General features: G+C 42.9%; 3 protein-coding genes and 1 long non-coding RNA gene across 11 annotated transcripts in view; 1 reads left to right on the top strand and 3 right to left on the bottom strand.

Moving 5' to 3' along the window:
* Nucleotides 1-11,804: 11,804 nt before the first annotated feature.
* LOC149976522 (uncharacterized) lies at nt 11,805-12,799 on the bottom strand. The gene is made up of 2 exons (XR_016487036.1): nt 12,662-12,799; nt 11,805-12,055 (listed from the first exon to the last, which is right to left on the bottom strand). It is a non-coding gene; the product is annotated as an uncharacterized LOC149976522 (long non-coding RNA).
* Nucleotides 12,800-15,362: 2,563 nt separating this feature from the next.
* On the top strand, nt 15,363-31,330 carry LOC110491242 (sphingomyelin synthase-related protein 1). The gene is made up of 6 exons (XM_090201629.1): nt 15,363-15,663; nt 22,987-23,652; nt 23,789-23,884; nt 26,827-26,944; nt 27,178-27,328; nt 27,474-31,330. Exons 2-6 carry the CDS (start codon nt 23,000-23,002, stop codon nt 27,776-27,778), a joined length of 1,323 nt encoding a protein of 440 aa, XP_090057755.1. The 5' UTR covers nt 15,363-15,663; nt 22,987-22,999; the 3' UTR covers nt 27,779-31,330.
* A 7,976-nt stretch (nt 31,331-39,306) lies between these two features.
* Nucleotides 39,307-49,009, bottom strand: npas4l (neuronal PAS domain protein 4 like). Its single transcript, XM_036945885.2, has 8 exons — nt 47,870-49,009; nt 46,948-47,111; nt 45,066-45,223; nt 44,797-44,896; nt 44,285-44,686; nt 42,477-42,612; nt 40,559-42,276; nt 39,307-40,359 (listed from the first exon to the last, which is right to left on the bottom strand). The coding sequence occupies exons 1-8, from the start codon at nt 48,031-48,033 to the stop codon at nt 40,331-40,333; spliced, it is 2,871 nt and encodes a 956-aa protein (XP_036801780.2). The 5' UTR covers nt 48,034-49,009; the 3' UTR covers nt 39,307-40,330.
* Nucleotides 49,010-64,869: 15,860 nt separating this feature from the next.
* Nucleotides 64,870-72,089, bottom strand: part of LOC110491227 (kelch domain-containing protein 3) — a 92,930-nt gene continuing 85,710 nt past the window's right edge. For 6 of the 8 annotated variants that reach the window (XM_036945887.2, XM_090201696.1, XM_036945889.2 and 3 more), the window contains one exon: nt 64,870-71,418. In XM_036945887.2, coding sequence (XP_036801782.1) covers nt 71,352-71,418 — 67 coding nt within the window. In that variant the 3' untranslated portion in view covers nt 64,870-71,351. The remainder of the gene's footprint in view (nt 71,419-72,089) is intronic. The other 2 variants (XR_016487073.1, XR_016487072.1) reach the window with 1 other exon arrangement.

The raw sequence follows: 72,089 nt of genomic DNA on the forward strand, positions 1-72,089 counted from the left end.
ACAATGTTGTAGGCCTGATGTGCATGACAATGTGGCTAGCTAACATAAATCATATTGTAATATCGCTAGAACCTCAGGGGCATTACCAAAGTACTTTAGAAGGCAAGCAGCACCCTGCTCAGCTCAACAGGGGCGATCTACCTCCACTGCTGGTGGAGGGAAGGACATTGTTACTGTTGGGGATGTATCAACTATGATGACATATTCATAACAGATCTCATCATATTACAGTAATATTTGAGTTCATTTTATTTTTTCAGGGACAGTGCACATTAATCAATGTTTCAGTAAAAGTGCCGGTTTTAGCCAGCCAGCTAATTTTCAACAGCAGTCCCTGGGCAGGTTATTAAAAACAATTACAATACAGACAATCAATGAGCAGTGAGCACACACAGAACAACATAGGACAAGCAAGACCTAGCATGCAGACAGATCAACATAGAACAAGCAAGATATAGCATACAGACAGAGCAACATAGAACAAGCAAGACAGCATACATACAGAGCAACATAGAACAAGCAAGACATAGCATGCAGACAGAGAAACATAGGACAAGCAAGACATAGCATGCAGACAGAGCAACATAGGACAAGCAAGACATAGCATGCAGACAGAGCAACATAGGACAAGCAAGACGTAGCATACAGACAGAGCAACATAGGACAAGCAAGACATAGCATACAGACAGAGCAACATAGGACAAGCAAGACAAAGCATACAGACAGAGAAACATAGAACAAAAAGCAACAAAACAAAGTCCATAAAAGCAACAGAGTGTTTCCACACCTCACAAGCTACAGATAACAGCCAACATGGAAAGCGGCAATATACAGCTAGGGATTATGTTCACAAATCTGATTGACCTTTAGCCATGTCTTCATGCATCTTGTGAAAGTGTGATAGGTGGTGCAGTTATGTGTGTCTGATGGCAGTGTATTCCAGACATGGGAAGCTCTCACAGAGAAAGCGGATTTACTAAAGGTGCTTTTCCTTAAGGGAACTATACAGTCACCTCTCATTGCAGACCTTGTGGATCAATTTAATGTCAATTGCAATATATATCCTAATGTTCTGATATGAAAATGCAAGTGTTTGCCAAGAGTATATGCTGCAATATGATACTTCTGTTAAACAATGTACTTATTTATATACCATGAGATAAATAATTAGATGATTTAATGCCACATGTATAATTTATTGCTCATTAAGGGTTAGCTAACCCTAACCCTAACCCATTAAGGTAACAAGAAACTAGAAAGACAATTGTTACCGGACACGTGTTGATTTCTAATATTTGATGAGACAACACTCTTAGTTGTTTCTTTCATATCTCAGAGAGATGTGGTTGTGTGTTTGATTGTTTTATGGTTGAGGTATGTAATTGTGTAGTTGAGGTCAGGAGTTGTGTGGTTCAGTAGTTATGTGGTCAGGAGTTGTGTGGATACGGTCAGTAAGTTAAATGTGTGATCAGAAGTTGTGTAGTTTGTGGTATGCAATTGTGTGGTTGTTATCACTAGATATGTTAAGCAGTTGTGTGGTTGCTGTCAGAGGTCGTGCGGTTGTGGATACTAGATGTGGTCAGAAGTTGAGCGGTTGAGGTCAGAAGTTGTGGTCAGTAGTTATGTGGTCAGTAGTTGTGTGGATATAGTCAGTAGTTAAATGTGTGATTAGAAGTTGTGTGGTCAGAAGTTGTGTAGTTGTGGTATGTCATTGTGTGGTTGTTGTCAGGAGTTGTAAAGGTGTGGTATGTAATAGTGTTCGTGGTCAAAACGGCAGCTGTTTGGGAAAGTTTTAAAAACACGTGGTAATGCAGTTACAAAAACATCTGTACCGTACATTCTGTGTTGAATATTTTGATTGTGGGAACAGCTATGAATAGCAGAGAAGTAGACGAATATTCCATACGCTCTAACTTTTTGTCTAACTTGTTGCGCTAGTGGTCAAAACAGATGTTGTTTGCCAAAATGTTACAGAAAATGATGTTGATGCGGTGACTTAAACTGCTGTAACTTTTGATCCGAATGTTATTGTTTGTCCAAATGCCATATTTGAGTAGCAGACAAGTAGACAAAGCTTTTTTTGTCTAAGTGGTTGAAAGTGGAATTATTAGCTGATGATTATTATTAGCTGATGATTTCACTTACACACAGAATGTCAGTTGGAAGTGATGACGTCATAATAGGGCGCTGTAGAATCGTGTCAAATCCCATGTTAACGGATGGAGTGAGAAAAGTGAAATAACGTAAAAAGATTAGCAGATATCAAAACGTTGTGTACAAGCAACTCGATCCAGACCATTCCGCACGTTCTGAAGTTGGAACGGCGTTTCTAGCATATGTCGAGTATCTAAGCAGCCCCGCCAAACATACATTTTCATGATTTTTTTAACGTTTTTATTTTAACTTTTTGAAAATACTAATATTAATGGACCTTAATACAAAAACATCAACAACAACAAAAAAGAGTAGATGCAACATTTTATATTGGCTTTTGGTGCCTGGCCTTAAATATACTTATTTAGGAAAAATCAATGATAGAGAAGGTCATGATTCATATATTTTTCATTTTATTCAAATTGAGTCAAAAATTGAGTCAACACGTCTAGTGTTAAAATAGTCGTCCAACTGTGTGATGGGATGTCAAGTGTATCACTTCTAAACATTGATCATTGGTGTCAGGCCATCTGGTGGATTGGGCTGTCACTTGACTGTTCCTAAGGATTTCCTAAAACCAGTCCCCTGCTCCCACAGACGCTTGTGTTCCAACAGCTTCAGCTGAAGGGAGGGTGTGGGATTCACAGTTTTATCGATGTTCTCTGTTATGGACTTACTTTTCTTGTCCTTGACTGTATCTTCCTACAATTTGTGTTGTCTTTACATTTGAGAGTGTAATAATAAGAAGCAGATCAGTTACTGGTTCATTTAATGACCACATCAGGTTTAAGTCTGTTTATAGTCATCTGGTGCATGCCTCAAATGGCAGCAGACCTGCCAACAAAGCAAAGCTTGCTGAAATCTGTAAAGATATACAATATATTATTTTGACCTTATTAGTTGACCACAAGGTTCTCAAAAAAAGATTTGCAAAGTTTGCTGAAAAATGCACCAGCTGCCCATTGGATGCAAGTGTTTATCCTTGTAAATGTATGACATTAATATTACATTTAGCCCTCCATTGACTTCACACTGCACGCTGAAAAGTGAGGACCTGATAATCTATACTGTGGACCACAGAGAGATCTTATGCAGGCCAGCACATTATTTTGACCTTATTAGTCGACCAGGATGTCCTGGCATTGCTGACATTGGCCCCTATAATAGATCTGCAGCCAGATATGTGACCTGGAAAATAAGCAGAGCTCGGCTGTTGAGTGGATCCATGCCAGAGCATGTGACATTAATTATCATTTTCACATTTAGTTTTAGATTTTAACTGGCTGTTAGCTGTATTGGTATCGTGTAACAAATCCTGACATGAGCCAAGGCATTGGATGTCAGATAAACTCCTGTCTGTGGTGATAAAACTATTTGGCTAGCACAGACGGAGTCATTTAAAGCACTCTTAAATGTATTGGATCAAGTGTTACTATCCGATCCTCCACCCAAGTCCCTGCCAAAATACTTCAAATATATGCAATGACAGTTTTATAGTGACAGTTTACTCAACTGCTTAATGACATCTGGCAGTTATCAGTATATCAATCCCCCCCAGAGTAAGTTTGGAGCTTAGAGAAACATGTCCCTCAAATACAAAAATGCAGATCGTATATCATGCAAGATCTTTGAACATTAAAATAACTTGTCATAAACTCTTAGTCTGCATGGTGTGAATGTCTCTCCACCCACAAACATGTAAATATCTTCTGTATTTGATAAATAACTACACATTGAACTGAAATGTAATGAGCTGTTAAACAGTTTAAAGACCCTGTTTCACCAGGGTGATAAATCAAACTAAGCAAAGTATAAGGTAAGGGCCAACTCCTTCAGAAGTATGAGGTAAGGGCCAACTCCTTCAGAAGTATGAGGTAAGGGCCAACTCCTTCAGAAGTATAAGGTAAGGGCCAACTCCTTCAGAAGTATGAGGTAAGAGCCAACTCCTTCAGAAGTATAAGGTAAGGGCGAACTCCTTCAGAAGTATGAGATAAGAGCCAACTCCTTCAGAAGTATAAGGTAAGGGCCAACTCCTTCAGAAGTATAAGGTAAGGGCCAACTCCTTCAGAAGTATGAGGTAAGAGCCAACTCCTTCAGAAGTATGAGGTAAGGGCCAACTCCTTCAGAAGTATGAGGTAAGGGCCAGCTCCTTCAGAAGTATGAGGTAAGGGCCAACTCCTTCAGAAGTATAAGGTAAGGGCGAACTCCTTCAGAAGTATGAGATAAGAGCCAACTCCTTCAGAAGTATAAGGTAAGGGCCAACTCCTTCAGAAGTATGAGGTAAGGGCCAACTCCTTCAGAAGTATAAGGTAAGGGTGAACTCCTTCAGAAGTATGAGATAAGAGCCAACTCCTTCAGAAGTATGAGGTAAGGGCCAACTCCTTCAGAAGTATAAGGTAAGGGCCAACTCCTTCAGAAGTATGAGGTAAGGGCCAACTTCTTCAGAAGTATAAGGTAAGGGCCAACTCCTTCAGAAGTATGAGGTAAGAGCCAACTCCTTCAGAAGTATGAGGTAAGGGCCAACTCCTTCAGAAGTATGAGGTAAGGGCCAGCTCCTTCAGAAGTATGAGGTAAGGGCCAGCTCCTTCAGAAGTATGAGGTAAGGGCCAGCTCCTTCAGAAGTATGAGGTAAGAGCCAACTCCTTCAGAAGTATGAGGTAAGGCCCAACTCCTTCAGAAGTATGAGGTAAGGGCCAGCTCCTTCAGAAGTATGAGGTAAGGGCCAGCTCCTTCAGAAGTATGAGGTAAGGGCCAGCTCCTTCAGAAGTATGAGGTAAGGGCCAGCTCCTTCAGAAGTATGAGGTAAGAGCCAACTCCTTCAGAAGTATGAGGTAAGGGCCAACTCCTTCAGAAGTATGAGGTAAGGGCCAGCTCCTTCAGAAGTATGAGGTAAGGGCCAGCTCCTTCAGAAGTATGAGGTAAGGGCCAGCTCCTTCAGAAGTATGAGGTAAGGGCCAACTCCTTCAGAAGTATGAGGTAAGGGCCAACTCCTTCAGAAGTATGAGGTAAGGGCCAACTCCTTCAGAAGTATAAGGTAAGGGCCAACTCCTTCAGAAGTATAAGGTAAGGGCCAACTCCTTTCTGAAGTATGAGGTGAGGAGACAGTTCAGATGTGTTACATAATAATTTCAAAAAATGATTGAAAAGGTATATTAAGTTGTTGACAAGGGTTAATTAAACTAAAATGCAACCAAATGAGGTCAAATTAGTGGAGGGTAACTTCTGCCCAGATCAAGTTTGGAACTTAGAGAAACATGTCCCACAAATATAAAAACACTGGTCATATATCATGCAAGATCCTTGCACATTAAAATAACTTGAATGTCATAAACTCTTAGTTCCAGCCTCCTGCTCAACTAGTGCATCCGGCATTTCCCCCCTATGGGACTTCTTATACTGATGTGCTGGGTGGACACTGCATCTGAAACAAACAGGGTGTACAGACAGACAGTCATATCCGTTCTTCACAATACATTTCTGTCGAACATTCTGTAAGGTTTCACCCTATTGAACATGAATTTAGCATAGAATATTTCAACAACCATTTGAGGTTTTAAAACAGAAAATATATAATAGATCAATTTAGAGTCGTTCTATGTCACTTCAGCAATGACCCACACCATCTCAGAATGTTCTGAAATTGTTTCTGTAGTTAGAAACAGATAAGATTAGCATTTCTGCAAAAGTATTTTGTTGAAATGTAATTTGATCTTTGAGAAATGTAACTAATTGATTGCACCCAAATTGTCCCTTTCCATTTATAGGATTCACATATTAGATACATATAGTACCCAACACCCGATTTGGACCAAACTTCTTCCTACCATAATTTTTTTTTTTTAAATTTTAAAGCCACCCACGGACACCCCCACACCCGATGCCCCTCCCAATAAATCACCCAGTATACACCCGATGCCCCTCCCAATAAATCACCCAGTATACACCCGATGCCCCTCCCACTAAATCAACCAGTATACACCCGATACCCCTCCCACTAAATCAACCAGTATACACCCGATACCCCTCCCACTAAAACAACCAGTATACACCCGATGCCCCTCCCACTAAAACACCCAGTATACACCCGATACCCCTCCCACTAAATCAACCAGTATACACCCGATACCCCTCCCACTAAATCAACCAGTATACACCCGATACCCCTCCCAATAAATCACCCAGTATACACCCGATGCCCCTCCCACTGAAACAACCAGTATACACCCGATACCCCTCCCACTAAATCAACCAGTATACACCCGATACCCCTCCCACTAAAACAACCAGTATACACCCGATGCCCCTCCCACTAAAACACCCAGTATACACCCGATACCCCTCCCACTAAAACACCCAGTATACAACCGATGCCCCTCCCACTAAAACACCCAGTATACAACCGATGCCCCTCCCACTAAAACACCCAGTATACACCCGATGCCACTCCCACTAAAACACCCAGTATAAACCTGATGCCCCTCCCACTAAAACAATGAGTTTGTAGGTCCTCTGATGGGAGGGTCCTTTCAATTGAAGCTTGAATGTCTAGGAAGCAGCTGATTGCTGAACAGCGTAAAGATGTTTCCCTCTTTTTGCTAAGATACATCCAGAGGAAGAGTTTGATGAAGTTTGTGTGGGTGACATTGACATGGATGTTGTTCTAACGAGGATATAGTGTTCTTGTGCCACTTCTGGTTTTGTGTTTAGCCAGTGTGTTACCCTGGCATCTATCACGACTGGTCTACCGATGGAAACGCACGAGGAGGCTATAAACAAACTTCCTCTGTCTTCTGCTAGCTTGTTAGCCTCTGTCTGGTAGCTTTCTGCTAGATTGCTACTCCCGGCCCTTAATGTCAATATGCCTTGTCCTTTGCTGTTCTGGTTAGTGTTTATTGTCTTATTTCACTGTGGAGCCTCTAGCCCTGCTCAATATACCTTATTCAACATTTCAGTCCCACCACCCACACATGCGATGACATCACCTGGTTTAAATGATGTTTCTAGACACAATATCTCCCTCATCATCACTCAATGCCTAGGTTTACCTCCACTGTATTCACATCCTACTGTCTGTGATCTGAGTGGGCATTCTATGTTGGATGTCTTGTTTGTCTATTTCTATGTCTGGCCTGATATGGTTCTCAATCAGAGGCAGGTGTTAGTCATTGTCTCTGATTGGGAACCATATTTAGGTAGCCTGGGTTTCACTGTGAGTTTGTGGGTGATTGTTCCTGTCTCTGTGTTTGCACCAGATAGGACTGTTTAGGTTTTCACATTTCATTGTTTTGTAGTTTATTCATGTATAGTTTTCCTTTATTAAAGAACATGAATAACCACCACGCTGTGTTTTGGTCCACCTCTACTTCACCTAAAGAGAACCGTTACACCTACCATACCTTTGTCTGTACATTATGCCTTGAATCTATGCTATCGAGCCCAGAAACCTGCTCCTTTCACTATCTGTTCTGGATGTGCTATACAACCAGTCCTTATAGCCTTTAGCCATACCCTTATCCTACTCCTCCTCTGTTCCTCTGGTGATGTAGAGGTTAATCCAGGCCCTACAGTGCATAGCTCCACTCCTATCCCCCAGGCGATCTCATTTGTTGACTTCTGTAACCGTAAAAGCCTTGGTTTTATGCATGGTAACATTAGAAGCCTCCTTCCTAAGTTTGTTTTATTCACTGGTTTAGCATACTCTGCCAATCCGGATGTCCTAGACCTCATCCCGTCAGTAGAGGATGCCTGGTTATTCTTAAAGAGCCTTCCTCACCATCTTAAATAAGCATGCCCCATTCAAGAAATTTAGAACCAGGAACAGATATAGCCCTTGGTTCACTCCAGACCTGACTGCCCTTGACCAGCACAAAAACATAATGTGGCGTTCTGCATTAGCATCGAACAGCCCCAGTGATATGCAACTTTTCGGGGAAGTTGGGAACCAATATACACAGGCAGTTAGGAAAGCCAAGGCTAGCTTTTTCAAGCAGACATTTGCTTCCTGTAACACAAACTCAAAAAAGTTCTGGGTCACTGTAAAGTCCATGGTGGATAAGAACACCTCCCAGCTTCCCACTGCACTGAGGATAGGAAACTCTGTCACCACCGATAAATACACTATAATTGAGAATTTCAATAGCATTTTTCTACGGCTGGCCATGCTTTCCACCTGGCTACCCCTACCCCGGTCAACAGTCCTGCACCCACCACAGCCCAAGCCTCCCCCATTTTCCCCAAATCCAGTTAGCTGATGTTCTGAAAGAGCTGCAAAATCTGGACCCCTACGAATCAGCCGGGCTAGACAATCTGGACCGTTCTTTCTAAAATTATCTGCAGAATTATCTGCAGAAATTGTTGCAACCCCTATTACTAAGCTGTTCAACCTGTCTCGTGTCATCTGAGATTCCCAAAGACTGGAAAGCAGCTGCGGTCATCCCCCCCTCTTCAAAGGGTGTAGACACTCTTGACCCAAACTGCTACAGATCTATCCTACCCTGCCTTTCTAAGGTCTTCGAAAGCCAAGTTAACAAACAGATTACCGACCATTTCGAATCCCACCGTACCTTCTCCGCTATGCAATCTGGTTTTGGAGCTGGTCATGGGTGCACCTCAGCCACGCTCAAGGTCCTAAATTATATCATAACCGCCATATTCATTGACCTGGCCAAGGCTTTCGACTCGGCAGACTCAACAGCCTTGGTTTCTGAAATGATTGCCTCGCCTGGTTCACCAACTACTTCTCCGATAGATTTCAGTGTGTCAAATCGGAGGGCTTGCTGTCCAGGCTTCTGGCAGTCTCTATGGGTGTGCCACAGGGTTCAATTATTGGGCCGACTCTCTTCTCTGTATACATCAGTGATGTCGCTCTTGCTGCTGGTGAGTCTCTGATCCACCTCTACGCAGACGACACCATTCTGTATACTTCTGGCCCCTCTTTGGACACTGTGTTAACTACCCTCCAGACGAGCTTTAATGCCATACAACTCTCATTCCGTGGCCTCCAACTGCTCTTAAATGCAAGTAAAACTAAATGCATGCTCTTCAACCGATCGTTGCCAGCATCACTACTCTGGACGGTTCTGACTTAGATTATGTGGACAACTACAAATACCTAGGTGTCTGGTTAGACTGCAAACTCTCCTTCCAGACTCACATCAAATATCTTCAATTCAAAATTAAATCTAGAATTGGCTTCCTATTTCGCAACAAAGCATCCTTCACTCATGCTGCCAAACATACCCTCGTAAAACTGACCATCCTACCGATCCTCGACCTCGACTTCCTCGACTTTAGCCTCCAACACTCTACTCGACAAATTATCAGAATGATAAGTCATTGAGTCATTGTTCACGAACAAGGTCGTCAATTTTTAGGCATGTTGTCAATGTAACTGTGTACTTTGATAGTATTACCTGATGTAAACTTAGGCTACAGTTTGGATGACAGTTACTGTATTGAAAATGCACAAGGCTGCACTTCTATGGCATTTATCAATTTCAACAGTACTATTTGCATATTACTGTATGTGGGTTATTGATTGAAAGAGACTGGACAACCCAAGGGGCACAAAGGAAAAAAAACGAAATTAGAAAGAAACACAGGAAACCACCCCTAAGGCACAACTTTGCCCGCAGCACTGTTGTGCTGTCTCTACACATCCAGACGTTCCTGTCTGTCGGCCCACATATTCTCATCCACATCACACCAGATATTTTCTCTTCCAATACAACATGGAAAGAATCTTTTGGAATGCCTTATCCATCCTCTGCAGGCGTCTACTGTGATGTACTCACATGCTACATCCATTGCAGCCAGCAGGGTCATCTGTGTGTGTGGCTGACGATCGTACACCTTCCACCTTCATGCTGAAAATAACTCCTCAATTGGGTTAAGGATTGGTGAATAAGGTGGGAGGAATTCTATGAGCATCCTCGGGTGGGTCACAAACCATTGCCTTATTATGTTTGATCGATGGAAACTCACATTATCACAAATGACCACATACTTTGGCAAATCCTCTCTAAACAGACCCCTCTCATCATCAGGGATGAGAGCCCTGTAGAGAGTCTCTAAAAAGTTGAGTAGATGCTGGGTGTTGTATGGCCCTATAAGGGGGATATGGGTTAGGACACCATGCTCCGAAATAGCAGCACACATGGTGATATTTCACCCCGTTGGCCTGGCAAATCCACAGTAGCTCTGTGACCGATGATATTCCGACCCCGCCTTCTGCATTTGGTCAGGTTGAAGCCAGCCTCATCCACGTATACAAAGTTGTGAGAGGGTTCACTTGATTCCAACACCATTATACGCTATATCCCAGAACACACAGTTGAATTTGTTTTGGTAAGGAAGAGTGACATAAAATGTACATATATTGCATGTTCCTTCCACAGCAATGGAAATGTGTGCAGTTTATGCTTACTGTACTATGTATCACTATAAAATGTTGCTGTAAAGTAGTTACATAGATATATGTTTTACCTGTACATACTGGTACCGTAGCTCCTTAACTCTGTCCTCATTCCTTTGGAATGGTACACGGTACAGCTGTTTCATACTCATCTGGTTTCTATGCAGCACCCTGTCGATGGTTGAGATGCTAACCGTATGGATGATTTCAAAGACATCGTTGTCTTCTATAATGGTCCTTTGTATTTCCCTGGGTCTCATGGCATTGTTTACTCGGACCATGGTGCAAATAGCCTCCTCCTGTTGAGGTGTGAAAAGGCGTCCTCTGCCACCGGTTTGAGGTAATCTTGCAGTCCTATGTGGGGAAAAATTTAGTGATGCATCTCACACTTTCACATAGACAAAAACTATGCGAACACACATTTTACTGTAAAACATACAGGTGGGTGCATGTAAGGTGCAGTTTGTATCTGTATAGAGTATATTTCTGTATGCTGTGAAATACAAAATGGACTACTGTAATATGAAGCATTGTAGGAAGTATACAGTATACTGCTTATATACAGTAACAGTGCACTGTACATTGGTGGACATACCTGTTCTCTCTTCGAAACGTTTTAACTATTGAGGACACGGTTGATCTCCCAATATTCGGCTGCACCCTTCGACCCGCCTCAGCCATTGTAAGGCCATGATTGACAACATGGTCTACAATAGTGGCCCTTATGTCATCAGATATGCGCCTATGTCCTCTTCTGCCTCTTCCTCTGTTTTGCCTTCCACCACGCATCCTTGCTCCTCTTCTTCCTCCTCTTGGCTGTTGACCTTGTTCGTTTCCTGGTCCATCCATTATTGGAAAATTGCAACTCTGTGTTGTGGTCTGTCTATATATGCTTGCCAATTAATTCTTCATGAGATGCACATTTGAGCAATTTAGACAACTGATTGTTGGTTGAACTAACACTTTACATTCCTTCATGAGTGAGGGTCAATTTCACCTGCACAATTCATCAATTCACGTTTTTGTACAAAAGGTCTAATAGAAATGTGTAAAACTATGCTTGACAGTTTATGACAAATAGTTCAACAATTTTGCATGTAATGGCTTATGCAAGGAACTAATGCCTAGATGTTTTGAGGGGTAAGACTATTCAACAGAGAACCATCTACTATATTTTGATCAACATGACATGAGCAATTGATAATGTGGAAAAAAGCTGACACTTGTACATTATCAATTGCAATTTGTTCAAAGGAATAAGAAATGGCTTTAATGATGTGCACAAGTGACTAGATGATTTGGAATTTGTACAAGTAGTATCAAGAATTGCACTTTTGATCTAAGAAATGCACCAAAGCGACTGAGAAAAACTGTAACAGTACTGACTGCTCAATAGATTTTGACTGGTTGCAGGTTCATATCAACAAAGAACAATAATTACAGTATCACAGAGACAAAGGACAAGTTTGTGAGATGCAGGGTACAGTACTGTAAAAATAGGGGTACAAGGAGGAGGAAGAACAAAAAACAAAATTACAAAGAGCAAAGCAGAGTAATAATTTCTGATCAATTTTGAGCTACTATGATAGAACATGTTTTCGTTCATCAAAAGACAATGACGGAAAAATATGAATATTTTTTTAGATTAAAAATGTACTTCTCTCCGAGAATTGTATGTTTTGAACAATGTGTTTTCTATTTTACGGGGTATTGTTTACTGACTGCTTGAGAGTGTATATCATTTTGATCTCTTTGTTTATGATTTGAGAGCAGTGTTTCATTTTGATCACAGGTAAAACTGTTTTGAGGCGAATGTTTCATTTTGCAAGAGTCAGAGGTTATGTAAATAGTGCTTGAAAATGAGGTTTTGTATTTAATGTTTTCAGGAAATGGAGCAAGGTTTCAGAAATGGTGTTTTAGCAATTGAGAAAAACTGTAATATCTGCTAACCATGTGTGTGTGACAAATACAATTTTATTTGATTTGAACTTGCCTAGCTGGTTAAATAAAGGTGAAAAAAATAAATAATAATAATAATTCCTTACATACAGGTGGTTCATAGGAAGCATTGCCAAGATGTCTACTATTCCTCACCTCCTCTCCATCATCTTGGTGAACTCTCTCCCCATGAGGAACCCATGGCTGAGAGCCTGGACCATGCCGACCAGAGAGGCCAGCTTCTCTTCTCTCATCTCCTCCAGGACCCCCAGCAGACCGGCTTTGAAGAACACCTGAGCCACAGGTAAACATGGTCAATGGAACCACAGTCAGATGGTAACAGATATAAAGGGTTGGATCAACAGAGGGGAACACCACAGACCATGGGATAGTGTGTTCATAAGTTGAAAGGTATTGGGCAGCGGTAGATGATTTAATGTAAACTGATACAGAACTGCAGCCATACCACTGTAACACATGTGGTAGGAGAATCAGAATTTGCTAAGTAACATAGATAATCTGCATAATATGCGTATATGATTGAACTCTTATTTGAATGTATCCCTTCGGACTCTGGTGTTGGCAGATGCATGTCCTCTCTCAGTCACCTGGGGTCCAGAGAGGGGAGAAGTCAGGCTTGTCTACCACATGTCCCTGTTGCTATGCAGAATATCAGAAAGAGAATAGGGCAAAGGAGGTCAGGCGGAAACATTGTTTCCATAAGTGAATATATGAGTAACGGGGAACCAGCCACTTTAATAATGGGAATTGATGGGAAATGATGTAAATATACCACTTTAAACAATGCTACCTTATATAATGTTACTTACCCTACATTATTCATCTCATATGCATACGTATATACTGTACTCTATATCATCGACTGCATCCTTATGTAATACATGTATCACTAGCCACTTTAACTATGCCACTTTGTTTACATACTCACCTCATGTATATACTGTACTCGATACCATCTACTGTATCCTGCCTATGCTGCTCTGTACCATCACTCATTCATATATCCTTATGTACATATTCTTTATCCCCTTACACTGTGTATAAGACAGTAGTTTTGGTATTGTTAGTTAGATTACTTGTTGGTTATTACTGCATTGTCGGAACTAGAAGCACAAGCATTTCGCTACACTCGCATTAACATCTGCTAACCATGTGTATGTGACAAATACAATTTGATTTGATTTGTCTCCACAGGGTCTGTGCGTCAGTCACCCCCTCCTTTTAGCAAGGTGGAGACTAAGTAACGAAAAGTGTTCTTACTATTGAACAAACAAGTTATTTGTACTGGAGGCCAAGTGCTAGCTGTGTGGGGATGGTGTTTGGAACCATGTAATCTCTGAGGTTGCACCTATCCTGAGACGATATATAACCCAGAGGCTCACTCAGTGGGCTTTCTCTATCCATTTTTGTGTGGGTATTGTGACCAGCTCCCTTATCAGTTAAGTTATTTTAATAAAGTTAATATCCTTATTGGTGAGTGAACCTATTTGAACGCCCTGACACATTCGGCTCACCTTAAACCAGAGACCAGAGACCAGATTCAAAATGGGATATCAAGACTGCCCAAATGTGCCTAATTGTTTTATTCATACATTTTTAAGTTCACTCTCCTCTCTCCTGTGGCACTCTCCTCAAACAATAGCATGGTATACTTTCACTCTAATAGCTACTGTAAATTGCAGTGCAGTTAGATTAACAAGAATTTAAGCTTTCTGCCCATATCAGATATGTTTGTCCTGGGAATTATTTTTGTTTCTTACAACCTCATGCTAAGGTATCTGTGACCAAAATTCCCAGTCATGTGAAATCCATAGATGAGGGCCTAATGAATTAATTTAAATAGACTGATTTCCCTATATGAACTGTAACTTAGTAAAATCTTTGAAATTATTGCATGTTGCGTTTTGTTTGTTCAGTGTAAATTGTTTTGTTATCAAGCTCTGTCGTATTTCAATGTTTGTTTGAGTCTGCTGCTTCAATTTATAGAGAGACGGCCTAGTCAGATCCCAAATTTCACACACACACACACACACACGACAGGACTCGAGTAGCTTCGTTATCACGGTAGCTTCACACTTTTAAAGGGGCAGCTGAACATTTTGTTTCTGATATTTTGATTAAAAGACTTGGGGTAACCAAAAAGTTTATGAAATGTAGCAATATACCACATTACTTCTTACTAATACATTTCCTGTTTTAGAAACATTACAAAGCACGGTCATCTGTTTTTTGACTAGTAAGTAATCTGAGTGGCTGGTAGATTTTTATTTATTTTAATCTTCCTGCCAGTGGCTGGTGGACCAAAAAGTTCCTTTTAGCAGTAACCTACAGTATACAATAGTTTGTTTATGAGGGTTTAATATGTATCTAGCTAGATATGTCTAGCTACTTTGATAAGTTATCATTGCTAAATGGTCTGTCTGCTTGTGATAACGTTACCTACCTAGCTAACGTTAGCTAGCTAACTAGCTACTGTGTGCATCTATAGCTAACACTTTTACAACACTAGCCAGATATAGCACCACATAGCCCGTAGCGTCTCTGGAACTACAGTATTCATTGCTGAAAGTCGTGAATTTCATGAACCACCTGAAGTTATTTCATCCCACAACTCCACTCGATTCTGCCTTCAGCTAACACGCGAGATTGCACAATATTGACGTCAGAAGCTTCTTCTTCTGTGGTGTTCATTGAGTGTGTCAGCCAACTTTAATGGCTCATTACCGCCAACTACTTGGCTAGTGTACTCACCAGTACTCAAGAGTCAAGGTCAAAGGCTGAGTTACTTTTCTAAACACGGATGGTAACATGTATTTACTCACACACGTTTTTTACTAAACTAATGCTGTTGATCATGTAGTGGTTCTACTGAGTTCTGTTGACGAGGGTTGATCAGTGATCAGGGTAGATCAGTGAGGACATCATTGTTATCAGAGCACATCTCCTTGATACCTCCAATTTGTAGAAGAAAGGTCCTGATATGGAGACAGCAGCCTATGTATCAGTAGGAGAAAGGTCCTGATATGGAGAGCAGCTTACTCAGCAGTTTAGGTCCAACAGTCCTTTGGATTAGGAGGAAGTGTGTGCTGGAGAGCAAATGAGTATTGGAGTCACAGAAGACAGAGAGAGAACGATTGGTAATGTACTCTCTAGTTTAACTGACTGGTAATGTACTCTAGTTTAACTGAATGGTAATGTACTCTCTAGTTTAACTGACTGGTAATGTACTCTAGTTTAACTGAATGGTAATGTACTCTCTAGTTTAACTGACTGGTAATGTACTCTCTAGTTTATCTGACTGGTAATGTACTCTCTAGTTTAACTGACTGGTAATGTACTGTCTAGTTTAACTGAATGGTAATGCACTCTCTAGTTTAACTGAATGGTAATGTACTCTCTAGTTTAACTGAATGGTAATGTACTCTCTAGTTTAACTGAATGGTAATGTACTCTCTAGTTTAACTGAATGGTAATGCACTCTCTAGTTTAACTGACTGGTAATGTACTGGTAATGTGCTATAGTTTAACTGGCTAGTAATGTACTCTATGGTTTCACTGACTTGTAATAACCTGGTAATGTATTCTATGGTTTAACTGGCTGGTAATGTACTATAGTTGAACGGCAGCGGTGTGGACTACAGGGTGATATGAATATCACTTGATATCTATGTAGCGCGTTTTTCTAATTCACATGCGATTTACTGATTGTGGTTGTTGTTTTTATTTATTTATTTTTATTTATTTCACCTTTATTTAACCAGGTAGGCCAGTTGAGAAGAAGTTCTCATTTACAACTGCGACCTGGTCAAGATAAAGCAAAGCAGTTTGACACAAACAACAACACAGAGTTAAACATGGAATAAACAAACATACAATCAATAATACAGTATAAAAATATATAAACAGCATATGCAAATGAGGTAGGATAAGGGAGGTATGGCAATAAATAGGCCATGGTGGCAAATTAATGACAATATATCAATTAAACACTGGAATGGTAGATGTGCTGAAGATGAATGTGCAAGTAGAGATACTGGGGTGCAAAGGAGCAAGATAAATAAATAAATAAATAAATACAGTATGGGGATGAGGTAGAGTGGATGGGCTATTTACAGATGAGCTATGTGCAGGTGCAGTGATCTGTGAGCTGCTCTGACAGCTGGTGCTTAAAGCTAGTGATGGAGATGTGAGTCTCCAGCTTCAGTGATTTTTGCAGTTCGTTCCAGTTATTGGCAGCAGAGAACTGGAAGGAGAGGCGGCCAAATTAAGAATTGGCGTTGGAGGTGACCAGTGTGATATACCTGCTGGAGCGCGTGCTACGGGTGGGTGCTGCTATGGTGACCAGTGAGCTGAGTTAAGGCGGCGCTTTACTGACTAGTAATGTACTAGTAATGTACTAGTAATGTGTTAGTAATGTGCTCTCTAGTTTAACTGACTGGTAATGTACTCTCTAGTTTAACTGAATGGTAATATACTCTCTAGTTTAACTGGTTGGTAATGTACTCTCTAGTTTAACTGACTGGTAATGTATTCTCTAATTTAACTGAATGGTAATATACTCTCTAGTTTAACTGACTGGTAATGTACTCTCTAATTTAACTGGTTGGTAATGTACTCTCTAGTTTAACTGACTGGTAATGTACTCTCTAGTTTAACTGGCTGGTAATGTACTCTCTAGTTTAACTGAATGGTAATGTACTCTCTAGTTTAACTGGCCGGTAATGTACTCTCTAGTTTAACTGACTGGTAATGTACTCTCTAGTTTAACTGGCTGGTAATGTACTCTCTAGTTTAACTGACTGGTAATGTACTCTCTAGTTTAACTGACTGGTAATACTGTATACTCTCTAACTTAACTGGAATAATAACAATAACAATAATAGTGACAATAATAATACATTGTAAATATACAAAGAGGTTCAAAAATATTTGGACAGTTTTGGCTCTGTACTTTGGATTTGAAATGACTGAGGTTAAAGGCCCAGTGCTGTCAAAAACTTGAATTTCTTTTGTATTATATATACAGGGTATTCAGAAAGTATTCAGACCGCTTGACTTTTTCTACATTTTGATACCTTACAGCCTTATTCTAAAATGGATTAAATAGTTTTTCCCCCTCATCAATCTACACACAATACCCCATAATGACATCACAATACCCCATAATGACATCACAATACCCCATAATGACATCACAATACCCCATAATGACAAAGCAAAAAGAGGTTTTTAGAAATGTTTGCAAATGTATTGTCGTGACGTGGCCTTTTCTGGGTATAGATCATGGCATCCCTCTCTCCCTCCTACACCCATGTTCTATTATCTCAGGTCGTAAATTCCTGGAGGAGACTCTCTCCCCCTGGCCATGCAGAAAGAGAGACACATAGATAGAACAAAGGAGTTCACATGGTGAACTCCTAAATCCCCAAAATGGGAATTTGATACAAAGGTCCACTTGTGAGAAGGTGGAGATGGTTCGTGGACACTTAAGGAATGGGTATGACGAGTGTGTTTCATTTGGTGACCTCAGAGAGGACAGGAAACACACATAACTATATCTCTGAATATGTACATTTCTCCATTATGGGGTTTGCATCTAATTCTTGTAGAAAATGAATGAGTAAAGATGAAACTATTTGTGAAATGATGTAAGGTGATATTAAAGCTTTAATGAAAGATAATTGTATTCCATTCAAAGTTTAACTAAGTCATTGGCCCGCCCCCGTGAGCATAGACATGATCTGGCGTCATAGACCCGCCTTTTCTATTGTTATGAATAAAAACCCCTCCTGAGGAAATCCTCTTTAGCCCACTCGTACCTCGATGGACACTGAGGGGGCACAGGTTGAGTTTAGACCACAAAAATCTCAGTTTAAGCTAAGGTTGCAATGGCTGTTGAATTCCTAACCATACCATGTGGAGCATTGGCTACACGGTGGGAAATGGTTGAACTCTGAGACTATCGATCCCGACAGAATAAGAGAAAATCTTAGATACTAATTACTAGTCTGCAGCTATAAATTATGTCAACCTGGGATGCGAAGACCGACAACTGCCGAAACATCTATTCTATGAGAACATTTCTGAATGGTACTCTGAAGTATCCATTCTAACCATGAAATACTTTGATCTTCAGGGAAGCAGAGAGAGACGATGATGAACTGACTCCAACAACTGACGATTCCAACAGAGATCACGACGACACACTGGGCATAAATATATATTGATTGCAATTATTCCCGAATGTGTGAGCGTTCATGTGCAAAGGATTAGCATTTCAATTAATATAATTATTAACTGTGTGTAGTGAGCCCTCTGTTCTTTCCCGCCTGTTTTCAGTCCACACCCACTTCCCTCTGTCCACCAAGCCGTCATATCAGTTTAGCCCACTAGGGAACCTCCCATATAATTTCCTTGTAACCATATCTACTGTGTTTGTTTATGCATTTCTGTGATTATTTAGTTAGTTAGTAAATAAATGATTAAGACAATTGGTGTATGGATGATTCATAGTAAAAGCTGGGTTTGTGCAGATAACTAACAATTTACGACATTTGGAATGAGACTAACGTGAGGTAAAGAATAATTCATTAATCAGAAGACTAATTGATCAGATATTAAAAGTATAACTTTGTAATCTGAAGATGTTCCTTGGTGCCCCGACTTCCTAGTTAATTACATTTACATGATTAGTTTAATCATGTAATAATAATTACAGAGAATTGATTTGATAAAATAACAGTCTTCACTTTAATGGTGCCAAAGACACGACCGTATAATAAAAAAATTTAATACAAAAATATCACATTTACATAACTTTTCAGACCCTTTACTCAGTAGTTTGTTGAAGCACCTTTGGCAGCGATTACAGCCTTGAGTCTTCTTGGGTATGACGCTACAAGCCCGGCACGCTTGTATTTGGGGAGTTTCACCCATTCTTCTCTTCAGATCCTCTGTCAGGTTGGATGGGGAGCGTCGCTGCACAGCTATTTTCAAGTCTCTCCAGAGATGTCCGATCGGGTTCAAGTCCGGGCTCTGGCTGGGCCACTCAAGGACATTCAGAAATTTGTGCCGAAGCCACACCTGCGTTGTCTTGGCTGTGTGCTGAGGGTCGTTGTCCTGTTGGAAGGTGAACCCTTGCCCAGGCCTAAGGTCCTGAGCGCTCTGGAGCAGGTTTTCATCAAGGATCGCTTTGTACTATGCTCCATTCATCTTTCCCTCGATCCTGACATCATGATGCTGCCACCACCATGCTTCACCGTAGGGATGGTGCCAGGTTTCCTCCAGACGTGATGCTTGGCATTCAGGCCAAAGAGTTCAATATTGGTTTCATCAGACCAGAGAATCTTGTTTCTCATGGCCTGAGAGTCCTTTAGGTGTCTTTTGGCAAACTCCAAGCGGGCTGTCATGTGCTTTTTACTGGGGAGTGGCATCCGTCTGGCCACTCTACTATAAAGACCGGATTGGTGGAGTGCTACAGAGATGGTTGTCCTTCTGGAAGGTCCACCCATCTCCACAGAGGAACTCTGGAGCTCTGTCAGGGTGACCATCGGGTTATTGGTCACCTGCCTGGCCAAGGCTCTTTTCCCCTGATTGCTCAGTTTGACCAGGATGCCAGCTCTAGGAAGAGTCTTGGTGGAACCAAACGTTTTCCATTTAAGAAAGAGGCCACTATGTTCTTGGGGACCTTCAATGCAGAATTGTTTTGGTAAAATTCCCCAGATCTGTGCCACGACACAATCCTGTCTCGGAGCTTGGTTATGCTCTGACATGCAATGTCAACTGTGGGACCTTATAGAGACAGGTGTGTGCCTTTCCTAATTATGTCCAATCAATTGAATGTACCACAGGTGGACTCGAACAGCTTACTACACAACATACACTTAGTATTACTTTCTTAGCTACAGTATACATATCTCCCTGGCATATTACATCATTTATGCAGCAGCATACAAGACATTTTTGGACTCACCCTGTACTGTGCTCACTTGAAAAGGAAGGTGGCGTGGCGGTCCTTTGTGGGAAAATGTCATAATCAACCTTTGTCATCATAGTCTGGCATTCTCTAGATTTATGGTGCTTTCAAGACAACTGGGAACTGAATAAAAACAAGGTTGAATCATGACGTCAGTGATCTTCAGGTCAGAGCTCTAGAAAGAGGCCCGAGTTCCCGACTTGCAATTCTGAGTTGGATGACCGTCAGAATGTATTTTTCCAGTCGGAGCTCGTTTTTTTCTGAGTTCCCAGAACAAGTTGTCTTGAACTCACTGATGTCAGATTTCCCAGTTCTGAGTTTCCATTTGTTTTGAGCTCGGTAGAAGTCGTGCTGGATTGACAGCAAGGCCAATGTTGAATGTTTATCCGTTTAAGCTTGGAAAACAGACCCTTAAACCCAGACTTGGGACCAAAGACCCACTCCACTGAATAGCAGGCTAGTGATTGCTTTGCATTGCTTGCAGTTAGCCACTGATTCCTTCCAAACCACTAATTTTTGAACTAACGATTTCCAACTTGTTGTGTAATGTTTGTCCAATGGCCGTTGAGCACCGATATGTTTTATCTATAAATTCTCATCATTAATTCTCTTCATATGACAAGGATTGAAAAGGATTTGCTTGTAGATTGTCGACTTGATTCGTGATGATGACTGCTAGTTTGCTAGCTAAGATTTTGAAAGTATGATGTTGACATGATTAGTACAATCAAAGCTAGTGTAGATATAACGTGATTTGACGTCATTTTATCTGTGGCCAATGATTTTGAGCCTTCTTGGATGGACACTTCTAATGTAACTCTATGGCAGCACCCAAGGGGGCTTGAATGTTCAAGCTCTACCCTTTTGAATTTGGTGGTGACGTAGTGTCCCCATGAGTGACAGAACACTGAGCCAATCACGGCGCATCTAGAGAACATTACCAACCCCTACGCTCCATATTTTCCGCTGGTTGCCCCACCACCACAGAAAGCACTGAGCTAGGCTGAAACACCTGCATTTTGGAGCTTAACCCAACGTCAACAGTGAAGAGGTGACTCTGGGATGCTTGCCTTCTAGGCAGAGTTCCTCTGTCCAGTGTCTGTGTTATTTTGCCCATCTTCATCTTTTATTTTTATTGGCCAGTCTGAGATATTGCTTTTTCTTTGAAACTCTGCCTAGAATGCCAGCATCCCGGAGTCGCCTCTTCACTGTTGACGTTGAGAATGATGTTTTGCTGGTACTATTTTTAATGAAGCTGCCAGTTGAGGACTTGTGAGGCGTCTGTTTCTCAAACTAGACACTCTAATGTACTTGTCCTCTTGCTCAGTTGGGCACCGGGGCCTCCCACCCCTCTTTCTATTCTGGTTAGAGCCAGTTTGCGCTGTTCTGTGAAGGGAGCGTTGTACGAGATCTTCAGTTTTTTGGAAATTTCTCACATGGAATAGCCTTCATTTCTCAGAACAAGAATAGACTGACGAGTTTCAGAAGAAAGTTATTTGTTTCTGGCCATTTTGAGCCTGCAATTGAACCCACAAATGCTGATGCTCCAGATACTCAACTAGTCTAAAGAAGGCCCGTTTTATTGCTTCTTTAATCAGGACAACAGTTTTCACCTGTGCTAACATAATTGCAAAAGGGTTTTCTAATGATCAATTAGCCTTTTTCAATTATAAACTTGGATTAGCTAACACAACGTGCCATTGGAACACAGGAGTGATGGTTGCTGATAATGGGCCCCTGTACACCTATGCAAATATTCCATAAAAAATCTGCCATTTCCAGCTAGAATAGTAATTTTCAACATTAACAATGTCTACACTGTATTTCTGATCAATTTGATGTTCATTTAATGGACAAAAAATGCTTCTTTAATGGACAAAAAATGCTTTCTAAGTGACCCCAAACGAACGGTAGTATATACTGTACATATGATGGGATGTATAGACATTATAGACAGTATGTGGATATAATATGTTGTATATCTGTAGAATATGTAGGACAGAATAGTATATGTACAGCAATAGTTAAATAGAATACAGTATATACATATGAAATGAGTACAACAGTATGTAAACATTATTAAAGTGACCTGTGTTCCATGGCTATGTAAATAGGGCGGCAGCCTCTAAAGGTGCATGGTAGTGTAACCAGGTGGTAGCCGGCTAGTGACAGTGACTAAATTCAGGTCAGAGTACTGGGCAGAGGCTGGCTAGTGGTGACTATTTAACAGTCTGATGGCCTTGAGATAACAGCTGTTTTTCAGTCTCAGTATAATTATTCATGTTTACTGGCTACTTGTACTGTTTTTGAATGGAGCTGGTGGTCTAAGCCAATAATGAGTATATACTGTATGTGGTCTATCTCTGTTGTGATTGGCCTCTGTGACTTAATGCTGTCTTCCCAGAACAAACTATTAGGTCTGTTATTACATTGCCGTTGTGTTACCACTGTATTAACACTGTCTGTCTCTCTCCCTCTCTCTCAGAGGGAGGAATGCTATGGCGGTGTCTCAGAGTAGTGTTAGTACGTGGAGCAGTAAGCAGGTGTCTGGCTGGCTGAAGCAGGAGGGGTTTGGGCAGTATGTGGAGCTGCTGTGTTCTAAACATCGTGTGGATGGCCCCAGCCTGCTGACTCTAAGGGAGGCTGACCTGCGTGAACCCCCTCTGAGCCTCACTGTGCTGGGGGACATCAAGAGGCTGGCCCTGGCCCTGCGGAGGCTCCAAATACAGAACCAGAAGCAAATGGAGGAGCTGGGGATAGGGTTAGGGGGATTAGGGGCTGCTGCTGGGGGGGACAGGGCCTGTCACGAGGAAGACTGGGGGGATCACAGGGCTGACAGGCGGTGTAATAGAGGAGATTGTGTGTGTAACGGGGCAGGGCGCCGTCAGGTGGATTGTGGGGTCTCAGGGTCATGGTCAGGGTCGCGACCCCGGTCAGGGATGGCGTTAGAAGAAGACCAGTGCCACATTCACTCCACTGGGGACAGGAAGTGCCTTCTAGGGCGTCTGGACCCAGAGCTGTGGAAGACAGTAGTCAGCTCTGTTTACGTCATGCTCGTCTTCGGATTTACCTCCTTCGTCATGGTGATCGTCCACGACCGCGTTCCCGATATGACAATTTACCCGCCACTGCCCGACATCTTCCTGGATAGGTGAGTCTGACCTTTAACCTCTAACCCCTGACCTCTAATCCCACTGCCAGACATTTTCCTGAATAGGTGAGCTAGACCTCTAACCTCTGACCTCACATTATTATTCCAACGTTATTATTCTCTTTTTCTCTGACAGTGTACCCAGAATCCCTTGGGCTTTTGCGATGGCGGAGGCTTGTGGTTTAATCCTAGTTTACATCTTCCTGTTGGTGCTACTACTACACAAACACAGGTACTACTGCACTACTACTACTACTACTACTACTACAACTAGACAAACATGTGTACTACTGCAATACTACTACTACTACTACTACTACTACTACTACTACTACTGCTACTTCAGCTCCTACTACTGCTACTTCAGCTACTACTACTGCTGCTGCTACTACTACTACTACTGCTACTTCAGCTACTGCTACTTCAGTTACTACTACTGCTACTTCAGTTACTACTTCAGCTACTACTGCTGCTACTACTACTACTACTACTACTACTGCTACTGATACTACTGCTACTGCTACTACTGCTACTTCAGCTACTACTACTACTGCTACTTCAGCTACTACTACTACTACTTCTGCTACTACTACTACTACTTCTGCTACTACTACTACTGCTACTTCAGCTACTACTACTGCTGTACTTCTCTCTCTCTCTAGGTCTATCATATTGAGGTCTCTCTCTCTCTCTAGGTCTATCATATTGAGGTCACTCTCTCTCTAGGTCTATCATATTGAGGTCTCTCTCTCTCTCTCTAGGTCTATCATATTGAGGTCTCTCTCTCTCTAGGTCTATCATATTGAGGTCTCTCTCTCTCTCTCTAGGTCTATCATATTGAGGTCTCTCTCTCAGTCTATCATATTGAGGTGTCTCTCTATCTACGTCTATAATATGTCTTTCTCTCTCTCTCTCTCTAGGTCTATCATATTGAGGTCTCTCTCTCTAGGTCTACCATATTGAGGTCTCTCTCTCTCTCTCTAGGTCTATCATATTGAGGTCTCTCTCTCTCTCTCTAGGTCTATCATATTGAGGTCTCTCTCTCTCTCTCTAGGTCTATCATATTGAGGTCTCTCTCTCTCTCTCTAGGTCTATCATATTGAGGTCTCTCTCTCTCTAGGTCTATCATATTGAGGTCTCTCTCTCTCTCTCTAGGTCTATCATATTGAGGTCTCTCTCTCTCTCTCTCTAGGTCTATCATATTGAGGTCTCTCTCTCTCTAGGTCTATCATATTGAGGTCTCTCTCTCTCTAGGTCTATCATATTGAGGTCTCTCTCTCTCTCTCTAGGTCTATCATATTGAGGTGTCTCTCTACAGTGCCTTGCGAAAGTATTCGGCCCCCTTGAACTTTGCGACCTTTTGCCACATTTCAGGCTTCAAACATAAAGATATAAAACTGTATTTTTTTGTGAAGAATCAACAACAAGTGGGACACAATCATTAAGTGGAATGACATTTATTGGATATTTTAAACTTTTTTAACAAATCAAAAACTTAAAAATTGGGCGTGCAAAATTATTCAGCCCCCTTAAGTTAATACTTTGTAGCGCCACCTTTTGCTGCGATTACAGCTGTAAGTCGCTTGGGGTATGCCTCTATCAGTTTTGCACATCGAGAGACTGAAATTTTTTCCCATTCCTCCTTGCAAAACAGTTCGAGCTCAGTGAGGTTGGATGGAGAGCATTTGTGAACAGCAGTTTTCAGTTCTTTCCACAGATTCTCGATTGGATTCAGGTCTGGACTTTGACTTGGCCATTCTAACACCTGGATATGTTTATTTTTGAACCATTCCATTGTAGATTTTGCTTTATGTTTTGGATCATTGTCTTGTTGGAAGACAAATCTCCGTCCCAGTCTCAGGTCTTTTGCAGACTCCATCAGGTTTTCTTCCAGAATGGTCCTGTATTTGGCTCCATCCATCTTCCCATCAATTTTAACCATCTTCCCTGTCCCTGCTGAAGAAAAGCAGGCCCAAACCATGATGCTGCCACCACCATGTTTGACAGTGGGGATGGTGTGTTCAGCTGTGTTGCTTTTACGCCAAACATAACGTTTTGCATTGTTGCCAAAAAGTTCAATTTTGGTTTCATCTGACCAGAGCACCTTCTTCCACATGTTTGGTGTGTCTCCCAGGTGGCTTGTGGCAAACTTTAAACAACACTTTTTATGGATATCTTTAAGAAATGGCTTTCTTCTTGCCACTCTTCCATAAAGGCCAGATTTGTGCAATATACGACTGATTGTTGTCCTATGGACAGAGTCTCCCACCTCAGCTGTAGATCTCTGCAGTTCATCCAGAGTGATCATGGGCCTCTTGGCTGCATCTCTGATCAGTATTCTCCTTGTATGAGCTGAAAGTTTAGAGGGACAGCCAGGTCTTTTTAGATTTGCAGTGGTCTGATACTCCTTCCATTTCAATATTATCGCTTGCACAGTGCTCCTTGGGATGTTTAAAGCTTGGGAAATCTTTTTGTATCCAAATCCGGCTTTAAACTTCTTCACAACAGTATCTTGGACCTGCCTGGTGTGTTCCTTGTTCTTCATGATGCTCTCTGCGCTTTTAATGGACCTCTGAGACTATCACAGTGCAGGTGCATTTATACGGAGACTTGATTACACACAGGTGGATTGTATTTATCATCATTAGTCATTTAGGTCAACATTGGATCATTCAGAGATCCTCACTGAACTTCTGGAGAGAGTTTGCTGCACTGAAAGTAAAGGGGCTGAATAATTTTGCACGCCCAATTTTTCAGTTTTTGATTTGTTAAAAAAGTTTGAAATATCCAATAAATGTCGTTCCACTTCATGATTGTGTCCCACTTGTTGTTGATTCTTCACAAAAAAATACAGTTTTATATCTTTATGTTTGAAGCCTGAAATGTGGCAAAAGGTCGCAAAGTTCAAGGGGGCCGAATACCTTCGCAAGGCACTGTATCTACGTCTATAATATGTCTTTCTCTCTCTCTCTCTCTAGGTCTATCATATTGAGGTCTCTCTCTCTCTCTCTAGGTCTATCATATTGAGGTCTCTCTCTCTCTAGGTCTATCATATTGAGGTCTCTCTCTCTCTCTCTAGGTCTATCATATTGAGGTCTCTCTCTCTCGGTCTATCATATTGAGGTGTCTCTCTATCTACGTCTATAATATGTCTTTCTCTCTCTCTCTCTCTAGGTCTATCATATTGCGGCGTCTGTGTTCTCTGATTGGAACAGTGTTTCTGCTGCGTTGCGTCACCATGTTTGTTACCTCCCTCTCTGTACCTGGACAACATCTACAGTGCTCCAGTAAGGTGGGATACACATACTAACACACCCAGACTACCTGATGACTGGGTGATTATAGGGCAGAGTCTGATGACTGGGTGATTACTGGACACAATGTTCACATCATTGCTAACTGTGTGTGTGTGTGTGTGTGTGTGTGTGTGTGTGTGTGTGTGTGTGTGTGTGTGTGTGTGTGTGTGTGTGTGTGTGTGTGTGTGTGTGTGTGTGTGTATATATATGTATATATATATATATATAGATGTATGGTGATACGTGGTCTAAGGTCCAGAGGGTGTTAGCTATATGGAGTGGCTTTGGCATGACGCTGAATGGAGTGGATACCTGTGGAGATTACATGTTCTCTGGTCACACTGTGGTACTCACCATACTCAACTTCTTCATCACAGAGTGTGAGTCGTACTCTGTGTGTGTGTGTGTGTGTGTGCAACAAAAACATTTGTCACAAGTGCTGATTAACAACATGCCCTACTAGAGATCAGAGAGGGATATTATAATGCCTGATTATATACTGTATATCCTGTATATTTCCTGTAGATACTCCTCGTAGCTGGCACCTGATCCATACCATCTCCTGGGTACTGAATCTGTTTGGTATCTTCTTCATCCTGGCGGCTCATGAGCACTACTCCATAGATGTGTTCATAGCTTTCTACATCACCACCAGACTGTTCCTGTATTACCACACTCTGGCCAACACCAGGGCCTTCCAACACAGCCGCCGTGCTCGGATCTGGTTTCCCATGTTCTCCTTCTTCGAGTGTAACGTCAACGGTCCTGTACATAACCAGTACAACTGGCCCTTTAGTGGGCCTGCCTGTATGAAGACACTGATTGGATAACACAACGCAGCACACACACACAAAGGTAGGGTTAGGCTTTAGTTAGTGTCAGGGTTCAATTGGCCAGATTTTAACTCCAACCTGGGGAATTAACTATGTTCTAGATTCTAAAGAATTGCATATTGTACTTTCAGTAATATACAGATAATGTATGGCTAGCAGTAGATATTGAGCTGTGTATAATGTATGGCTAGCAGTAGATATTGAGCTGTGTATAATGTATGGCTAGCAGTAGATATTGAGCTGTGTTTAATGTATGGCTAGCAGTAGATATTGAGCTGTGTTTAATGTATGGCTAGCAGTAGATATTGAGCTGTGTATAATGTATGGCTAGCAGTAGATATTGAGCTGTGTTTAATGTATGGCTAGCAGTAGATATTGAGCTGTGTATAATGTATGGCTAGCAGTAGATATTGAGCTGTGTATAATGTATGGCTAGCAGTAGATATTGAGCTGTGTTTAATGTATGGCTAGCAGTAGCTATTGAGCTGTGTTTAATGTATGGCTAGCAGTAGATATTGAGCTGTGTATAATGTATGGCTAGCAGTAGATATTGAGCTATGTATAATGTATGTTGTTTATTGATGAGTTTAATCAGTTAGCTGTGTGGTAGTGTATGTAGCTGGCCATATTTAATGTATTGGAATCTGTGCTTCATTAACATCATGTATGTACACTGAGTGTACTAGACATTAGGACTCTTTCCACGACATAGACTGACCAGGTGAATCAAGGTGAAAGTATTGATGTCACTTGTTAAATCCACTTCAATTATTGTAGATGAAGGAGAGGAGACAGGTTAAAGAAGGATTTTTAAGCCTTGAGACAATTGAGACTTGGAATATGTATGTGTGCCATTGAGGGTGAATGGGAAAGACAAAATATTTAAGTGCCTTTGAATAGGGTATGGTAGTAGGTGCCAGGCGCACTGGTTTGAGTGTGTCAAGAACTGCAACGCTGCTGGGTTTTTCACACTCAACAGTCCTACCACCCAAAGAACATTCAGCCAATGGGTCATTGATGAAAGAGGACAGAGAAAGCTGTGCAGAGCAACAGATGGGCTACAGTTAGTCAACTGACAGTCCAGTACAGCTGCCCAAAGACCCATATAATAATGCACAACTTGTCGTACCTTGACACAACCTTACAGAGTTCCAATTCTTTAAAAAAAATAAATGCGTTTGCAGTGAGCTAAGGAACAAAAATGCTGGACACTGGAGAATTGGAAAAACATTTCCTGGTCTGATGAATCCCGGTTCCTGCTGTTTCACTCTGATGGGAGGACTAGGGTATGGAGAATACCATGAGTACATGTATCCATCATGTTGTGATGGGAGGACTAGGGTATGGAGAATACCATGAGTACATCATGTTGTGATGGGAGGACTAGGGTATGGAGAATACCATGAGTACATCATGTTGTGATGGGAGGACAAGGGTATGGAGAATACCATAAGTACATCATGTTGTGATGGGAGGACTAGGGTATGGAGAATACCATGAGTACATCATGTTGTGATGGGAGGACTAGGGTATGGAGAATACCATGAGTACATCATGTTCTGATGGGAGGACTAGGGTATGGAGAATACCATGAGTACATGTATCCATCATGTTGTTATGGGAGGACTAGGGTATGGAGAATACCATGAGTACATGTATCCATCATGTTGTGATGGGAGGACTATGGTATGGAGAATACCATGAGTACATCATGTTGTGATGGAAGGACTAGGGTATGGAGAATACCATGAGTACATGCATCCATGTCGCGTGCCAACATTGCAGCTTGTTGGTATGATGGTGTGGGTGTGTTTTCAGGACACACATTGGACCCCTTGGTAAAAGTGGAGCAATGTTTGAATGCCACAGGATATCTGAACATCATTGCCAATCAGGTGCATCCCTTCATGGCAGCAGTGTATCCATCTGCAAATATATTTTTTTCAGCCCCATGCCACAAGGCTAGGATTGGTTCCACAAACATGACAGTGAATTCAGCTTATTGCAGTGGTCTGCCCAGTCCCCAGATGTCAAACAAACTGAGCATCTGTGGGATGAGATGGAACGAGCTATTAAGTGTAGAGATCCAAACCCTCCAACTTGATACAACTATGGGAAGCATTGGAGATAACATGGGCCAGCATCCCTGTGGAACGATTCCGCCACCTTTTAGAGTCCATGCCCGAGGAATTGTGGCTGTTCTGAGGACAAAAGCGAGTGCAACTCAATATTGGGAAAGTATTCCTAATGTTTTGTGCACTCAGTGTATGTTTCAGTTCATTTATTGATTTTTAAAAACATGTATTTTTAATTTAACTAGGCAAGTCAGTTAAGAACAAATTCTGATTTACAATGATGGCCTACCCCAGCCAAACCCGGTGTAACAAGTGCGCTGAGAGTCGGGAAGCAAGTTTAGGGAGTGAGTGTTTTACTAAATAAAAGAAACAATGAACACGAAACACAAACAACGCACCGACATGAAAACAGTGTCAGTAACACCTGAGGAAAGAACCAAGGGGAATTACAGATATAGGGAAGATAATCAAGGAGGTGATGGAGTCCAGGTGAGTGTCATGAGGCGCAGGTCATGAGGTGCAGGTCATGAGGCGCAGACGATGGTGACAGGTGTGCGGGATAATCAGCAGCCTGATGACCTAGAGGCCGGAGAGGGAGTGTACATGACACCCGGATGAATGCTGAGTCAATTATGCACCGCCCTATGGGACTCCCAATCACAGCCGGATGTGATACAGCCTGGATTCAAACCAGGGACTGCAGTGACACCTCTTGTACTGAGATGCCAGGCCTTAGACCGCTGCACCACTCAGGAGCTCTGATACTTGTTTTGTTGTTGATGAATAATTGTTTGTAATGCAGAAATGATTTTACTAGTAGCAGGGCATAAGAAGGGTTAGAACCATACTAAGTTTACAACGGAACACAACCTAAGTAATCCATATCCTGTTTACAATTCTATTGGACACTAGATCCTGTTCTATTGGACACTAGATCCTGTTCTGTTGTTCTATTGGACACTAGATCCTGTTCTGTTGTTCTATTGGACACTAGATGCTGTTCTGTTGTTCTATTGGACACTAGATCCTGTTCTATCGGACACTAGATCCTGTCCTGTTGTTCTATTGGACACTAGATCCTGTTCTATTGGACACTAGATCCTGTTCTGTTGTTCTATTGGACACTAGATCCTGTTCTATTGGACACTAGATCCTGTTCTGTTGTTCTATTGGACACTAGATCCTGTTCTATTGGACACTAGATCCCGTTCTGTAGTTCTATTGGACACCAGATCCTGTTCTATCGGACACTAGATGCTGTTCTGTTGTTCTTTTTGACAGTAGATCCTGTTGTGTTGTTCTATTGGACAAAATACCCTGTTCTGTTGTATGTTACATGTATGTTTTGTTCGATAATGTGCATATTTATATCCATAAATCTCAGTTCACATTGGCGCGTTACGTGCAGTAATGTTTTGATTCTAAAACATCTGGGGATTTTGCAGAAATACTCATAATAAACATTGATAAAAGATACAAGTGTTATTCACAGAATTAAAGATAGACTTCTCCTTAATGCAACCGCTGTGTCAGATTTCAATAAAACTTTACGGAAAAGCATAATCTGAGAACGGCGCTCAGAGCCCAAACCAGCCAGAGGAATATCCGCCATTTTGGAGTCAACAGAAGTTAGAAATAACACTATAAGTATTCACTTACCTTTGATGATCTTCATCAGACGGCACTCCCAGGAATCCCAGTTCGACAATAAATGACTGATTTGTTCCATAAAGTCCATCATTTATGTCCAAATAGCCACTTGTTGTTAGCGTGTTCAGCCCAGTAATCCATCTTCATGAGGCGCAAGCACTTTGTCCAGACAAAAACTCGAAAAGTTCCATTACAGTCCTTTAGAAACATGTCAAACGATGTATGGAATCAATCGTTAGGACGTTTTTAACATAAAACATCAATAATGTTCCAACCAGAGGATTCCTATGTCTGAAGAAAAGCACTGGAACGAGAGGTAACTCTGTCGGGAGCGTGCGTCATGAGACCAAGGCACTCTGCCAGACCACTGACTCAAAGAGCTCTCATGAGCCCCTCCTTTATAGTAGAATCCTCATTCAAGTTTCTAAAGACGGTTGACATCTAGTGGAAGCCATAGGAAGTGCAACTCTATCCATATCCCACTGTGTATTCGGTAGGCCAAGCTTTGAAAAACTACAATCCTCAGATGTCCCACTTCCTGGTTGGATTTTTCTCAGGTTTTCGCCTGCCATATGAGTTCTGTTATACTCACAGACATCATTCAAAAAGATTTAGAAACTTCAGAGTGTTTTCTATCCAATACTAATAATAATATGCATATATTAACATCTGGGACAGAGGAGGAGGCAGTTCACTCTGGGCACGCTATTCATCCAAAAGTGAAAATGCTGCCCCCTATCCCAAAAGAGTTATAAAGTGTTTCCCCAGTCCACCTGACTGTGCTGCTGCTCCAGTTTCAACTGTTCTGCCTTATTATTATTTGACCATGCTGGTCATTTATGAACATTTGAACATCTTGGCCATGTTCTGTTATAATCTCCACCCGGCACAGCCAGAAGAGGACTGGCCACCCCACATAGCCTGGTTCCTCTCTAGGTTTCTTCCTAGGTTTTGGCCTTTCTAGGGAGTTTTTCCTAGCCACCGTGCTTCTACACCTGCATTGCTTGCTGTTTGGGGTTTTAGGCTGGGTTTCTGTACAGCACTTTGAGATATCAGCTGATGTACGAAGGGCTATATAAATAAATTTGATTTGATTTGATTTGTTTCTAAAATTCCCTATGGGAAAAATGAATGATGGAAAAAGTGATTGGAACCATTTCCCTGTTTGACCTCTAGGTTTTATGGGTATTATAACACCTCCATTCTATAGGAATGAATGGAATTTTACAGCATTTCATTTAAATGTTTCAATGACAAAATGACATGTTTTTAAGTAGTTTTTTGTAGTAGGGACAGTAACATTAGTATTTAAAAAATATATATATACTTTATGGAAAATGTTTGTATATTTTCTTTAAATGTTTAGCTCACGTAATATCATTTTAAAGTAATAAGGTGTCTGTAATATAATGAGCGAGGCAAAAACAATTGTAGACATTAGTAAATGCATTTCTTTATCTCCCAATGATGGGGGAACACAAAGATGGAGGCGCGGCGGCTATAAAAAAAGTGCCCTCTTCTCATCATCTAGTGTATATGTAATATATATGTATATATATGTATATATATGTTTGTTACCCGTGGAAACAGCTTGGAAGACGATGACCACAAATGTAAAATCCTCAAAAGTTTCAGTGATAAAGCAGCACTGCTCTGTCAACAGAACTCGGTGCTTATTATCGGATGTATTAGGTTATGAAATCTGTCTTTTTGTATATAATGTTAATATGTTTGAGAAAGACCCCACTGAACGATTCAGAACATGAATAATTATATTTGTATTGATAAAATGTATTGTATAACATAAGGAAGTGAAATGTCATCACCAAATCGTATTTTCACCCTGCAGAGTGGGTGGACACCCTGAGTACTGTAGGACCAGTATATTGTATTTCCATTTGGTTTCACTCATCTACTTCAAAGTGTTTGTGTCGCCTACTGAAATAACAAACTAATTATGTTGATTTGAAACTTAGCCTTACTTCCTTGGTCAATAAAGGAGGGGTTGATGCACAAGTCGTGTAGAAATGTTTGTTGGGCTGGCATAGAATAGTTTCTTAAACACACAACAGATTTGATTCAACACTTTAGCCAGGGACACAGCCTGTGATTTACTCTGTCCATTAATGCTGTTTTGAACAGTGTTGCTTTGCAGTAACATGCCTATAGGTCAGCCATAGCTAATCGCAGTAAGACACCTACAGTTTGGACCAGAGAGCTATAGACTTGATTCAAATAGAGAACCCTTGAACCCAGTATGGCGCTCCGAGTTTGAACTCTGACCCCATCTAGCGGTTAAACATTGGACTAAACGCTGTTACGTTCAGACCGCTGGCAGGTTAGGATAGAGAATAGAGTTAGTGGTTAGCTGTGACTGTGGTCCAAACAAACTATTTGTCCTCTCAAAAAGCTTCAATAGAAACCAAAGTGACACAGTGAGCAGCTACAGTGACAAGATGAGGGAGAGCTGCAGTACAGTGAGGAGCTACAGTGACACGGTGAGGGAGAGCTGCAGTACAGTGACGAGTACAGTGACACGGTGAGGCGAAGCTGCAGTACAGTGAGGAGCTACAGTGACAAGGTGAGGGAGAGCTGCAGTACAGTGAGGAGCTACAGTGACAAGGTGAGGGAGAGCTGCAGTACGTTGAGGAGCTACAGTGACAAGGTGAGGGAGAGCTGCAGTACAGTGAGGAGCTACAGTGACAAGGTGAGGGAGAGCTGCAGTACAGTGAGCAGCTACAGTGACAAGGTGAGGGAGAGCTGCAGTACAGTGAGGAGCTACAGTGACAAGGTGAGGGAGAGCTGCAGTACAGTGAGGAGCTACAGTGACAAGGTGAGGGAGAGCTGCAGTACAGTGAGGAGCTACAGTGACAAGGTGAGGGAGAGCTGCAGTACAGTGAGGAGCTACAGTGACATGGTGAGGGAGAGCTGCAGTACAGTGAGGAGCTACAGTGACACGGTGAGGAAGAGCTGCAGTACAGTGAGGAGCTACAGTGACACGGTGAGGGAGAGCTGCAGTACAGTGAGCAGCTACAGTGACAAGGTGAGGGAGAGCTGCAGTACAGTGAGGAGCTACAGTGACAAGGTGAGGGAGAGCTGCAGTACAGTGAGGAGCTACAGTGACAAGAGCAGCTACAGTGACAAGGTGAGGGAGAGCTTGATATACCCAAGCTAACACCCATAGAACAATATTAGTAGACATTTTTTAAATGTATTTTATTTCACCTTTATTTAACCAGGTAGGCTAGTTGAGAACAAGTTCTCATTTGCAACTGCGACCTGGCCAAGATAAAGCATAGCAGTGTGAACAGACAACACAGAGTTACACATGGAGTAAACAATTATCAAGTCAATAACGCAGTAGGAAAAAAAGAGTCTATATACATTGTGTGCAAAAGGCATGAGGAGGTAGGCGAATAATTACAATATTGCAGATTAACACTGGAGTGATAAATGATCAGATGGTCATGTGCAGGTAGAGATATTGGTGTGCAAAAGAGCAGAAAAGTAAATAAATAGAAACAGTACGGGGATGAGGTAGGTAAAGTTGGGTGGGCTATTTACCGATAGACCATGTACAGCTGCAGCGATCGGTCAGCTGCTCAGATAGCAGATGTTTGAAGTTGGTGAGGGAAATAAAAGTCTCCAACTTCAGCGATTTTTGCAATTCGTTCCAGTCACAGGCAGCAGAGAACTTGAACGAAAGGCGGCCAAATGAGGTGTTGGCTTTATGGATGATCAGTGAGATACACCTGCTGGAGCGCGTGCTACGGGTGGGTGTTGCCATCGTGACCAGTGAACTGAGATAAGGCGGAGCTTTACCTAGCATGGACTTGTAGATGACCTGGAGCCAGTGGGTCTGGCGACGAATATGTAGCGAGGGCCAGCCGACTAGAGCATACAGGTCGCAGTGGTGGGTGGTATAATGTGCTTTAGTAACAAAACGGAGGGCACTGTGATAAACTGCATCCAGTTTGCTGAGTAGAGTATTGGAAGCTATTTTGTAGATGACATCGCCGAAGTCGAGGATTGGTAGGATAGTCAGTTTTACTAGGGTAAGTTTGGCGGCGTGAGTGAAGGAGGCTTTGTTGCGGAATAGAAAGCCGATTCTAGATTTGATTTTAGATTGGAGATGTTTGATATGAGTCTGGAAGGAGAGTTTACAGTCTAGCCAGACACCTAGGTACTTATAGATGAACACATATTCTAGGTCGGAACCATCCAGGGTGGTGATGCTAGTCGGGCGTGCGGGTGCAGGCAGCGAACGGTTGAAAAGCATGCATTTGGTTTTACTAGCGTTTAAGAGCAGTTGGAGGTCACGGAAGGAGTGTTGTATGGCATTGAAGCTCGTTTGGAGGTTGGATAGCACAGTGTCCAAGGACGGGCCGGAAGTATACAGAATGGTGTCGTCTGCGTAGAGGTGGATCAGGGAATCTCCCGCAGCAAGAGCAACATCATTGATATATACAGAGAAAAGAGTCGGCCCGAGAATTGAACCCTGTGGCACCCCCAAAGAGACTGGCAGAGGACCGGACAGCATGCCTCCCCCGATTTGACACACTGAACTCTGTCTGCAAAGTAGTTGGTGAACCAGGCAAGGCAGTCATCAGAAAAACCGAGGCTACTGAGTCTGCCGATAAGAATATGGTGATTGACAGAGTCGAATGCCTTGGCAAGGTCGATGAAGACGGCTGCACAGTACTGTATTTTATCGATGGCGGTTATGATATCGTTTAGTACCTTGAGCGTGGCTGATGCACCTGTGACCGGCTCGGAAACCAGATTGCACAGCGGAGAAGGTACGGTGGGATTCGAGATGGTCAGTGACCTGTTTGTTGACTTGGCTTTCGAGGACCTTAGATAGGCAGGGCAGGATGGATATAGGTCTGTAACAGTTTGGGTCCCCTTTGAAGAGGGGGATGACCGCGGCAGCTTTCCAATCCTTGGGGATCTCAGACGATATGAAAGAGAGGTTGAACAGGCTGGTAATAGGGGTTGCGACAATGGCGGCGGATAGTTTCAGAAATAGAGGGTCCAGATTGTCAAGCACATCTCCACAGGCAGCAAGATATTAGTAGTAGACAACACAAATAATGTGTCAAATCTCATGTCAGCAGCTTTCAGTCCATCCTTTACCTCGTCTCGGGACTTACTATCTTGTCTCATCGCTACAACTCCCGTACGGGCTCGGGAGAGACGAAGGTTGAAAGTCCTCCGATACACAACCCAACCAAGCCGCACTGCTTCTTAACACAGCACGCAGCCAACCCGGAAGCCAGCTGCACCAATGTGTCGGAGGAAACACCGTACACCTGGCAACCTTGGTTAGCACGCACTGCGCCCGGCCCGCCACTGGAGTCGCTGGTGCGCGATGAGTCAAGGATATCCCTACCGGCCAAACCCTCCCTAACCCAGACGACGCTGGGCCAATTGTGCGTCGCCCCACAGACCTCCCAGTCGCGGCCGGTTGCAGAGCCTGGGCGCGAACCCAGAGTCTCTGGTGGCACAGCTGGCGCTGCAGTACAGCGCCTTTAACCACTGCACCACCCGGGAGGCTTTGGATAAAAATGTTTTTGATCTTAAGAAATGTCTCTATCTGCCGTTTCCATTACATATGTCTCCTCTATCTACCGTTTCTATTACATATGTCTCCTCTATCTGCCGTTTCCATTACATATGTCTCCTCTATTTGCCGATTCCATTACATATGTCTCCTCTATCTGCCGTTTCCATTACATATGTCTCCTCTATCTGCCGATTCCATTACATATGTCTCCTCTATCTGCCGTTTCCATTACACATGTCTCCTCTATCTGCCGATTCCATTACATATGTCTCCTCTATCTGCCGATTCCATTACACATGTCTCCTCTATCTGCCGATTCCATTACATATGTCTCCTCTATCTGCCGTTTCCATTACATATGTCTCCTCTATCTGCCGTTTCCATTACATATGTCTCCTCTATCTGCCGTTTCCATTACATATGTCTCCTCTATCTGCCGATTCCATTACATATGTCTCCTCTATCTGCCGATTCCATTACACATGTCTCCTCTATCTGCCATTTCCATTACATGTCTCCTCTATCTGCCGTTTCCATTACATATGTCTCCTCTATCTGCCGTTTCCATTACATGTCTCCTCTATCTGCCGTTTCCATTACATATGTCTCCTCTATCTGCCGTTTCCATTACATTTGTCTCCTCTATCTGCCGTTTCCATTACATGTCTCCTCTATCTGCCGTTTCCATTACATATGTCTCCTCTATCTGCCGTTTCCATTACATGTCTCCTCTATCTGCCGTTTCCATTACATGTCTCCTCTATCTGCCGTTTTCATTACATGTCTCCTCTATCTGCCGTTTCTATTACATATGTCTCCTCTATCTGCCGTTTCCATTACATATGTCTCCTCTATCTGCCGTTTCCATTACATATGTCTCCTCTATCTGCCGTTTCCATTACATGTCTCCTCTATCTGCCGTTTCCATTACATATGTCTCCTCTATCTGCCGTTTCCATTACATATGTCTCCTCTATTTGCCGATTCCATTACATATGTCTCCTCTATCTGCCGTTTCCATTACACATGTCTCCTCTATCTGCCGATTCCATTACATATGTCTCCTCTATCTGCCGATTCCATTACACATGTCTCCTCTATCTGCCGATTCCATTACATATGTCTCCTCTATCTGCCGTTTCCATTACATATGTCTCCTCTATCTGCCGTTTCCATTACATATGTCTCCTCTATCTGCCGTTTCCATTACATATGTCTCCTCTATCTGCCGATTCCATTACATATGTCTCCTCTATCTGCCGATTCCATTACACATGTCTCCTCTATCTGCCATTTCCATTACATGTCTCCTCTATCTGCCGTTTCCATTACATATGTCTCCTCTATCTGCCGTTTCCATTACATGTCTCCTCTATCTGCCGTTTCCATTACATATGTCTCCTCTATCTGCCGTTTCCATTACATTTGTCTCCTCTATCTGCCGTTTCCATTACATGTCTCCTCTATCTGCCGTTTCCATTACATATGTCTCCTCTATCTGCCGTTTCCATTACATGTCTCCTCTATCTGCCGTTTCCATTACATGTCTCCTCTATCTGCCGTTTTCATTACATGTCTCCTCTATCTGCCGTTTCTATTACATATGTCTCCTCTATCTGCCGTTTCCATTACATATGTCTCCTCTATCTGCCGTTTCCATTACATATGTCTCCTCTATCTGCCGTTTCCATTACATGTCTCCTCTATCTGCCGTTTCCATTACATATGTCTCCTCTATCTGCCGTTTCCATTACATATGTCTCCTCTATCTGCCGTTTCCATTACATATGTCTCCTCTATCTGCCGTTTCCATTACATATGTCTCAATGTGGGTTTTTTTGCGACACTTTTTTGCGGAATAAAATAAATGGAAACCTGCCTCCTTATGGGCCAATGGAAACCTGCCTCCTAATGGGCCAATGGAAACATGTCTCCTGATGGGCCAATGGAAACCTGCCTCCTTATGGGCCAATGGAAACCTGCCTCCTTATGGGCCAATGGAAACCTGCCTCCTGATGGGCCAATGGAAACCTGCCTCCTGATGGGCCAATGGAAACCTGCCTTCTGATGGGCCAATGGAAACATGTCTCCTGATGGGCCAATGGAAACCTGCCTCCTGATGGGCCAATGGAAACCTGCCTCCTGATGGGCCCAGGCAAGCACATTCATACGGCTTTAATCAGCTTTAAAACACATCTCTGCCTGTTCTTCTAATTCATGAGATACAGCTAGTTATTGTGATCATATCTTGTCTTGTAGCTTTTTTATTTTGTCATAACTAAGATATCACAATCATATTTTATGCGTTTTAATAACTTGCATTTTAAAAATTAGAAAACCAATTGCAAAAATACTTTGCTTTTGTACAATTACATCCAACCAAGCATAATTTTATCAACACAACATATGTATTCAAGACAAATGTACTGAATAATGGTTACCAATGGTTACAAACAAAGAGTTTTCAGTAGCACAACTAGTAGACAAACACGGGAATGAAACAATATGTATAACAGTCAACTCTACCAATAAATACACACACTTACTAAACAGTAGTTTCAGGCTAGGAATGAATGTAGTGGCATTACTGAGGTAGTTACTTCATTATCTTTTTAACACCTATGGATGTTTCTCAAATGGCACCCTATATCTCCATAGGGCTCTGGTCAAAAGTAGTGCACTATACAGGGAATAGTGTGTCATTTGGGTCGCATTTTAGAATCTACTATTCTGCTTCAACCTCCTCTGGGAGGAGGTCTCCACGTCGCGTCCCACATGTGACATTATCTCAAAAAGCTCAAACACATCCAGAAAGTGCTCAGTAGTAAATCATCATCACGGTCCCTCGACATTCACAGAAACATCAATTCTACATATCTGATCGTCAGTTTTCTAGATGGTAACAGTGCAGTACAATGCTACCAGAATCAGGACAACATCATCATCAACACAGATGGTGAATTACAGCATTCAACAGGTATCAATATAGTTAACACAACAACAACATAGTAACAAGCTCCTCAGCAGTTTGGTCCACTGGATAACATTCACTTCCTCTCATCACAATTTAATTTACAAAAATAATAGATATTTGGGAAACATGCTCCCTTGAAAAGTACCAACTACTAAATATTGTAGAAGTCTTTAAATGGTATTTATTATTTTAAAAGTCTTCATTTTGGACTCTGGCTGGAAGACTTGGTAGTCATGACAATATGCCATACGAGGGCTAGTACTGTAAGTCTATTTAGACTCACATCAGTACATGGATTCTTCAACAAGCCCATCTGAAATAGAATGGTAACGTCATGTTAGTGTCATTTCAACAATCAACTCAAGGATTTACTCAAATAAGAGTCAGTCAGACAACACACAGGAATGACTCATCCCCCCCAACCACAACTACCATGTTAAAATAATTCCTGTCATTATTGGTATTAATACATGCATGTTATTATATAATGTGTATAATGTGTTATAAATCACCTTGATGCAGACTGTGGGGCAGGTTGAGTTGATGCAACTCAGAGGTCTGATTATGACAGCTTGTCCTCAGAGAGAAGGGATCCAGGTTAGGGTGAAATGGGTCCAGGGGGAGGGAGAAAGAGGGGGACGAGGGGTGTTGCAGGGGGAGGGAGAGAGAGAGGGATGAGGGGAGTTCCAGGGGGAGGGAGAGAGAGCGGGATGACTGCTCCATGGATAGAGGGTCCACTAGAGAAGACAGAGCCAGGGTGGAAGGGTCCTGAGGTTGGTAGCAGTGAGACAGACTCCCAGGTCCCTGAACCATGCTCAGATCCTTCAGGAGACTATCAAACACTCCCTCATCCAGGACCAGCTCTGGCTTGATGCGGAGGGGGACAGGGGAGTGGCCTGGGAGCTGTGCCCAGGGAAGGGGTTCTGAGCTGGGCTGACGTGGGGTCTGGATGGGGCTCAGGGTGTTGAACAGGTCGAAGCTGGAGGCCAGAGAGGAGATCTGCTGGGCTAGGATACTGATCTCTACCTTGTCTCTGTCACTGTAGAGGAAGGAGAGGTCGGAGGTCGGGGAGGGGTTAGGGGTCAGCAGGCCTCCAATAGGAGGAGCGACAGTTTGAGGTATATGGTGGCTCTGGTATGTCCTGGTGGCACCACCTTGTGGCTGAACCGAGAGGCTGTATGGACTGGTGGCATCACCTTGTGGCTGAACCGAGAGGCTGTATGGACTGGTGGCACCACCTAGAGGCTGAACCGAGAGGCTGTATGGACTGGTGGCATCACCTTGTGGCTGAACCGAGAGGCTGTATGGACTGGTGGCATCACCTTGTGGCTGAACCGAGAGGCTGTATGGACTGGTGGCATCACCTTGTGGCTGAACCGAGAGGCTGTATGGACTGGTGGCATCACCTTGTGGCTGAACAGAGAGGCTGTATGGACTGGTGGCACCACCTTGTGGCTGAACCGAGAGGCTGTATGGACTGGTGGCATCACCTTGTGGCTGAACCGAGAGGCTGTATGGACTGGTGGCACCACCTTGTGGCTGAACCGAGAGGCTGTAGTCTTCAGTATGGATGGTGATGGGGCAGTCTGCTGAACTCTCTAACAGGTCTGATACAGATAGACAGTCAGGGACCAGCCGGGCATCAGCAGGGCATGCTGGGCAATCATGCTGGGGAGAAGAAGGGCAGGACTGAGGAGAGAATGCGTCAGTCTGGCTGAAGATACCCTGGTGGAAGGACTGCTCCGAGCCGGGCTGGAAGGACCTAGAGGGGGAGAGGAGGCAGGAAGGCCCAGTCCCTACCTCAGTCCCTCCCTCAGGGCAATGGTAGTAGGAGGTTAAGTTCTCTGTGTAGCCATACACATCCAACAGAGAGTCAGAGCTGGTGTCGTCCTGCTGTGCTGGAGAGAGGGAGGAGTTGTAGTGGGAGGAGGTGGGGCTGTAGGGAGGGGTGGAGAAGGCGGCGACAGGTGAGGCCTGGGAGGAGGAGCTACATGATGTCACGTAGAACACAGCATTCGACTCTGCTCTCTGTCTCCTACTGGTCTTAGACCTGTTCTCAGTCTCAGATATACTACTGCACTGGCTGAATTCTCTCTGTCTCTTTAGGTCCCTGGTGGGGCAACAGCTCTGGGTCAGCTGGGGGGTGGGAGAGGGGCAGTAGGGCTGAGGAGGAGAGGCTCTGAAAGCATCGCTGTGGATGTTTTTCCTCAGATACATGGCTTCTGTTTCACTGTGAAGGAAAGAATACAAGTTACTCCAGTCTCTCAGAGCAAAGTTACTCAATACAGGCAACTACAATTATTACTACACATCTCTTTTTATTATTTCATTTTTCTTGTTTAAAGACAAAACAATAATCAAACTGTACATACACAGACATATGCTGAAGACTGCAGTTAAAATCATGAAAGCATTCAGAGCATCTAGTACCTGATAATGTAGTTACAGCAGCTCAATTCCTGGTTCCCAGAATGCTTAGCGGCTCTAGTGTAGATCCAGGACCATGAGAGGTCGCTGTGTTGGAGCCTCAGAACCATCTCCACCTGCCTACCCTCGTCTGCCTGCACTGGGTGAGGAGAGGACAGAAAAGCATTACTATAATGTCCACTATATTTCTCTAGCATCTTACACTAAGGAGTTCATACATAACAACGTGAGATGCGTGAGATGCTTCCATTTGGGTTCGTCATTGTTATTTGTTAAAATATGTTAGAATATAGCATAACGGGTATAATGTAGTATTATGTAAACTCGTTCCTTTTTCAGAACCCTGTCTTTCAAAGATAATTTGTAAAAATCCAAATAACTTCACAGATCTTCATTGTAAAGGGTTTAAACACTGTTTCCCATGCTTGTTCAATGAACCGTGAACAATTATTGAACATGCACCTGTGGAACGCTCGTTAAGACACTAACAGCTTACAGACGGTAGGCAATTAAGGTCACAATTATGAAAACCTAGGACACTAAAGAGGCCTTTCTACTGACTCTGAAAAACACCAAGAGAAAGATGCCCAGGGTCCCTGCTCATCTGCTTGAACGTGCCTTAGGCATGGTGCAAGGGCAATAAATTGCAATGTCCGTACTGTGAAATGCCTAAGACAGTGCTACAGGGAGACAGGACGGACAGCTGATCATCCTCGCAGTGGCAGACCACGTGTAACAACACCTGCACAGGATCCATACATTCAAACATCACACCTGCGGGACAGGTACAGGATAGCAACAACAACTGCCCGAGTTACACCAGGAACGCACAATCCCTCCATCAGTGCTCAGTCTGTCCGCAATAGGCTCTGAGAGGCTGGACTGAGGGCTTGTAGGTTTGTTGTAGTAAGGCAGGTCCTCACCAGACATCACCAGCAACAACTTTGCCTATGGGCACAAACCCACCGTCGCTGAACCAGACAGGACTGGCATTAAGTGCTGATGAGTCACGGTTTTGTCTCACCAGGGGTGATGGTCGGATTCACGTTTATCGTCGAAGGATTGAGCGTTACACCGAGGCCTGTACTCTGGAGCGGGATAGATTTGAGGTGGAGTGTCTGTCATGTTCTGGGGCGGTGTTTCACAGCATCATCGGACTGAGCTTGTTGTCATTGCAGGCAATCTCAAAGCTGTGCGTTACAGGGAAGACATCCTCCTCCCTTATGTGGTACCCTTCCTGCAGACTCATCCTGACATGACCCTCCAGCATGACAATGCCACCAGCCATACTGCTCGTTCTGTCCGTGATGTCCTGCAAGACAGGAATGTCAGTGTTCTGCCATTCTGCCATGGCCAGCGAAAAGCCCGGATCTCAATCCCATTGAGCACGTCTGGGACCTGTTGGATCAGAGGGTGAGGGCGAGGGCCATTTCCCCAAGAAATGTCCAGGAACTTGCAGGTGCCTTGGTGGAAGAGTGGGGTAACATCTCACAGCAAGAACTGGCAAATTTGGTGCAGTCCTAGAGGAGGAGATGCACTGCAGTACTTAATGCAGCTGGTGGCCACACAAAATACTGACTGTTACTTTTGATTTTGACCCCCCCTTTGTTCAAGGACACATTATTCCATTTCTGTTAGTCACGTGTCTGTGGAACTTGTTCAGTTTATGTCTCAGTTGTTGAGTCTTGTTCTGTTCATACAAATATTTACATATGTTAAGTTAGCTGAAAATAAACGCAGTTGACAGTGAGAGGGCGTTTCTTTTTTTGCTGAGTATAGTATCAAGGGTAGTTTTAATGTGTTCTACTTACTCAGACTCTTATGTGAGTAGGCACTCAAGGAGAGGTCTTCAGGGTGGAGGAGGCTGTACCACGATCGACCAATCAGCTCCTCCGATGAGTAGCCCAAGTAAAACACAACACTTTCGTCCAGGTGACTGAAGCTCATGTCTGGTCTATGGAGGCTGGTGAAGGAGGAGGAGCAGGAGGAGAAGATTCTGTTGCCCAGGTGGTTCACTGTGGGTGTGCAGAGAGCCAAGAACACCTTCTCCACAGGGAGGCCAGATCGGCCACGGTCTGGGGAGGATGTGGGCGTGGACTGGGGGGATTGTGGGATGGTCTGGTAGCGTCCTCGGACCATTATAGAACAGCAGTTACCGTACTCTAGTCTGAAGGCCTTGGAGGTGTGCATCCGACACACAAAACTCCTCTCTGCTGGGGAACAGAACAATAACATGAGATCAGTCCCGTCCTCCATTGGGTTTCATGAGCTCTTAAATCTGTTCATTTTATTTGATTTTCCTTTAGATAGTATAGTCTCTTACCAGTTGACGTTGTGTTGTCTGTCTCCAGGTTAGATCTAACTGTCTCCACGTCCTGACTCTCCACCAGGTCATAGAATGTGTCTCCCTGAAGAACATCAACCTATAAGAGAGAAGAAGAAAGGATCAACTTTAGTGACTAACACCCTGCCCTACACAGCATTCAGTAACACAGCAGATGTGATGTCACACAACCACAGAAAAACAATGTTCAATTTCCTATACAATTCCATATATTTTGGACGCCAGGTCTTCATCAGGTTGGTACTCACCATGGAGAGCCCCAGGTAATCAGAGACGTTCTCAGAGACGTAGACCAGCCTGCCCCGGGAGGAGAGGATCAGAATGAAACCATGCACGGCTGGGAGGAAGGTCTCGTACAGAGGATAGGAGGAGGAAGAGGAGAGACGACTCTGATCAGCTGATAATCCTGGAAGCGGAAGAAATACAACTCAGGATTAGTTTCATCACAACATCACAGAGAACTCAGTAGGTATGGATCCATCACAACATCACAGGTCTCAGTAGGTATGGATCCATCACAACATCACAGGTCTCAGTAGGTATGGATCCATCACAACATCACAGGTCTCAGTAGGTATGGATCCATCACAACATCACAGGTCTCAGTAGGTATGGATCCATCACAACATCACAGGTCTCAGTAGGTATGGATCCATCACAACATCACAGGTCTCAGTAGGTATGGATCCATCACAACATCACAGGTCTCAGTAGGTATGGATCCATCACAACATCACAGGTCTCAGTAGGTATGGATCCATCACAACATCACAGGTCTCAGTAGGTATGGATCCATCACGACATCACAGGTCTCAGTAGGTATGGATCCATCACAACATCACAGGTCTCAGTAGGTATGGATCCATCACAACATCACAGGTCTCAGTAGGTATGGATCCATCACAACATCACAGGTCTCAGTAGGTATGGATCCATCACAACATCACAGGTCTCAGTAGGTATGGATCCATCACAACATCACAGGTCTCAGTAGGTATGGATCCATCACAACATCACAGGTCTCAGTAGGTATGGATCCATCACAAGACCTTGGAAGATATACTGGTAAAAATACATGTTTAAATTGACAGGACGTTCCAATCACCAGTTCTAAGACGCCTCAGCATCCATTCTTCAAGTTGAAAATGTCCGACAGTTCTAACTGGGTTTGGGTAGGTTACTTTTTAAATGTAGTTCCTTTACAGTTACTAGTTACCTGTCCAAAATTATAATCAGTAACTTTTGGATTACCCAAACCCAAATGTAATCTGACAACATTCAGTTACTTTTAGATGTATTTTCCCTTAATTAAGAGGCACTAGAAGAAGACAAAAATGTATGTTACCAATTGAACGACATCTATTGCAGGATAAATCAATGTTAAAGGTTACATAGCTGGCCATATATGGATGTTAAATTTTACTTCATGGGTTGGTTATGTCGGCTCCTTCTAATGCTTTCTACTACGTATAATAATACGATTAAATTATATCTTTACATTCATATATATCATTTATAAGTCCAAACATGGATGTACTAACTACAGATTGCCATCCACAACAACCACAATCCGTAAGGCACAAATAACTAAATGAAAGAGCAGCAGTGTGATTCACATCAATGCTGTTAATGATGATAATGTTATATGATGTACTGTTTTATCTGTAATGTAAGTGCCTTAATGTGTTGGACCCCAGGAAGAGTAGCTGCTGTCTTGGCAGGAACTAATGGGGATCCATAATAAACCCCAGGAAGAGTAGCTGCTGCCTTAGCAGGAACTAATGGGGATCCATAATAAACCCCAGGAATAGTAGATGCTGTCTTGACAGGAATTAATGGGGATCCATAATAAACCCCAGGAAGAGTAGCTGCTGCCTTGGCAGGAACTAATGGGGATCCATAATAAACCCCAGGAAGAGTAGCTGCTGCCTTGGCAGGAACTAATGGGGATCCATAATAAACCCCAGGAAGAGTAGCTGCTGCCTTGGCAACAGGAACTAATGGGGATCCATAATAAATACACATACAAATACATCCATTCTTAAAGATGGGAATGTCCTACTGGTTCCGTACTTTCAAGTGTTCTAGTCGTTACGTGCATGACAGTTCCTCTCCTGGTTTTGTACTCACCCTTATACAGAAAGCTCTTCCTGATGTATGCTGTGATAACCGCCATGCTGTGGAGGTATGACAGTCTGTCCTGGTCCTCCTGAGGGATGGGGAGCAGAGTTCTCATGTTCCTGATCTCAGAGTTGATCTGGTCCCTCCTGGCTTTAGACGCTCCCTTAGTAGACCTGCGTAGCAACACCATGTTCACAGGTCAGGATATGACGGCCCAGAGAGGGCAGAGGTAGAACTGAGCACAGGGTATCCTACTACGTCCAAACTCTTCCTAGTCTCTCTCAGTCTAGTGAAAAGCTGCTCTTTGTTACATGGCAAAAATAATCCAAAGTCAAAACTGAGAAAATGTGTTACTTTCCGGCTTCTCACTGTGCCTTACTGAAGGAAAGGCGGTGTACCCTAGCCACAGACTGGATGGGGATGGATAGCAGTTTGCTAAAGTGTGAGCTTCTGTGGTTCCTATGGAAACAACTGTTGCTGTATGTGGCTCTGTCTATCTGAGGTAGAGAAGAGAGATCTCTAGCTGCTCTGTGTGATCAGCCGGTTTTATCAGTAGAGAAGAGAGCTCTCTAGCCGGTTTTTGTTGGTAGAGCCAGAGGCAGCATCAGAGAGCGTGGGTGTCAGACAGAAAGCAGGAGGCTGGACTGCAAACGCTCCTCTTTCCCTAGCTAACACCAGCCACAACAAATTGGAATTCATAACTTATAAGTATTGCAAATTCGTAACATATTGTATGAATCGTAATTCATAACATAACACACAAATTGTAATTAGAAACATAGCAAACAAACTGGATGAATGACATCCACAAGTTAATATATACCAAGGTATGGTATGTACAGTAGTATGTTATTGCCACCCCTGAGTCCAGATTGTAGCGGTTTGACCACTAGAAGCCGCGCACGGATGGAGCCAGTCTGGCTGCACTAACCTGAATCTCTTGCAGAGTCCCAGGCGGCTTTCTGTCTCCCCGCTGAACAGATGAGAGGAGCAGCGCTCACTGCTCCATGGACTTTCACACGACTCACAACAAACCGTCATTCTGCCACTCGTTGTTTCAACACCTAAAAGTACAGATATGATCAAATCAGACATTTATCCATCTTCGTGGTAAATACAATCCACTTTGCAACGCAAACATAGAAAATAAATAAACTATTTCCAATTAACAGAAATGAACAAGGGAAAAATACAATTCCCATATTAATACATGAACTATTGGTTATCCATTTAAATACATATTAAAGAGAACATCGTTTGGAAACACAATGCACCGCTGGGAATAAAAAGTTGAGATGTGTTTAGCCTAAAAATTCCGATATTCTCCTTACTTTCAGACGGTCTATCTATTTGGTTGTGTCCAGCCTGCCTGCCCCTCTCCTTTATAGTCGTGCCGTCTTAACCCGACACCTTGTTTCAACTCTGCAGCAGAAAGAGAAGAAACCCGTGTAACGTTACGTGTTGTGACGTAGGACAAGTGGAGGTTCCTTGCGCGCTCTGTAAAAAATAACTGCAGCGTCGGACGGACCCCCGCCAGAGTGGAGCGGTGCGATAACAGATATACAAACAACTAAGAGCAAAAACAAAGACTATCTAACGATATCGGAAATTCCCATTTTATCAGACTGAAATCCAACACCTAGAACTGTAGAGAACTGGACTGTACATAATGGGCTATGCTACAGGGCTTCAAACATTCGTCTCGAACTGCTGCTAATAATGATCATAGGTCTGTCTACACACTGTGAAATCAAAAGAATCTCAACTTCCTGTCATTTAAAATGTGGTTACATGACTAAACTGTGAAAAAGTGGCCCACTGGGCACAGAATTCAATTATATTCTACTTTGCAATGTAATTTAATTTCAATGACAGGGATATAATGTTGATTCAACCAGTGTGCCCAGTGGGGGTTAAGGACAGGCAATCTTCTAATTCCATGTTATAGCCTAATAGTAGTTGTTCAGTAACATACCATGGATCTAATAAAAACATGTAATAGACCTAGTGGGAGAAACAGATCAGTAGGAGAATGGTAACCTATATCTCTCCATGGTTGGAGCATAACTAGGAATGATAATGTTGAGGATAACCTCATATAGATACTATGAATAGTAATGTTGACGATAACCTCTGTTATATAGATACTATGAATGATCATGTTGAGAATAACCTTCTATAGATACTATGAATGATAATGTTGAGAATAACCTCATATAGATACTATGAATAGTAATGTTGACAATAACCTCTGTTATATAGATGCTATGAATGATCATGTTGAGAATAACCTTCCATAGATACTATGAATGTTAATGTTGAAGATAACCTCTGTTGTAGATACTATGAATTATAATGTTGAAGATAACCTCTGTTGTAGATACTATGAATGTTAATGTTGAAGATAACCTCTGTTATAGATACTATGAAATATAATGTTGAGAATAACCTCTTTTGTAGATACTATGAATGTTAATGTTGAAGATAACCTCTGTTGTAGATACTATGAATGTTAATGTTGAAGATAACCTCTGTTGTAGATACTATGAATGTTAATGTTGAGAATAACCTCTGTTGTAGATACTATGAATGTTAATGTTGAAGATAACCTCTGTTGTAGATACTATGAATGTTAATGTTGAAGATAACCTCTGTTGTAGATACTATGAATGTTAATGTTGAGAATAACCTCTGTTGTAGATACTATGAATGTTAATGTTGAAGATAACCTCTGTTGTAGATACTATGAATGTTAATGTTGAAGATAACCTCTGTTGTAGATACTATGAAATATAATGTTGAGAATAACCTCTTTTGTAGATACTATGAATGTTAATGTTGAAGATAACCTCTGTTGTAGATACTATGAATGTTAATGTTGAAGATAACCTCTGTTGTAGATACTATGAATGTTAATGTTGAAGATAACCTCTGTTGTAGATACTATGAATGTTAATGTTGAGAATAACCTCTGTTGTAGATACTATGAATGTTAATGTTGAAGATAACCTCTGTTGTAGATACTATGAATGTTAATGTTGAAGATAACCTCTGTTGTAGATACTATGAAATATAATGTTGAGAATAACCTCTTTTGTAGATACTATGAATGTTAATGTTGAAGATAACCTCTGTTGTAGATACTATGAATGTTAATGTTGAGAATAACCTCTGTTGTAGATACTATGAATGTTAATGTTGAAGATAACCTCTGTTGTAGATACTATGAATGTTAATGTTGAAGATAACCTCTGTTGTAGATACTATGAAATATAATGTTGAGAATAACCTCTTTTGTAGATACTATGAATGTTAATGTTGAAGATAACCTCTGTTGTAGATACTATGAATGTTAATGTTGAGAATAACCTCTGTTGTAGATACTATGAATGTTAATGTTGAAGATAACCTCTGTTGTAGATACTATGAATGTTAATGTTGAAGATAACCTCTGTTGTAGATACTATGAAATATAATGTTGAGAATAACCTCTTTTGTAGATACTATGAATGTTAATGTTGAAGATAACCTCTGTTGTAGATACTATGAAATATAATGTTGAGAATAACCTCTTTTGTAGATACTATTAATGATAATGTTAAGGTTATGACACACAATGGCTAAATACAATCTATGTCCGTGTCAGGGAGCAGGGACGCTGACTCAGCTCCAGTATGGTATGAGAGAGGGACAGTGATGAAGGTCTGAGAGAGGGACAGTGATGAAGGTCTGAGAGAGGGACAGTGATGAAGGTCTGAGATAGGGACAGTGATGAAAGTCTGAGAGAGGAACAGTGATGAAGGTCTGAGAAAGGGACAGTGATGAAGGTCTGAGAGAGGGACAGTGATGAAGGTCTGAGAGAGGAACAGTGATGAAGGTCAGAGAGGGACCGTGATGAAGGTCTGAGAGAAGGACTGTGATGAAAGTCTGAGAGAGGGACAGTGATGAAGGTCAGAGAGGGACAGTGATGAAGGTTTGAGAGCGGGACAGTGAAGGTCTGAGAGAGGGACAGTGATGAAGGTCTGAGAGGGACAGTGATGAAGGTCAGAGAGGGACAGTGATGAAGGTCTGAGAGAGGGACAGTGATGAAGGTCAGATGGACAGTAATGAAGGTCAGAGAGGGACATTGATGAAGATTTGAGAGCGGGACGGTGATGAAGGTCTGAGAGAGGGACAGTGATGAATGTCAGAGAGGGACAGTGATGAAAGTTTGAGAGAGGGACAGTGATGAAGGTCAGAGAGGGACAGTGATGAAGGTCTGAGAGAGGGACAGTGATGACGGTCTGAGAGAGCGACAGTGATGAATGTTTGAGAGAGGGACAGTGATGAAGGTTTGAGAGAGGGACAGTGATGAAGGTCAGAGAGGGACAGTGATGACGGTCTGAGAGAGCGACAGTGATGAAGGTTTGAGAGAGGGACAGTGATTAAGGTTTGAGAGAGGGACAGGGATGAAGGTCAGAGAGGGACAGTGATGAAGGTTTGAGAGAGGGACAGTGATGAAGGTCAGAGGGACAGTGATGAAGGTCAGAGAGGGACAGTGATGAAGTTTTGAGAGCGGGACAGTGATGAAGGTCTGAGAGAGGGACAGTGATGACGGTCTGAGAGATGGACAGTCATGACGGTTTGAGAGAGCGACAGTGATGAAGGTTTGAGAGAGGGACAGTGATGAAGGTCTGAGAAAGGGACAGTGATGAAGGTCAGAGAGAGGGACAGTGATGTAGGTTTGAGAGAGGGACAGTGATGAAAATCAGAGAGAGACAGGGATGAAGGTCTGAGAGAGGGACAGTGATGAATGTCAGAGAGGGACAGTGATGAAGGTCTGAGAGAGGGACAGTGATCAACGTCTGAGAGAGTGACAGTGATGAAGGTCTGAGAGAGGGACAGTGATGAAGGTCATAGAGGGACAGTGATCAAGGTCTGAGAGAGGGACAGTGATGACGGTCTGAGAGAGGGACAGTCATGACGGTTTGAGAGAGCGACAGTGATGATGGTCTAAGAGAGCGACAGTGATGAAGGTTTGAGAGAGGGACAGTGATTAAGGTTTGAGAGAGGGACAGGGATGAAGGTCAGAGAGGGACAGTGATGAAGGTTTGAGAGAGGGACAGTGATGAAGGTCAGAGGGACAGTGATGAAGGTCAGAGAGGGACAGTGATGAAGTTTTGAGAGCGGGACAGTGATGAAGGTCTGAGAGAGGGACAGTGATGACGGTCTGAGAGATGGACAGTCATGACGGTTTGAGAGAGCGACAGTGATGAAGGTTTGAGAGAGGGACAGTGATGAAGGTCTGAGAAAGGGACAGTGATGAAGGTCTGAGAGAGGGACAGTGATGTAGGTTTGAGAGAGGGACAGTGATGAAAATCAGAGAGGGACAGGGATGAAGGTCTGAGAGAGGGACAGTGATGAATGTCAGAGAGGGACAGTGATGAAGGTCTGAGAGAGGGACAGTGATCAACGTCTGAGAGAGTGACAGTGATGAAGGTCTGAGAGAGGGACAGTGATGAAGGTCATAGAGGGACAGTGATCAAGGTCTGAGAGAGGGACAGTGATGACGGTCTGAGAGAGGGACAGTCATGACGGTTTGAGAGAGCGACAGTGATGAAGGTTTGAGAGAGGGACAGTGATGAAGGTCTGAGAAAGGGACAGTGATGAAGCTCAGAGAGGGACAGTGATTAAGGTCTGAGAGAGGGACAGTGATGAAGGTTTAAGAGAGGGACAGTGATGAAAATCAGAGAGGGACAGTGATGAAGGTCAGAGAGAGGGACAGTGATCAACGTCTGAGAGAGTGACAGTGATGAAGGTCTGAGAGAGGGACAGTGATGAATGTTTGAGAGAGGGACAGTGATGAAGGTTTGAGAGAGGGACAGTGATGAAGGTCTGAGAGAGGGACAGTGATGAAGGTCAGAGAGGGACAGTGATGAAGGTCTGAGAGAGGGACAGTGATGACGGTCTGAGAGAGGGACAGTGATGAAGGTCTGAGAGGGACAGTGATGAAGGTCAGAGAGAGGGACAGTGATGATGAGATAGAGAGAGAAGCAGGTAACACAGAGAGAGAGAGAGGGTAGCAGGTAGCCTAGAGAGAGAGAATGAATCAGTGAGCGAATTCTTAATATTGAGAGAGGCCGTCGTAGCCTGTCTTCTCTTGAGAGCCAGGACCTTAGATTGAGTGGCTTCGGGACAAGTCTATGAATGTCATTGAGAGGCCCATCCAGAGCCCGGGCTTGAACCCGATCGAACACCTCTGGAGAGACCTGAAAATAGCTGTGCAACGACCCTCCCCATCCAACCTGACAATGCTTGATAGGATCTGCAGATCCCCAAATACAGGTGTGTCAAGCTTGTAGCGTCATACCCAAGAAAACTTGAGCCTGAGTAAAGGGTCTGAATACAAAATATGAACAAAGGGTACTGTATATATCTGTTTCTTTATTTTCACACTTCAAATACACATAATTACAACCCTGTACATATGTTTCCCATGCCAATAAATCACTTTGAACTGAATTGAGAGAGAGGCAGGTAGTCTATTGAGAGAGAGAAAGACTTCCTAACCTCTGCCAAATGTATGACCATATTAGAGACACATATTTACCTCAGATAACACAGACCCACAAAGAATTCGAAAACAAATCCAATCTTGCTAAACTCCCATATCTACTGGGTGAAATACCACAGCCACAAGAAAAGGACAACCAGTGAAGAACAAACACCATTGTAAATACAACCAATATCTTTGTATATTTATTCTCCATTTTGAACTTTAACTATTTGCGCATAATATGACATTTGTAATGTCTTGGTTGTTTTGGAACTTTTGTCAATGTAATGTTAACTGTTTATTTCACTTTTGTTTATTAGTTATTATCACTTGCTTTGGCAACGTAAAGATATGATTCCCATGCCAATAAAGAACCTTAGATCGAATGAGAGAGAGAGAGAAATTATGAGAGAGCAAAAAGATCACTATTTGACACACTGGAAAGAATCAACCAAAAAACAGAGCAAACTAGTAAGCTATTTGGCCCTAAACAGAGAGTACACAGTGGCAGAATACCTGACCACTGTGACTGACCCAAACTTAAGGAAAGTTTTGACTATGTACAGACTCAGTGAGCATAGCCTTTCTATTGAGAGAGGTCGCCACAGGCAGTCATCTCTCGAGAGCCAGCCCTGCCTATGTGCCCACGCGTTGCATGAGTGCTAAGGGACTGGGTGAGAGGGAGTGAAAGAGAGAGAGCCGTGTCTCGGGTTGCCGACAGGGCCTTACTCAGACACAATGTCAAGTTTGTCTGTATGAGCTGCCATGTCCCAGTAACGTCCTCTTTAGGCTGTCAGTGGTTTGAAGTTACCAGTTTTGATACCAGTGGTTGGCATATTGTTTTGGGGAAAGGATGGGTCTGAGAGGGTGAAGAGGGGAGGAAGAGAGGAACTCTGGACTGGCTTCACTACTAACTGATTGGCTGAAGACATGTGGACAACATAAGCAAGGCAAATTGCTCTGTTGCTATAAAGTTTGTTTTTTTGAACGATTTAAAAGTTATTGTTTAGTGGATAGAACATGTTATAAACCAACAGGTTATAAACCAGTTACAACAGGTAATAAACCAACAGGTTATAAACCAGTTACAACAGGTAATAAACCAACAGGTAATAAACCAGTTACAACAGGTAATAAAACAACAGGTAATAAACCAACAGGTAATAAACCAACAGGTAATATATAAACCAGTTACAACAGGTAATAAACCAACAGGTTATAAACCAACAGGTAATAAACCAACAGGTCATTAACCAGTTACAACAGGTTATAAACCAACATGTTATAAACCAACAGGTTATAAACCAGCAGGTTATAAACAAACAGGTAATAAACCAACAGGTTATAAACCAACAGGCTATAAACCAACAGGTCATTAACCAGTTACAACAGGTTATAAACCAACAGGTTATAAACCAACAGGCTATAAACCAAAAGGTCATTAACCAGTTACAACAGGTTATAAACCAACAGGTTATAAACCAACAGGTTATAAACCAACAGGTCATTAACCAGTTACAACAGGTTATAAACCAACAGGTTATAAACCAACAGGTTATAAACCAACAGGTCATTAACCAGTTACAACAGGTAATAAACCAACAGCTTATAAACCAACAGGTTATAAACCAACAGGTAATAAACCAACAGGTTATAAACCAACAGGTCATTAACTAGTTACAACAGGTTATAAACCAACAGGTTATAAACCAACAGGTTATAAACCAGTTACAACAGGTAATAAACCAACAGGTAATAAACCAACAGCTTAAAAACCAACAGGTTATAAACCAACAGGTTATAAACCAACAGGTTATAAACCAGTTACAACAGGTAATAAACCAGTTACAACAGGTAATAAACCAACAGGTTATAAACCAGTTACAACAAGTTATAAACCAGTTACACCAGGTAATAAACCAGTTACAACAGGTAATAAACCAACAGGTTATAAACCAGTTACAACAGGTTATAAACCAGTTACAACAGGTAATAAACCAGTTATAACAGGTAATAAACCAACAGGTTATAAACCAGTTACAACAGGTTATAAACCAGTTACAACAGGTTATAAACCAACAGGTTATAAACCAACAGCTTATAAACCAACAGCTTATAAACCAGTTACAACAGGTAATAAACCAACAGGTAATAAACCAACAGGTTAAAAACCAACAGGTTAAAAACCAACAGGCTATAAACCAACAGGTCATTAACCAGTTACAACAGGTTATAAACCAACAGGTTATAAACCAACAGGTTATAAACCAACAGGTAATAAACCAACAGGTCATTAACCAGTTACAACAGGTTATAAACCAACAGGTTATAAACCAACAGGTCATTAACCAGTTACAACAGGTAATAAACCAACAGGTTATAAACCAGTTACAACAGGTAATAAACCAACAGGTAATAAACCAGTTACAACAGGTTATAAACCAACAGGTTATAAACCAACAGGTAATAAACCAACAGGTTATAAACCAACAAGTTATAAACCAACAGGTCATTAACCAGTTACAACAGGTTATAAACCAACAGGTTATAAACCAACAGGTTATAAACCAACAGGTTATAAACCAGTCACAACAGGTAATAAACCAACAGGTAATAAACCAACAGGTTAAAAACCAACATGTTATAAACCAACAGGTTATAAACCAGTTACAACAGGTTATAAACCAGTTACAACAGGTAATAAACCAGTTACAACAGGTAATAAACCAACAGGTTATAAACCAGTTACAACAGGTTATAAACCAGTTACACCAGGTAATAAACCAGTTACAACAGGTAATAAACCAACAGGTTATAAACCAGTTACAACAGGTTATAAACCAGTTACAACAGGTAATAAACCAGTTACAACAGGTAATAAACCAACAGGTTATAAACCAGTTACAACAGGTTATAAACCAGTTACAACAGGTAATAAACCAGTTACAACAGGTAATAAACCAACAGGTTATAAACCAGTTACAACAGGTTATAAACCAGTTACAACAGGTAATAAACCAACAGGTTATAAACCAGTTAAAACAGGTAATAAACCAACAGGTAATAAACCAACAGGTTATAAACCAGTTACAACAGGTTATAAACCAACAAGTTATAAACCAACAGGTTATAAACCAACAAGTTATAAACCAACAGGTTATAAACCAACAAGTTATAAACCAACAGGTTATAAACCAACAGGTTATAAACCAGTTACAACAGGTTATAAACCAACAGGTTATAAACCAACAGGTTATAAACCAGTTACAACAGGTAATAAACCAACATGTAATAAATCAACAGGTTATTAACCAGTTACAACAGGTTATAAACCAACAGGTTATACACCAACAGGTTATAAACCAACAGGTTATAAACCAGCAGGTTATAAACCAACAGGTTATAAACCAACAGGTTATAAACCAACAGGTTATAAACCAACAGGTTATAAACCAGTTACAACAGGTAATAAACCAACAGGTTATAAACCAACAGGTTATAAACCAACAGGTTATACACCAACAGATTATTAACCAACAGGTTATAAACCAACAGGTTATAAACCAACAGGTTATAAACCAACAGGTTATACACCAACAGGTTATACACCAACAGGTTATAAACCAGTTACAACAGGTTATAAACCAACAGGTTATAAACCAGTCACAACAGTTTATAAACCAACAGGTTAAAAACCAGTTACAACAGGTTATAAACCAACAGGTTATAAACCAGTCACAACAGGTAATTAACTAGTTGTAACAAGTTACTAACCAACAGGTTATCTCTAACAGTCTTATAGCAATTTATGAGGGGGAGGAAAGAGAGAAACTAGAAGATTTAAACAATGGATCAGGTCAGTCATTCTCAAGGCCACATCGAGTTAATATGCTGTGTCTCCCTCCATTAACGTCTGGACTGAAGGCCCCTGGGTCGAGGGGATCTGGTCTGGGTCGAGGGGACTTGACTGGGTCGAGGGGTCTGGAAAGGGTCGAGGGATCTGGACTGAAGGCCCCTGGGGGTCTGGGTTGAGGGGAGTGGGTCGAGGGGTCTGGACTGGAGGCACCTGGAGGTCTGGGTCGAGGGGTCTGGACTGGGTCGAGGGGTCTGGGTCGAGGGGACTGGGTCGAGGGGTCTGGACTGGAGGCACCTAGAGGTCTGGGTCGAGGGGTCTGGACTGGGTCGAGGGGTCTGGGTCGAGGGGTCTGGACTGGAGGCACCTGGAGGTCTGGGACTAGGTGTCTGGACTGGGGCCAGACAGGGAGTCCGGGGGGCTCTGGATCTGCTAGGGACCCACTTCCTGTGTGCAACCAAAGGCAGGCCCAGAGTAGGGTGTCTCTGCTGCTACGCTCCTGCCGTCTGTCTGTGGCGTCTGTGAGCTGCACTTAAAACTACAGATAACACTGGCTTTATAGGAGGAGGCTACTGACAGCAGGAACAAACTGTCAGGTGGAGAAAGCAGGGAGAGAGAGCAGAGAGAGAGCAGGCAGAGAGAGAGCAGGGAGAGAGAGAGCAGAGAGAAAGCAGAGAGAGAGAGCAGGCATAGAGAGAGTAGACAGAGAGAGAGCAGGGAGAGAGAGAGCAGAGAGAGAGCAGAGAGAGCAGGCAGAGAGAAAGCAGGGAGAGAGACAGCGAGAGAGCAGGCAGAGAGAAAGCAGGGAGAGGGACAGAGTGAGAGCAGAGAGAGGGACAGAGTGAGAGCAGGGCGAGAGGGGCAGAGAGAGAGCAGGCAGAGAGAGAGCAGGCAGAGAGAGAGCAGGCAGAGAGAGCAGGGAGAGTGGCAGAGAGAGAGCAGAGAGAGAGCAGGCAGAGGGGCAGAGAGAGAGCAGGCAGAGGGACAGAGAGAGGCAGAAGGGGGAGAGCAGGAAGAGGGACAGAGTGAGTGCAGGGAGAGGGGCAGAGAGCGAGCAGGCAGAGGGACAGAGAGAGATCAGGCAGAGGGACAGAGAGAGAGCAGGCAGAGGGACAGGGAGAGAGCTGGCAGAGGGACAGAGAGAGAGAGCAGAGAACCACCTAAAAGGAAGCGATTCCCAAACCTTCCATAACAAAGCCATCACCTACAGAGAGATGAATCTGGAGAAGAGTCCCCTAAGCAAGCTGGTCCTGGGGCTCTGTTCACAAACACAAACACACCCCACAGAGCCCCAGGACAGCAGCACAATTAGACCCAACCAAATCATGAGAAAACAAAAATATAATTACTTGACATATTGGAAAGAATGAACAAAAAAACAGAGCAAACTAGAATGCTATTTGGCCCTAAACAGAGAGTACACAGTGGCAGAATACCTGACCACTGTGACTGACCCAAACTTAAGGAAAGCTGTGACTATGTAGACTCAGTGAGCATTGCCTTGCTATTGAGAAAGGCCGCCGTAGGCAGACCTGGCTCTCAAGAGAAGCTATGTGCACACTGCCCACAAAATGAGGTGGAAACTGAGCTGCACTTCCTAACCTCCTGCCAAATGTATGACCATATTAGAGACACATATTTCACTCAGATTACACAGATAAACAAAGAATAAAACATTAGTTTTTTTTTGGATAAACTCTCATATATACTGTGCCAAAAACCATAGTGAGTAATCACAGCATCAAGATTTTTGATCAGCTGCCACAAGAAAAGGTCAACCAGTGAAGAACAAACACCATTTTAGATACAACCCATATTTCTGTTTATTTATTTTCCCTTTTGAACATGAACACTTTTCACATCATTACAACACTGTATATAGACATGGTAAAAAAATATACACTGCTCAAAAAAATAAAGGGAACACTAAAATAACACATCCTAGATCTGAATGAATGAAATATTCTTATTAAATACTTTTTTCTTTACATAGTTGAATGTGCCGACAACAAAATCACACACAAATTATCAATGGAAATCTAATTTATCAACCCATGGAGGTCTGGATTTGGAGTCACACTCAAGATTAAAGTGGAAAACCACACTACAGGCTGATCCAACGTTGATGTAATGTCCTTAAAACAAGTCAAAATGAGGCTCAGTAGTGTGTGTGGCCTCCACGTGCCTGTATGACCTCCCTACAACGCCTGGGCATGCTCCTGATGAGGTGGCGGATGGTCTTCTGAGGGATCTCCTCCCAGACCTGGACTAAAGCATCCGCCAACTCCTGGACAGTCTGTGGTGCAACGTGGCGTTGGTGGATGGAGCGAGACATGATGTCCCAGATGTGCTCAATTGGATTCAGGTCTGGGGAACGGGCGGGCCAGTCCATAGCATCAATGACTTCCTTTGCAGGAACTGCTGACCCACTCCAGCCACATGAGGTCTAGCATTGTCTTGCATTAGGAGGAACCCAGGGCCAACCGCACCAGCATATGGTCTCACAAGGGGTCTCATCTCGGTACCTTATGGCAGTCCTCTGGCGAGCACGAGCACATGGCGAGCACATGGAAAGAAATGCTTCCCCACACCATGACTGACCCACCGCCAAACCAGTCATGCTGGAGGATGTTGCAGGCAGCAGAACGTTCTCCACGGCATCTCCAGACTCTGTCACATGTGCTCAGTGTGAACCTGCTTTCATCTGTGAAGAGCACAGGGTGCCAGTGGCGAATTTGCCAATCTTGGTGTTCTCTGGCAAATGCCAAACGTCCTGCACGGTGTTGGGCTGTAAGCACAACCCCCACCTGTGGACGTTGGGCCCTCATACCACCCTCATGGAGTCTGTTTCTGACCGTTTGAGCAGACACATGCACATTTGTGGCCTGCTGGAGGTCATTTTGCAGGGCTCTGGCAGTGCTCCTCCTGCTCCTCCTTGCACAAAGGCGGAAGTAGCGGTCCTGCTGCTGGGTTGTTGCCCTCCTACGGCCTCCTCCTCGTCTCCTGATGTACTGGCCTGTCTCCTGGTAGCACCTCCATGCTCTGGACACTACGCTGACAGACACCACAAACCTTCTTGCCACAGCTCACATTGATGTCCCATCCTGGATGAGCTGCACTACCTGAGCCACTTGCCTTTATTTTTTTGAGCAGTGTATATATATTTTACCTTCATTTTCAGTTGAAGTCAGAGGTTTACATACACTTAGGTTGGAGTCATTAAAACTTGTTTTTCAACCACAACACACATTTCTTTCATTATCTACTTTGTGCATGACACAAGCAGTTTTTCCAACAATTGTTTACAGACAAATTATTTCACTTAAAATTCACTGTATCGCAATTCCAGTGGGTCAGAAGTTTACATACACTAAGTTGACTGTGCTTTCAAACAGCATGGAAAATTCCAGAAAATGATGTCATGGCTTTAGAAGCTTCTGATAGGCTAATTGACATAATCTAAGTCAATTGGAGGTGTACCTGTGGATGTATTTCAAGGCTGAACTTCAAACTCAGTGCCTCTTTGCTGACATCATGGGAAAATCAAAATAAATCAGCCAAGACCTCAGAAAAATAATTGTCGACCTCCACAAGTCTGGTTCATCCTTGGGAGCAATTTCCAAACACCTGAAGGTACCACGTTCATCTGTACAAACAATAGTACGCAAGTATAAACACCATGGGACCACGCAGCCCTCATACCCCTCAGGAAGGAGACGCGTTCTGTCTCCTAGAGATGAACGAACTTCGATGTGAAAAGTGCAAATCAATCCCAGAACAGCAGCAAAGGACCTTGTGAAGATGCTGCAGGAAACCGGTACAAAGGTATCTATATCCAGAGTAAAATTAGTCCTATATTGGCATAACCTGAAAGGCCGTTCAGCAAGGAAGAAGCCACTGCTCCAAAACCGCCATAAAAAAGCCAGACTATGGTTTGCAACTGTACATGAGGACAAAGATCGTACTTTTGGAGAAATGTCCTCTGGTCTGATGAAACAAAAATAGCACTGTTTGGCCATAATGACCATGGTTATGTTTGGAGGAAAAAGGGGGTGGCTTGCAAGCCAGAGGTCACTATCCCAACCGTGAAGCACAGGGGTGGCAGCATCATGTTGTGTGGGTGCTTTGCTGCAGGAGGGACTAGTGCACTTCACAAAATAGATGGCATCATGAGGAAAGAAAATTATGTGGATATATTAAAGCAACATCTCAAGACATCATGGACAATGATCTCAAGCACACGTCCAAAGTTGTGGAAAAATGGCTTAAGGACAACAAAGTCAAGGTTTTGGAGTGGCCACCACGAAGCCCTGACCTCAATCTTATAGAAAATTTGTGGGCAGAACTGAAAAAACATGTGCGAGCAAGGAGGCCTACAAACCTGACTCAGTTATACCAGCTCTGTCAGGAGGATTGGGCCAAAACCCCACTTATTGTGGGAAGCTTGTGGAAGGCTACCCGAAACATTTGACCCAAGTTAAACAATTTAAAGGCAATACTACCAAATAGTAATTGAGTGTATGTAAACTTCTGACCCACTGGGAATGTGATGAAAGAAATACAATCTAAAATAAATCATTCTCTCTACTATTATTCTGACATTTCACATTCTTAAAATAAAGTGGTGATCTTAACTGACCTAAGACAGGGAATTATTACAAGGATTAACTGTCAGGAATTGTGAAAAATTTAGTTTGAATGTATTTGGCTAAGGTGTATGTAAACTTCCGACTTCAACTGCAACTAGGCAAGTCAGTTAAGAACAAATTCTTATTTACAATGACGGCCTACAGGGGAACAGTGGGTTTAAAACAGAGTTTTACTTTGCCAGCTCGGGCATTCAATCCTGCAACCTTTTGGTTACTGGCCCAACGCTCTAACCACTAGGCTGCCGCCTCAAAATAGGACATTTGAAATGTCTTTATTCTTTTGGAACTTCTGTGAGTGTAATGTTAACTGTTATTTAAAAAAAAATCTATTTCACTTGCTTTAGCAATGTTAACATATGGTTTCCCATGCCAATGAAGTCCCTTAAATTGAAATTGAGAGAGAGCAGGGCAGGCAGGGTTGGCTATGAGACACTCCCCTTATGATGAGACATACGTCCTCTAGCAGCCTAGTGTTGGCCAAGTGCAGAAAGGGGGTGGGGTGCCACAAGACAGGACGTCCCAAAATGGCCACTTGAGTGGTCTGTCCGGGGCCAGGCAGACGTGACGACTGGAGCAGAGGGCATTCATACACTGGCTTTTAGCAGGACACCACCAGGGGCCAGGGGGCCTCCGCCAGGGAGCCTCAGAGGCCACATGGCAGTAGTCTGGGGACCATGAAGCGCCACAAGACGGGACTCACAACAGAGTGACGACAGACTGTTTAATGGGCATTTGGCCCCCAAGAACTTAGACCCTAAGAAAGATCCTAAGCTCTAACGGAATATTAACGTAAGAAAACAGGACAATACCAATCTTGACTTACTATGATCTCATTAAACACATATTGACTAAAGTTGACTTGTGATTAATGTGTTGTTAAAATATCTCAGATGATTGACAGATGAAATGTCTTTACCTGATAATCAATCACAACGGTGAACTAATTTAAGATCCATCTAGAATGGTTGTGACTTGCAGCAGACCGCCATGGGAATACCAAGTCATAACAACCCTTAGCCTCATTCACACAAAACTCATTTAGATTCAGGGTCTGCCTTAAGTAGCTCTCCCCGAGGACAGACACACACACACCCACAAGTCATCACCCAGGCCATTAGGAGCTACACACAGGGAAACCAGACACCCAAGAGAAAGCGTCCATTAGGACTGACCAACTCTGATACTTAACCTCTGACCCTGACAACCTTGACAACAAGCTGCAGCTAGGAGATTAACAACAGTGGTTAATATGGTTAGTAAACTTGACCACAACAAAGCAGAGCTACCACAGCGGTTAACAACCTTGGTCAACAACACAAGTTAAATAGTGTGTAAAGTAGTTCATAACCCAGGCATAATGGATAATGTCCTTGTAGTTCATGACCCAGGCATACTGGATAATGTCCTTGTAGTTCATAACCCAGGCATACTGGATAATGTCCTTGTAGTTCATAACCCAGGCATACTGGATAATGTCCTTGTATTTCATAACCCAGGCATACTGGATAATGTCCTTGTAGTTCATGACCCAGGCATACTGGATAATGTCCTTGTAGTTCATAACCCAGGCATACTGGATAATGTCCTTGTAGTTCATAACACAGGCATTCTGGATAATGTCCTTGTAGTTCCTAACCCAGGCATACTGGATAATGTCCTTGTAGTTCATGACCCAGGCATACTGGATAATGTCCTTGTAGTTCATAACCCAGGCATACTGGATAATGTCCTTGTAGTTCATAACCCAGGCATTCTAGATAATGTCCTTGTAGTTCATGACCCAGGCATACTGGATAATGTCCTTGTAGTTCATAACCCAGGCATACTAGATAATGTCCTTGTAGTTCATAACCCAGGCATACTGGATAATGTCCTTGTAGTTCATGACCCAGGCATTCTGGATAATGTCCTTGTAGTTCATCACCCAGGCATAATGGATAATGTCCTTGTAGTTCATGACCCAGGCATACTGGATAATGTCCTTGTAGTTCATAACCCAGGCATACTGGATAATGTCCTTGTAGTTCAATTTATCAGTCAAAATAAACAAAAAAACAATAAAACCTCAGAAGTCAACATGGTCACTAAACTGGACAAAGAAGAAACATTGGTAGGACCTTTCTTTAGGGGTACAAGCTTCTGCACATGTGCAGGATTCTCTACTTTAGACACAGTCTCTGCTGTAACCTAGACTTACTGTTGGGATTCTCTGCTGTAGTCTAGACTTACTGTTGGGATTCTCTGCTGTAACCTAGACTTACTGTTGGGATTCTCTGCTGTAGTCTAGACTTACTGTTGGGATTCTCTGCTGTAGTCTAGACTTATTGTTGGGATTCTCTGCTGTAGTCTAGACTTATTGTTGGGATTCTCTGCTGTAGTCTAGACATACTGTTGGGATTCTCTGCTGTAGTCTAGACTTATTGTTGGGATTCTCTGCTGTAGTCTAGACATACTGTTGGGATTCTCTGCTGTAGCCTTGACATACTGTTGGGATTCTCTACTTTAGACACAGTCTCTGCTGTAACCTACTCGTTCGGTTCCCAGAGAAAGGTGTCTAATATATAAACATTGTGTATGCACAAAATATACCAGTGCCAGTTTTCACTTAAAAGTTGCTCTTTCCAAAAACTGAACTTGGTGTGAGATTGTGCTTATCATTAGCCTGTGTGCACACAGTTTATGCACTTTTAGTAGAAAAGGTTCCTTAAAGAACCTTGATTGCGTCATATCCCCCTTTTATAGGGTTCTTTCGTCAGAAACCTAGAGGTTCTTCTTCACTGAACCAGAACCCTGCAAAGTGCCATTTAGGGATTATGGCTACTACTATTAAATAGTAATGAGCTAAGAATATAATTTAATAAACAATTAAATAAATCGACAAAAGAATACCAGTATAGTTTTTTGAATTTATTGTCATTATATGCAAACATACACTGAACAAAAACATTAACGCAACATATTAAGTGTTGGTCTCATGTTTCATGAGCTGAAATAAAAAATACCAGAAATGTTCCATATGCACAAAAAACGTATTTCTCTCAAATGTTATGCACAAATGTTACATCCCTGTTAGTGAGCATTTCTCCTTTGTCAAGATAATCCATCCACCTGACAGGTGTGGCATATCAAGAAGCTGATTAAACAGCATGATCATTACACAGGTGCACATTGTGCTGGGGACAATAAAAGGCCACTCTAAAATGTGCAGTTGTCACAACACACTGACACAGCTTCAAGTGTTTTGTCCAAATACTGGTGGATTCAACTAACAAAAGATTGGACGACCTGAAGACCAGTCTGCAGTTCCCCCAGGGTCAACTCGATGAGTTGAAACAGGACAGGACAACAGCAAGATGAAAGCAACCTGTAAGTCATTGAGGACATCAGTTATGTGTGTGAATCCATGATAACAATGACGGATAAGGCGGAAACAACATGGTTGTGGACAGAATTGCAGAATCTCCACATGAGACCTGGACGGAGTCTGAGGACAAAGTGAGGGAAATGATCTCTGAGAAATTGAAGATGGACCACAGGAAGATTGAGGTGGAGCACGTTCACAGGACTAGAAAACCCACCGTCTGCCCAGGTTACAGACCAAGTTTGATAGTGGTCAAGTTCCTGAGGTTCAAGGACAAGGTAGCTGTTCTGGAAAGAGCCAAGAACATGAGAGGGACATATATATCTTCCTCAACGAGGACTATCCTGAAGCTGTTTGCCAGAAAAGGAAAGAACTGATCACAGCCATGAAAGCTGCCAGAGCACATGGGGACATTGCTTACATCCACTATGACAGGCTCATTGTCCACCCTCCCTCCCAGAAGCCTGGAAGGTATGAGAGAGCCAAGCCTATGGGTTCGTAGCCTCAACCCCACGGGACACACACCAACTGATTAATGGACAGCTGAATTTATATATTTTTATCTTGCTTTGTTTGCTCTTTTCCATATTATATCTATCTCTGATAAGCTACACAATAAAGGGCTGAATATAGCCCATATTAATATACAGGGCATTCTGAAAGTATTCAGACCCCTTGACTTATTCCACATTTTGTTATGTTGCAGCCTTATTCTAAAATTGATTAAATAAAAATCCTGAAATGTTTGCAGAAATATCTTATTTACAAAAGTATTCAGACCCTTTGCTATGAGACTTGAATTGATTGAACATGATTTGGAAAGGCACACACCTGTCTATATAAGGATTGCTTTGAGACAGGAGAAGGGTACCAAAAAAAAGGTCAAAGAACACAGTGGCCTCCAACATTCTTAAATGGAAATAGTTTGGAACCACCAAGACTCTTCCTAGAGCTGGCCGCCTGGGCAAACTGAGCAATCAGGGAAGAAGGGTCTTGGCCAGGGAGGTGACCAAGAACCTGATGGTCACTTTGACAGAGCTCCAGAGTTCCTATGTGGAGATGGTTGTCCTTCTGGAAGGTTCTCCCATCTCTGCAACACTCCATCAATCAGGTCTTTATGGTAGAGTGGGCAGATGGAAGCCACTCCTCAGTAAAAGGCACATGACAGCCCGCTTGGAGTTTGCCAAAAGACACCTGAAGGACTTTCAGACCATGAGAAACAAGATTCTCTGGTCTGATGAAACCAGGTTTGAACTTTTTGGCCTGAATACCAAGCGTCACGTCTGGAGGAAAACTGGCACAATCCCTATGGTGAAGCATGGTGGTGGCAGCATCATGCTGTGGGGAGGTTTTACAGCGGCAGGGACTGGGAGACTAGTCAGGATCGAGGTGAAGATGAACGGAGTAAACTATAGAGAGCTCCTTGATGAAAACCGGCTCCAGAGCGCTCAGGACCTCAGACTGGGGCGAAGGTTCTCCTTCCACCAGGACAAAAACCCTAACCACACAGCCAAGACAACGCAGGAGTGGCTTCGAGACAAGTCTTTGAATGTCCCTGAGTGGCCGAGCCAGAGCCTGGACTTGAACCCGATCAAATCTCTGGAGAGACCTGAAAATAGCTGTGCAGCGACACTCACCATCCAACCTGACAGAGCTTGAGAGGGTCTGCAGATCCCCAAATAGAGGTGTGCCAAGCTTGTAGCGTCATACCCAAGAAGAGTTGAGGCTGTAATCGCTGCCAAAGGTGCTTCAACAAAGTACTGAGTAAAGGGTCTGAATACTTAGGTAAATGTGATAGTTTTATTTTGCTTCATCATTATGCAGTATTGTGATGTCATTATGAGGTATTGTGATGTCATTATGGGGTACTGTGATGTCATAATGGGGTACTGTGATGTCATAATGGGGTACTGTGATGTCATTGTGGGGTACTGTGTGAAGATTGATGAGGGAAAAAACAACAATGTATACCATTTTAGAATAAGGCTGTAACTTAGCAAAATGTGAAAAAAGTCAAGGGGTCTGAATCCTTTCAGAATGTACTGACAGGGTACAGAACAGGTAGACTGTACATTAGACAGACAGGACACAGCCATCTGGCTGGCATCAGCTGCTAACGGTTGGCTAGGTTACGGGAGTGGTATATGTAAGCTGTACACTTTGTTGTGCCAGTATAGGTAAGCTATATACTCTGCTGTGCCAGTATAGGTACACTGTATACTCTGCTGTGCCAGTATAGGTAAGCTGTATACTCTGCTGTGCCAGTAGAGGTAAGCTGTATACTCTGCTGTGCCAGTAGAGGTAAGCTGTATACTCTGCTGTGCCAGTATAGGTAAGCTATACACTCTGCTGTGCCAGTATAGGTAAGCTATACACTCTGCTGTGCCAGTATAGGTAAGCTGTATACTCTGCTGTGCCAGGATAGGTAAAATCAGAGCAAGAAAAGCAAGGTAACTGGTATTTTTGTATAAATGACTAACCAGGAGATGGATATAATCTTTGTTAACTTGTTCTAGGTGGTTGGGATCATCTCAGTAAACTATGGGGGTTGGGATCATCTCAGTAAACTATGGGGGTTGGGATCATCTCAGTAAACTGTGGGGGTTGGGATCATCTCAGTAAACTATGGGGGATGGGATCATCTCAGTAAACTATGGGGGTTGGGATCATCTCAGTAAACTATGGGGGTTGGGATCATCTCAGTAAACTATGGGGGATGGGATCATCTCAGTAAACTATGGGGGTTGGGATCATCTCAGTAAACTATGGGGGTTGGGATCATCTCAGTAAACTATGGGGGATGGGATCATCTCAGTAAACTGTGGGGGTTGGGATCATCTCAGTAAACTATGGGGGATGGGATCATCTCAGTAAACTATGGGGGTTAGTTGGAGGCATTCTGTCAGGTAGAAGACATTTTTGTGGCGTCCAGTTGTTCCACAGAGAGAAGAGATGACAGAACTCCTGATGAATAACGGAACTTTCAAATGTGAACTGTGTAACCACTTTCGGTGGGGCAAAAAAGTATTTAGTCAGCCACCAATTGTGCAAGGTCTCCCACTTAAAAAGATGAGAGAGGCCTGTAATTTTCATCATAGGTACACTTCAATTATGACAGACAAAATTAGAAAAAAAATCCAGAAAATCACATTGTAGGATTTTTAATGAATTTATTTGCAAATTATGGTGGAAAATAAGTATTTGGTCACCTACAAACAAGCAAGATTTCTGGCTCTCACAGACCTGTAACTTCTTCTTTAAGAGGCTCCTCTGTCCTCCACTCGTTACCTGTATTAATGGCACCTGTTTGAACTTGTTATCAGTATAAAAGACACCTGTCCACAACCTCAAACAGTCACACTCCAAACTCCACTATGGCCAAGACCAAAGAGCTGTCAAAGGACACCAGAAACAAAATTGTAGACCTGCACCAGGCTGAGAAGACTGAATCTGCAATAGGTAAGCAGCTTGGTTTGAAGAAATCAACTGTGGGAGCAATTATTAGGAAATGGAAGACATACAAGACCACTGATAATCTCCCTCGATCTGAGGCCCCACGCAAGATCTCATCCTGTGGGGTCAAAATGACCACAAGAACGGTGAGCAAAAATCCCAGAACCACACGGGGGGACCTAGTGAATGACCTACAGAGAGCTGGGACCAAAGTAACAAAGCCTACCATCAGTAACACACTACACCGCCAGGGACTCAAATCCTGCAGTGCCAGACGTGTCCCCCTGCTTAAGCCAGTACATGTCCAGGCCCATCTGAAGTTTGCTAGAGAGCATTTGGATAATCCAGAAGAAGATTGGGAGAATGTCATATGGTCAGATGAAACCAAAATATAACTTTTGGTAAAAACTCAACTCGTCGTGTTTGGAGGACAAAGAATGCTGAGTTGCATCCAAAGAACACCATACCTACTGTGAAGCATGGGGGTGGAAACATCATGCTTTGGGGCTGTTTTTCTGCAACGGGACCAGGACGACTGATCCGTGTAAAGGAAAGAATGAATGGGGCCATGTATCGTGAGATTTTGAGTGAAAACCTTCCATCAGCAAGGGCATTGAAGATGAAAGGTGGCTGGGTCTTTCAGCATGACAATGATCCCAAACACACCGCCCGGGCAATGAAGGAGTGGCTTCGTAAGAAGCATTTCAAGGTCCTGGAGTGGCCTAGCCAGTCTCCAGATCTCAACCCCATAGAAAATCTTTGGAGGGAGTTGAAAGTCCGTGTTGCCCAGCAACAGCCCCAAAACGTCACTGCTCTAGAGGAGATCTGCATGGAGGAATGGGCCAAAATACCAGCAACAGTGTGTGAAAACCTTGTGAAGACTTACAGAAAACGTCTGACCTCTGTCATTGCCAACAAAGGGTACATAACAAAGTATTGAGATACATTTTTGTTATTGACCAAATACTTATTTTCCACCATAATTTGCAAATCAATTCATAAAAAATCCTATAATGTGATTTTCTGGATTTTTTTCCGCATTTTGTCTGTCATAGTTGAAGTGTACCTATGATGAAAATTACAGGCCTCTCATCTTTTTAAGTGGGAGAACTTGCACAATTGGTGGCTAACTAAATACTTTTTTGCCCCACTGTAGATGCTTTTCTAATGGTGGATTTCTCATTAAAAACATGATAATCACTACAGACTGATCTGATCAGTCAGAGAGAAGAGAACGGACCAGAGAAAACAAGAACATGGCAGCATTATCATTGCAATTTTTAAAAAAAATCAGTGTTGAGTGAAGAATATACTCTGCTCATTATAATACTGGTAAAACAATCAGGGAGAATATGTTGTGCTCATTATAATACTGGTAAAACAATCAGGGAGAATATGTTCTGCTCATTATAATACTGGTAAAACAATCAGGGAGAATATGTTCTGCTCATTATAATACTGGTAAAACAATCAGGGAGAATATGTTCTGCTCATTATAATACTGGTAAAACAATCAGGGAGAATATGTTCTGCTCATTGTAACACTAGTTAACAATCAAAGTGATTCTCATTGAGTTGTGAGTATTAGAGCAACACAAACCCAGATACTAAAACAACATTCAGCACCAATAGAACCCCTCCTGTCAGTGTCCAGGGGCTAAAATAGAGAAGATCTGGTGAACTGGGAGATCAATGATTTTACTTAGCCAACAGCAAGAGACAGTAGGGTTTTGGTGGAGTCAGTCCAGACAGTAGGGTTCTGGTGGAATCAGTCCAGACAGTAGGGTTCTGGTGGAATCAGTCCAGACAGTAGGGTTCTGGTGGAGTCAGTCCAGACAGTATGGTTCTGGTGGAATCAGTCCAGACAGTATGGTTCTGGTGGAGTCAGTCCAGACAGTAGGGTTCTGGTGGAATCAGTCCAGACAGTAGGGTCCTGGTGGAGTCAGTTCAGACAGTAGGGTTCTGGTGGAATCAGTCCAGACAGTAGGGTTCTGGTGGAATCAGTCCAGACAGTAGGGTTCTGGTGGAATCAGTCCAGACAGTAGGGTTCTGGTGGAATCAGTGCAGACAGTAGGGTTCTGGTGGAATCAGTCCAGACAGTAGGGTTCTGGTGGAATCAGTCCAGACAGTAGAGTTCTGGTGGAGTCAGCCCAGACAGTAGAGTTCAGATACTGTGGTATGTCTGGGTCAGTTCAGCCCTGGTGTTCAGATACTGTGGTATCTCTGGGTCAGTTCAGCCCTGGTGTTCTGGTACTGTGGTATCTCTGGGTCAGTTCAGCCCTGGTGTTCAGATACTGTGGTATCTCTGGGTCAGTTCAGCCCTGGTGTTCTGGTACTGTGGTAGCTCTGGGTCAGTTCAGCCCTGGTGTTCAGATACTGTGGTATCTCTGGGTCAGTTCAGCCCTGGTGTTCTGGTACTGTGGTATCTCTGGGTCAGTTCAGCCCTGGTGTTCAGATACTGTGGTATCTCTGGGTCAGTTCAGCCCTGGTGTTCTGGTACTGTGGTAGCTCTGGGTCAGTTCAGCCCTGGTGTTCTGGTACTGGGGAGGGTACCAGTCCAGATTAGCCGTGAGAGGAGAAGATGGGTCTACTGATGTTACTGTTGGTCGTCATGGCGTTCAGCTCCCACCTACATGGAACACAGAGACCCAGACAGGAGAGAGGCCCAGACAGGAGACCCAGACAGGAGAGAGACCCAGATAGGAGACAGAGACAGGAGACCCAGACAGGATACAGAGACAGGAGACCCAGACAGGAGAAAGAGACAGGAGACCCAGAAAAGAGACCCAGACAAGAGTGACCGACCCAGACAAGAGAGAGAGAGAGACCCAGACAGGAGACACACGGAGAGAGACAGAGACCCAGACAGGAGACAAGAGACCCAGACAGGAGACAAGAGACCCAGACAGGAGACAAGAGACAGGAGACTCAGACAGGAGACAAGAGACCCAGACAGGAGACCCAGACAGGAGACCCAGACAGGAGACACAGAAAGAGAGAGAAAGAGTCAATGCGTAACAATTGGCTAAATCAACATCCTTTGTCATTCATTGAGGACCTCTGGTTGTTTGTTCTCTCAGTGATTCTGTAGGCCAGGCTCAGGGAAGCCTCACTGAGGCTTTGAGTAGGCTGTAACATGACAATCAGGGAGCAGCACAACTAGTGGTGAGGGTTACAGAGGGAGACTAGAGAGGCTGTGGGCAAAGGAGAGAGACTGATGAGACTAGAGAGTCTGAGGGTTAGGGAGCGAGACTGATGAGACTAGAGAGGCTGAGGGTTAGAGAGAGAGACTGATGAGAC

This window comes from Oncorhynchus mykiss, chromosome 16, assembly GCF_057628025.1.
Source record: "Oncorhynchus mykiss isolate SJ-2025 chromosome 16, ASM5762802v1, whole genome shotgun sequence".
NCBI classification, from domain to species: domain Eukaryota; kingdom Metazoa; phylum Chordata; class Actinopteri; order Salmoniformes; family Salmonidae; genus Oncorhynchus; species Oncorhynchus mykiss.

Excerpts from the sequence above, each read along its gene's own strand:
- LOC110491242 (XM_090201629.1), top strand. The coding sequence starts at position 23,000 with ATGGCGGTGTCTCAGAGTAGTGTTAGTACGTGGAGCAGTAAGCAGGTG. Across the intron at positions 23,653-23,788 it reads CCCGACATCTTCCTGGATAG|TGTACCCAGAATCCCTTGGG; the intron begins GTGAGTCTGACC and ends TTTCTCTGACAG. Across the intron at positions 26,945-27,177 it reads ATCTACAGTGCTCCAGTAAG|ATGTATGGTGATACGTGGTC; the intron begins GTGGGATACACA and ends ATATATATATAG.
- npas4l (XM_036945885.2), bottom strand. The coding sequence starts at position 48,033 with ATGTCTGATTTGATCATATCTGTACTTTTAGGTGTTGAAACAACGAGT. Across the intron at positions 42,613-44,284 it reads CTACTCACATAAGAGTCTGA|TGCAGGCAGACGAGGGTAGG; the intron begins GTAAGTAGAACA and ends CTCCTCACCCAG. Across the intron at positions 40,360-40,558 it reads GCCCCACAGTCTGCATCAAG|ATGGGCTTGTTGAAGAATCC; the intron begins GTGATTTATAAC and ends ATTCTATTTCAG.